Consider the following 55,516-nt stretch of genomic DNA (forward strand, 5'->3'; position numbering starts at 1 on the left):
CCCGGGCCCCGCTCCGCGGCCCGGCCCGGCCCGGGGGCAGCGCGGGGGCGCCGGGGGAGCGGCCGGGGCGCCGCCGCCCCCCGTGCTGCGCGCGGCCCGCGTGCCGGCGGCTCTCCCGGCCCGGCCCCGCCTCGCCGCGCTCGCCAGGAGGGGCGGGGGCTGTGGAGCGACGGCGGCAGCAGCGAGCAGGCAGGCGCGGAGCTGCCCTTCCATAGGAGCCGCCATTAGCGCTGGGACCCGCTGACAGGGTCTCGGCGGCGGCGGCCGGCGCGGCGCGGGGAGCGGATCAGCCGGGGTGGGTCCCCGTTTGATGGATCCCCGGATAGCCTGGTTCCAGCCAGAGCAGCTCGGCCCCTCGAACCGCCTGTGGATGCAGATCTGGGAGACCACGCAGGGGGTCCGCAACCTCTACTTCCAGCAGCAGCAGCAGCAGCAGGAGCAGCAGCAGCAACAGCAGCAGCAGCAGCAGCAGAGCGCCCCCGCCGCGGCCGGCCCGGCCTCCCCGCCCGGCATGTACCGCGCCCCCCGCGCCGACCCCCCGCCCGACTTCCTGCCGCTCGAGAGCGCCAACAACCCGCACAGCCGCGGCCACCGCCAGGCCTCGCCGCCCCCGGGGGCCGCCGCCTGGGCCCGGCCCGCGCGGGGGGCGCCGCCCGCCGCCGCCGCCGCCGCCAGCAACAAGAGGAAGCGCGACAACAAGGCCAGCACCTTCGGGCTCAACTACAGCCTGCTGCTGGGCCGCGCCCCCGCCCCGGCCGACGAGCCGGCCGCCCGCGCCCAGCCCGGCCTGGCCGAGCCGCTCTACACCGGCACCCCCTGGAAGAAGAGGAACTACAGCCAGGGAGTCGTGGGGTGAGCGTCCGCGGGGCGGGCCAGGGGGGCGCCGGACCCGACCGCGCTCGGCCTCCGGAGAAGAAGGAGGAGGAGGCGGGGGCCGAGGTCCTTCCCCGCCCCGGGGCCGCACGCCGGGGCCGGACAGCGGCAGCCGAGGGGCCGCTGGGCCGCGGCACCTGGGGCGCGGCGCGGGCCCGGCGGGTGGCGCAGGGAGCCGGGCCGGGTCCGCGGGGTTGGGCAGGGGCGGCGGGCGGTGGGTGCCGGGCCGGCGTCGCCCGGCCGTGGTGACAGCTACGCCCCGCCGGTGCTGGAGCGGCCTGTGCGGGGCAGCCCCTGCGCCCAGCGTCCCGCCTGCCGGGGCGGAGGCTCCGCGGGGCCGGGGCCACACGCGTGCGGCGGCGGTGCCCGTGTGCATGCTGATGGGGCGGGCACGCCTATCCGCAGGGACCGGGGCCCCGCCGGCCCTCCGCTGTCACCGCCCGTGCACGTGTTACACGCTGCCGGCCGGTGCCGCCGGGCTCCTCGGACACGGCGTTCCGCTGTCAGCGCCGCTTCGCGCTCTGCTCGGCGTTGTCGCTGCTGTAGCGCCGTGTGCTGCCCTCGCCGCTCACGCACGTGCGGCGGCCACAGGCACAGGGCCGGGGACAGGCACAGGGCCGGGGTACAGAGGACAGGCACAGGGCCGGGGGCAGGCACAGGGCTGGGGACAGGCACAGGGCTGGGGACAGACATAGGGACAGGTACAGGGCTGGGGGACAGGCGCAGGGTTGGGACAGGCACAGGATCAGGGGACAGACACAGGCACAGGACCGGGACACAGGCACAGGGCTGGGGCACAAGCACAGGACATGGGGATAGACACAGGCACAGGGCCGGCCTGCCTGCCCTCTGCAGCGCTGTCAAGCTCACCTCGAACCCTTTGTGCTGCCTGCAGAACAAATGCGTGGTAGGGACTAGAACTTAAAAAAACAATAATCATCTGCTGGTGTCAAAAGAAAGCGCACAGACAGGGTAATTTCCCGGGGAGTGTGTTTTCTGAGACCTGACTGAGAAGGTCTGCATGCAGGCAGGCACCTGCTCTCAGAAATAAACTTCCATGCATGTATAGTGTGCAGTGGTTTTTAATGTGGGGTTATTAGTGGTTGTCGTGGATCTCTGGCTATGGAATACATATGCTGATCTGAATATTTTGTCATTAGTGTTTTTGTGTTAGCTTAGGTCTCATCAGCTGGCATTGCATGAGACGGAGGGCAGGCAATCACCTATCTTCTGTTTACCTGAAAACTGGTTTCAGCCCTCCCCTTTTTTGAACACAGTGATGGCTTTTGATATGGGCGATGCCCTGGATAAAGGCCATTTGGTAACATCTGTGGATTTTTTTTTTGTAAAGTCCACGCTTTTCAAAACATAACCTTTGCCTTGAACCCTTCAGGGTCTGGATGACGGAGGTGTATGGTAAGAGTTGAAGGCCTGGCAGACCTCACTTTAGAAATCAGTGGTGGTTTAGTTGCATGAGTTTTTATGTGCTCAGCTTGTACCTAAGGGTCCTTCAGACCCCTCACACAGGAAAGCAATGGCCTTTTTGCCTTCTGAAATTGCTGTTCTGTAAAATTTGTCAAAATGACTATTCAAATTTGCTGATCATTTAGGAAGACTAGTTATTACCACCTCTGGCTACCTGTTTCCTTGCCAGCTCCTGTGTTACCTTTATGCTGTGCTTACAATAATTCATAAAATGACACGGCAGAAGTGTACTATTTTAAGTGTTTTAGTCACTGTACCTTGGAACATTCTGCAAATTTCTTCACACAACTTAAAAGTAATGTGTGTAGAACATACAAATTTTTTTAAGTTAGTTTTTGGACTCTGGTTGTATTCTGCCTTGTAACTTATTTACTTGGAGGCTGAGGAACATTTTTAGAAGTGCTTTGCTCTCTCTCTGTCTTGTAAATTTTTTTTCTGTATTGAATATATAGGAAAAGGGTAAATTTCAACAAGAGAGTAATAGTAATAATGGGGTGAAAAAGGACTGAGCTTCAGCAAGAAATTAATCACAATAATAACAACAACTTTGCCAAAGTATTCAAAGTGTTGCTAGAGTTAAATTTTGGTGGAATCAGTTTCAAACTCCAAGTGGTAGGACCTTGTGAAGTTTTTTTAACAGTATCAAGACATACTCATATATCTTAGTCTGCCTGTGTATTGACTATGTAGTTTGTGGCATATATTTACATGATGCTGAGCTTCTGTTTCAGCTATTTCCTTTATTCAAAGCAGAGCAAGGTGGAGTGTCTCTCAAAAACACCCCTTCATTGCTTTTCCTAAATTACTCTTTTTTAAAGAGTTATAACAAGTGTTAGAGGCAGTTGGCTAACAATCTTGAATGAAAAATTGTGGAAATAATTTCTAAAAGGATCAGAAGCTTCCTAGGAAAGCCTAGACAATGCCTAGGTCCTGTGAAGGTTGCAGTGTGACTGACTGGCTGCTGGCAGGACTGGGTGAAACCTCCTGGAGCTGAGGTGTGACCGAGGTGCTGCCTTCCATGCCCACTGCAAGCTTCTCTTTAACAGCTGCCTGTTCTCAGTCTGCATCTTGAGACACTGGGCAGCAAGCATGGATAGAGAGGTTTGTAACCTAGAAAATAAGGTTGTTGCTGAAGTAAATATTTTAAATTCGTTGTTTTCAGTGTAAATTTCCAAAATTGTGTTGTAACAGTTAATGGGAAAAAAAAGATACCAGCATTGCTATGGTATCATTGCTTGTGTGTTAACAGGTATCTTTTTGTTCCCTGATTGTTACTATGCAAATCGTGAGAAAGTAGTAATGGCTGTCAGTGCTTTTCCCTATGTATCATCCTGTAATTTTGTTAAATTGATCACTTCAAACTATGACTCTTTGGAATACAACAGAATTGTGGAACAGTCCCACCTTCATGAAGATGAGACCAGATTTGCTGGCAAACACAGTTGAAAGCTGACATGTGGCATTCACATTTCCAGTGCAAGGTTGTCACTTGTGTGCATGGCTGTGAAAAAACAGCTCTGAATATGCAATTTTATTGATCAGCTGTCTGGAAAACCAGTCCAATATTTTTAGCTAGTTGAACAGATTTTGTAAATGCATAACAGTGTGCAACTAGCTGTCTAAAGATTTAGGTAAGGTAAACATGTTGGAATAGAGATTTTGGTTAGAAGCTAAGTAGCTGTTCAGATAAATCTTTTTTTTTTTTTTTCTGCCAGGTTTGAGAAATACACTCTCTTAGCTCAGGCTATATACACATATAAAGAGATAGTCAAATAATTAAAAAATAACCCACAACAGTATTTGGTTTGGTTTCAAGATAGATTTTTTCCAAAGTATGCACAATATTCCTAACATTTTCCTGTGCTGAAATACATTCAATACAAGGGAGTTTTTGCTCTCTTGGAGTTAATGGTGCTGTTGTGTACATTGTATTCTGGCTTATCTTTAGTGTTTTTCCTTAGTCTAAGTTCTCAGACTTGCAGTTCTATTAATAATGCAGGTGTTTGCATGACAGGTACTCTACTGTGTTGTGGCACTCTTAACATGGTGATTTGTGAAATATCTCTGTAAATCAGTTGTGTAGTGCTGCCTGCAGGTTGCTTTGCACCAGCTTCTATGTCTCCCATCCTCTGGGGACTGTCATCAGACAGCAGTTCTGAAAAGAGCAGATAATGCAGAATATGAATGAAAAGTTTCACAGCATGAGAATGATGTTACTGTTAACTTAATACATACCTTTAAAGAGTTAAATTGAGTTTGCCTTGGCAGGGTAGTTAGTAGCAAAACTCAAGGATGAAGGAGGATGTGTGGGTTGGGGGTTTTGGACAGGATTCTGTGTGTGTGTGTGTGTGTGTGTGTGTGTATCCCAAGGGCAGCAGTAAATAATGTTAGTAGTGTCACAATTAGAAAGAAAGAAAAAGTATTTGGGATACTGAAATGTCTATTTTACAGCTTTCACCAAGTTTAGGTTGAGCCTGGCTAAAATGTGAGAAAAGAACTGCTGAAACGAGAAACCTTAAGTGCAACAAAACCCAAAAATAAAGACTTGCACTTAAGTTTGGCCTATTTATTGTAGGTTTTTGCAATTCTTGTGCCAAAGGACAGTTCCCAGGAAGGAGATGTGGATTTGGGACTCTGTAGGGAGCTGTTTTCACAGTAATCTGCAGCTGAAGGCAAGAGCTCAGTTAATGTGTGAGTTTAAGGAGATAAATTTGTGGTGTGTACTGCTGAGGAGAAACATTGATTAGGTAGAAAACTGCATTTTGAAATACTGAATGCACTTTTTGATGGAAACTTTGCCGTGAAAGGGAGAGAATCCTGTGACCCCCACAGGAGGGGGTTGCACACAGACGTGCACACACTCCCACACTGCTGAGGTGGTTGGCACAGACTTGAGCAGACTTCTGCTTGTTTAATAGAAGGATTCTCAGCATGTTATCCAGGATTGCAGAGGGTACCATGAAATAAAACCATAACTACTTTAGGGAAGAAAATAGCTTAAAGCCATAAGTCTTTGCTACAGAAATTCCATTATGAGTTTTTCATGGGAAGTTTGTCAGCTTCTCAGATCTTTTAGTCTCATTTTTGAAAGAAGCAAAGTGCATTAAGGCAGACACAAACCCATTGTCCCAGGTGTGAGCTGACCAGAGGACATGGAACCATGTTAAGGCAGCTGTCTGCCTGTGATAACTTACCCTGCATGTCCCTGGCTCTGTTTGCTCAGGCCCTTGCATGGAATCAGCCATGGGAGCACGATTTCCATGTGGGCTGGAGTACAGGCAGAAAGAGCTGAGGGTGATGTGAGCAGAACAAGTCTGTGAACCTCCAGCAAAATGTAAAACCAGCTGGAATGCCTGACTTGGGGGAAATGTAATAATTTGTGTTGGTTTTCATCATATACTCTTAAGTGCTTAAATCAAATGGAGGGTTGTTGCCTGATTTACTGTTACGTTATTTGACACAAAAGCTTAATGAAGGTGAAACAAACAAACAGACTTCTGGTGAAACAGCAAGGTGTGTGCTGTTAGAATAACAGTAATCCTGTTTGAATAGTTGCACGTATTTTGGATTTGGTGAACTCACGTACATTAAAACAGGCTGCACTGTGAACATCACATGTAAAAAGGAGTTATTTGGAAAAATCCATAGACACAAATCTGCTTGCTTCCTGGGAGAGCCTGCTGGAGCAGCACTCTGTGCTGGCTCCGTGGCTGCGAGGTGCAAGCGCAGGGATGTGACTGGAGTGCAGATCCTTTCCTGTGCCCGCCTGATGAGAGCCACTGTCACTCTCTGTCTCGTCCTGAGTCATGCCACAGCACCCTCCTGGCAGTGCCCTTGTGACAGCTTGTGCAGCTCTTGGAGGCAGTCAGCTGTGCTGTATGGAAGTGAAACCAGATATTTCCCACAGCCTCCTGTAGTAAGAAATGACTTCTTTTGGAAGGGCTGGGAGAGAGAAACAGGTTTGCTAGGGATGGAGCTGTGGACTGAAGGCAGTTTGATGAAACCTTTTGAGAAATGTATGCTGAATATTATATAACAGTATTACTTGAGGTTGCAGGGTTTTGGAATAGAGCCAACATTTTGGCGTTTTGTTTAAAGTTTGAGGAGGACTTCAGAGGCTGCTGATTTCTGCATGTGCAAGGGAACAGCATGTGGATGTATTCTTGTGAAAACAAATTCTTGTTTTCTCCAATTCATATCTTCTGTTTGGGACTTGGATACCTATTTACCTTGGAGTGGCTATATAAGGAACACAAGTTTGGCAGACTTTTTTTTGGTAGATGGAGATGTCTATATTAAGTAATAGGAAGAGTGTGTCATTCCCTCTTGTGTGCTTGCTGATTCCCAAGAGCTGCTGTGTGTTTTATGCAGCAGTATGCATTGAGGAAGGAGGACCTGTTCACCCTGAATCTTTATTAGTGTCATATCAAACCATGTTGGGGTTGTAGCTGTTACTTTTTAATTGTCAAAATGTTAGCATAAGGTCAGTTTTAGGAAGCCAGGTATCATGTTGTCAGTCCCAGAAAGCACAGATAAATGGAGACCTGTATCATGAGAGCACATTATTGCTTTTCTCTCCCCTTCAGTATTTTTTCTGCTATCTCCATATTATACTTTGTTCCTGTCCATTTCTAATAATTTATTTAAAATTAGAATGTTAAGTCTGTTTATCACTTTGGGGATTCACTTTGGAAAATTTAAATGTGGTTTTTAGAAGCTGTGTGCATAACTTGCTATTAAAATGATAGAATAGGCTAAAATAGGAGTACTTAGTATTTCTTTTTATTGATCTCATCATGTGGGGGTTCTGAATACATCTTTCAGTATGGTGTATGTGCTCCCAAAATCATGGATATGCCAAAATTTCAGAGATGACTGTTGCTTCAAAGCTTTTTGTTTATGTTGTATGTGATGTACAACAGTGGTTCCTGCGCTCTCCTTGCTGGATGTTGGAACTGGCAGCAGGAGCAGGATGCAGCCTAGAGCCAGCTTAGGTGTTGTGTTGAGGGAGGGAGTTGTGCTGGTAGTGATAGAGCAACACAACCAGTGCAAATCTTGCATAATACGTAAGGTTTGCATATAAGCAAATAAATGCTCTTGCTGTTCTTAGTTGGAATGCTAATTTATTATTTGAACATGCTGGGAATTCTTAAATTATGAGTGTTTCTCTTTATGAATTATGTTTTTGGACGAACTGCCAAAGAGAGCTCAGAATGTCACGAGTATTTGAGTATTGCTTTCTGTGCCTTTGCCTAGAAATGGGGGCTAAAGGAAATATTTCTATAACCAAGAAAAAGAGAGGAAAACTGCTGAAGTTGATATGAACTGCAGATGTTTTCCTAGGCTGCAAGTAGCTATAGCAGGAGCAGTTTGAACTTTAATCATTTTGTAACTTGAGCAATAGATAACACAGCAGGAATTTTTTTCCAGCAATACTATGAACTTAAGATATCAAAACAGGAGACAGACATAAATTAAGGGAACAGAACTTTTTTTTATAGGTTTGTACAAAACTCTCCTACACATCACTAGAGCCAGTATAAATCTTCCCAGTAACTTTGTATTGGTGATACTGGTGTGTTGTAGCATAGTCATGCAGTCAAGGTGTCAGTATTGCTGCATTCAGTACTGGTCCTCTGATCCTGCCTGTCCCTGATGGTTGTCTTCCTGACCCTTAGAGCTGTGTCACAAAATCTGTGTGACACTGAGCCACACAGATGGTGTCCCTTGGGGCAGCCAAGCTCTCAGGGTGGGTCATGGGTGGGAGGGCAGCTCTGGCACAGCAGTTCAGAGTGAGGGTGAGCTGCTGCCTCACTGAGACTGGGCTTGTCTTGTGCTGGGATGCAACAGCATTTGTTGATTTTCTTCCTCCTGTAGTAACAATTAAGATTATTTGGCAGCCCTCACTCCAGATCAGCTTCTCTGACAGTATCATAACATCCTCCATGGTATGACACCTACCTCTGACTTATTCAAAAGTGATGTTCAGTGGAAGAGGCACAGTGTTGCTACAATGCCTTGAGAAGGCTTTTTATTTTGCATCACCATACTGTATTGCATACGTTGTGCAATTTTTTGTTTTGCATTGCATTTTTGAGGATTTTTACTGGACAGCAATGGTAGCAGAGACATAAAATCAAAGTCAGTGTTTGTGCACCTCCACTCTTCTGTCTTGTCAGTGTGATCTCTTATTGGAGAAATAGCCAACACTATTGAAGATGTATTGAAGATGTTAAGACAGCATGGAGGAAATAGTATTGTGATTCTGCAAGTAATAGAATATAACAAGGGACAAATTCGAATATTAAAATCCTCTAGAGCTTCTAAATCAGGGAAATTAGGGAAATTCTATGATAAGTGAGAGGTGTATAGGTGACTAGCAACATTGGCTCATGACCTTGACTCAGTGTAGATTCACTTTCAGTTACATTTAAGTGCACCCATTGAAAGTGGCATATGATTTCTTAACAATTACTTTGTTTATGGATGCAGCAACACCTGAAAGAACTTGCACTAACCTGTCACAAATATTAAGTATAGATAAGCCTTTCTTTGAATGTCTTCTAAAATGCAGCATGCAGCAATGTTGTGCTGTAGTTTGAGAGATGACTAAGGTGATGATCTTTCTGTTTGAGTCACGGTGTATGGTCTCAAGACAGAGAGTCCTTAATCAAAGCTTGTTGACCCTGCCTGACCTCTTGATGCTGTGTTTAAGCTAGACTGAGGAAGTGTGATAACTTACTTCTTAAGCTTTCTTAATTCTCACTGTTAATTTTAGAGCTGTTCACTTCCTATGTTACTTCAGGAACAGCTATATTTTCCTGTGTGCTACAAAAAGCAAGTGGTTTTTGTTCTGGTTTTGAGGGATTTTTTGTTTGTTTCATTTCAACAGGGTTGTTATAAAAAGTATACTCCTTTCTATGCATTTGCATTCCTCCCCCTTATCCCTCAGTAAGATTTTGGCTTTAATCTAGAGTATGCATATCATTTCTGAAAGTGGTGTGAAGGACTTGTGCCTTGCATCTGGCTTTATCTCTTATGTATTCAGAGGCACTCCTGGTTGGCAAGCTTTGCACAGTTGCCAGTTAAAGTGTTGAGTTCAACATAGTGTGGTGAAGGAACTGTCTTGATCTGAATGAATAATGATCATGATTGCACATCATAGTCTTAGATCACAGTACTGAGTCAGGCTGAAAAAATTAGGTCCTAAGGTTAATTTTATTTAATTTTTGCTTTGTTCTGTCGCACTCTCCAGCTGGGTGATTCAACTCACATGTTTGAGGATCTATATGCTCAGCCTTCTGGTTGTGCTTCAGCCTCAGTATTTTACACTCATTCATCCATGGGGAATGACTACTGTAGTAGTCATACTTGGCAGGTACTCACATGAGAAAATTTTTATGTTGATTTTTGCCCTGAAGAACCAGTTTGTTATTGAGCTAAGCAGCTTCTTTACATGTACCTCTGCTTCCAGCATCAGGTGGAAGAGAAGTTTGCCTCATCAAGCTGTTAGATTGCTTCTTGTGGGATAGTTTTTGAGGTGAGGCAGAAAGGACAGTACAGTCCTGCTTCTTTTGCTCTCTTGTAATTACTTTATACATAGTGTGCATTGTTTTCTGTCTAAATTTGAACTAACCTGTGGTCTTCTGAAGCTGCTGTTGTTACAACCTGGAAAAAGGTGACAGGGCACACACAGTTGGTAAAAGATAAAGTTTCAATGCCAGTAAGTAACAGTGTCAGCTCCTGGCATAGAAGTACCCAGGAGTAAAGAAGAGAAAAACTGTATTAACAAACTTCCTCCCTTGTATTTTGTGCAGTGTGGTATTTGCCTGTAGGCAGCAAGTCACTGAACGTTATATGCTGTAATAGTTCACTTCAGCCTTTGCTGCTCTGAAGCAAACCTGCTGCAGGCATGCTGAAACGTGCTCTTTCAGTTGCTATTGATTCTGCTCTTTGTGGAGCTCACAGCGACCCTCTTATACCTCTCTTACAGCTGCTCACTGCTGCATCTTCTACTCATTTTTTGGGTACACAGGACACTTCTACATAATCTTCTAATTATTTTTAGAGACGGTTTCCAGCAAGTGAGTCAGATGAATCTTGAGTATATTTCTGAGAGCTCTGCACAGTCTTTCACTCTACATTTGCTGCTTCTGTTGTTCTCTGCACAGATGTGTCAATGCACATGTGGATGGTGTGAGCAGGTGTGCCAAGTGAGGGATGCCCCATCCTGGAGGGAGTTCCAGTAGTCACCTTTGTGATACTAGGTCTGAGTCAGACCATTGAAAGTCCCCTTTTTTCCATCTTGTGCTGATTCTTCTGTCTTCATGTTCAAGCAAATCCCAGCACTTGAGGTAGCTGTGTGAAATCTTTACTGAGTCATTTTTCAGTATGGATTTCTCTTTTAACATTTTGGACTCATGGGAAGTATTCCAATGCAGTATTTTCTCGTATTTTCTTCTCTGCTAAACAATTTCTTGGTAGTTTTCTGACAGATGTACTAGGTGAAGCTTCAGGGAAAATAAAGAAGATAAAACCCCATTATTTGATCCTCAGGGTTAGTCAGGGACCAAATTCTCCAGGTACTTGGAAGGATGAGATCTGTCACCTATCTTAGAAGAAGAAGCATTTTTTGCAGTTCATGACATGCAAGCTCTTAAGCACGCGTGCTTATCACTGGGCTGATAGAGGTGACCATGGGAAACATTTTTCTGTAATCTGCTTAGGTAGTGTCCTTTTTTGATTGTTATTGTTTGTAGCTTTCCATCCTGTGACAGTAAGCAGAGCAAATGGAGGCTGTTGACTGCAAAATACTTTGCAGTGTTACTGTTCCCAGCCCATGGTGTTTCTGGTACCTGTGCATCCTGTCTTGCAAATAAGAGTATCTGAGGACAAGAGAACAAATCAGAATATGAGCAGTTTCTAATATATACCTTTAAGGGAGCATAATACTACATCATGAATCTCAAAATGAATACTGCATTGTTTAATCTGAACATAGTTCACTGTGCACACCCTTACTGTAAAGGTAACAATTCATCAAAATAAAAAGTTACCTGAAATGTTCCTTGCACCTTTACCATAGTGGATGTGATTGTTCCTCCTCTCTCAAAGTGCACTCACTGTAGTTGCTTTTAAGCATTTAGAAGTGAGAGGGGGAGCTGCATCTGTGATTTTAATTTTGCCTGACTATGACAGCAGGGTATCTGAGCTTGTATTGGTACTGTAGGAGAGTGTCACCAAAGTAACAAGTAATAAACGGGTGATAAACTTGTTTCAAAACAAGTAACTTGGGGTCATTCTTCATTTTGCTCAGGGAATAGAAATTTAACCTACAAACTCAACCTTATGGTTTTAATTGTAATTGTAATAATAGCTTTAGATACTTTCATAAGAAGTTCTGAGCACTTCTGATATAGGAAATGTAGCAAAGTAACTTGAGGTTCAGTTTTGTATTCCTTGAATGTTCCACAATGCTGTGCAAAAATCCCTTCTCTTAAAAAAAAAAAAAAAAACAAAACCAAACAAACTAAAAAAACCACACATCCAAAAGACTGTGAATATAAGATGCTGGAAAGGCTTAGGAATCTGCATTGACTTTCCAGATGGCATACTGGCACTTCAGATTTAATTTGAAAATGTTCTTATGCTGGAGCTATAAAGTTATTAACGAACTGCAACTGTGGCTAGTTATTTGACTTAATATTTTTATATTAGATTATTTTCAGTTTGATCCCATGTTCCTGAAGGAGAGGTGTTGAGAGTTTTATTCTGTTCTTGGTTCCCCTGCCTCCTGAGCAGTTCCAGAGCAGGTTGGAACTGCTCACAGATGGACGTGCAGAGGGTTTCTGGAGTGAGCGGGGCGCGCGCGGGGTGCGGAACTGATCTGTGCAGCCAAGTGAGGGTGGGAGCCCCGACCCCAAACTGCCTTTTGCCTTGGCTTCCAGGTGAGCAGGGTAAGCCTGGCACCGTGGTAGTGCCCCTTCCTTCCTAGGGACTGCTGTGGACTTGGTTGGAGTAGACATTGAGAGTGTAAATCTACTGTGATGGAAGGAGACAGGAGTTAATTACATTGCTCTCCATTCTTTCATTTAACTAATCTTTCAAGTCAAATAATTTATCAAGTCATAAACAAGAATATTTGCCAGGCAGAACCCACTGTGTGTGTGGAAGTAGAGTTTTCTCCACTCTGTTGTGTGTGAGAAAATCCTGTGCAAGGCTTGCCAGGCTTCCTGTTGGGTGACCTGCTGCTGTGCACATGCTGGCAAAGGTCTGCTGCAGGTTTTTTGCTCCCATCAGAGTTTTCAGGTGGAGGTTTTTTCCCAAGCCTGTTATCCTCCAGCAGTACTCATCAGTCTGCTGGGAGTGTGTTAGTCTCGCCTCTGCCCAGATAGCATGTGGTGCCAGTTATCAGGAGGTCACAGATTGTTTGTTTATGTGGTAATATTTACTACACTAACAAGACAGAAGCAATATACTAGAGCTGTATAAAGATCTATGCTACCTGGCTTTATGGAGACAGACAGAAAGGCAGATTACCTGACCTGCTGTTTCCTTCTGGTTTGGTTTAATGGTAACACCACTGGTGTGATTTGCAAAACTGATGTAATAGACCTTTATTTGTTTTAAAACTCCCTGCTCATACCTGTTGTGCTGATTCAGAGGGGGTCAGAGCTATTGGTGTGTTACAGTAATTTGGTAGTTGTAGCTTTTGTTACAGTTCTAACACAAACCCAAATGTTGCTATTTTACTGGGAAAGGTTAACTAATTAATATTAATTGAACCACTATTGATACTACTTTTACTTGTTAAGCTCTTGTTTTAAAGCAAACTTATAAACTGTTGTTTGGTCTTTCTGAGTGCTTTTTTAAGCAAAGGGAATTGGCAGGCTGAGGAAATCCCAATTCCCCACTGTAGGAAAAAGATACCTTCAAATTCTCTGTTGTTTTAAATATTTGGGAATTTACCTGAAGCTGTAATTCCAGAATATACAAAGTGCATGCTAATAGTTGCACTTTAAGACTTTGAAAAAAAAAATTAATCTGTATTTTAAATGATGAGTTTGCAAACTGCATAGTCTGTATGTGCAACTGTTCCAGCAGACTAACACTGTTTTGCAAGTGAGCCAAAGAAAAACAGGGTGGCTGTATTTTATAGGAGATGTTAGAATTACTGGTGTGTTTCAAGATAATTAGATGTTACTAGAGTTGCACTCTTTGTCATTATGAAATAAATCAGCTTCTTCCCATTGCTGCTCTTCCCACTTTGTTTTTCCTGCACAAAACCTTTTTCTCCTTCTTCATCTTCTTGTTTTGTAAGGACTTTTTCTTTCAGATCAGTTGAGGTAACAGTTCCTCTTTTATTTTTCACTCCTCTGTTAGCAAAATGCATCTTCCATCACCTGAGGGAAGAGAAGCAACAGACTCTCACAGCACTTGCTTACAGAGATGGGAAGGAGGGATGCTATGGAGATAATTTCCAGGGAAGAAATAGAAGGTTATTCCCACACATGCAATGATTCAGCTAGATTGTTTTTATGTACAGTGTGATTGAAAAAAAAAAAAAGGCGGTGGGAAGTAAGGGTATTTCTCAAAACAGTCTTTCCAGTTGGCATTTGATGTTTTTTGCTGGAAATGCTGCAAAAAATAAAGAGCAAGACTGAGGATGCATATGGCATGGATTTAAAAGCCAGCGGATTAGTTGCCGAGTTACACTTCAAATCACTTAGTGGTAGGACTAATTGAAGCATCTGATTTATAATTAAAGTTCAGTAGGATTTTTCCCCCTCTTGAAAGACAAATTTCTGTAGGAAGAATTCTGGTACATCCAAGTGTACTTTAGGAAGGCAAAGCACACAATGAAATTTATGAACAGACAAAAAATGCTCACTTTTACCTTGGTAGGAAAAGGGTCTGTTACATTACTTCTGTCTAAAGAATATGCTTGGGAATTTTAGGTAGAAGTAGCTCAAATCAGTTTAAAAAAGAGAGCTCTCATGCTGATTGAAACAAAGGGTCTCTAAAATAAATAAAAAACTGGAAAGATAGAGATACCAGTTTAAATAATTAAAAAGAATTGTCCACATTTCTTCTTTGTCCAGGATTTTTATGTCTCTACTACATTATGCTGTTTCCATAAAGCAGTGCTATTTTAGTGCCTTTTATGATGCAGTTAAACCCATAAGTTAATGTAAAATACAGAACACAGGTAAAAAATACAACATTAATTTGAGGGATTTGGGGGTAGTGAGTGTTGATTGGAGGAAGAAACAGGCTTTCAAATATTTGCACAGTATAGAAAGTGTAGGTCTTGTAGTGTAAATTTAGTGACTTTTTTTCCCACAGCATTTGAAGAAACGTGCATAATCAATCCACCATAACTGGTGGAAGTGAGCAAACTATCTCCATGTTTTCAAAACTCAGTATCAGTGTGATCACATTAATCCCAAAAGACTTTAGTCCTGGAAATAAGATTGGGGTTCCTCAATCATTTACATATTTGTAGAAATTTTGCTCTCCCTTGTTCCTAAAAGGCAATTCTTTGAATTTCACAACAGATTACAAATGTTAGTTAGAAAGGGCAAGCTGGTTTTGGGTAAACCCTGAAAGCTACCAGAGGTGGTTGCCAGAGGTGTTTTTCTGGGTGTAGCTATGCACTTTGAAGTTCTGCTTGCATCTTTCCACCCTTTGCCATCTTGGGGGGCTTGGGCTCCTCCTTGGGCTCCCCACAGCTCTGAGAAGTGGCTGCTTTGCCTGAACTGATAAAGGTGGTGGAATTGAGCTTGGCTAACCTTGCCCTGGGTGGATTAGGTTGGTTTGTGTAATCCTGTTATAACAGCCCCTGTGTCTGGGAAGCCAGGCACTGGTAACAAACACCTGGGTTACAATGGACAGGGACAGATACAAACCTCATTTGCCTACCTGTCAGCAAAGGGAAATTCTCCATTTTCATCTTAGAAACTTTGCACAGTGGATATCCTGATTTTTAGTGATGTTTTATCCTGATTTTTAGTGATGTTTGGCAATCTTATGGCAGTGGAACACCTGTTTTTTTCTACATGTCTGTTTTTAGGTAAACTGAAAAGATGGTATGTGAAGCTGTATTGAAATGGGAGAACTGGAGAAAAAATGTGTGATATCAAAACCCCAGCTGCTTAAGATTTCCTGGTTTTGTCAAGTTGCTATTAGGGACATGTTTTGGGATGTTTGATTTTAAAGCTCCTGTAGGGCATATGTGTCTCAAAATATGGTTACTGTGTGACCTATAATATATTGATATGGTTCAGTAACTAAGGATATAAAAATTGATAGTTAAAGTCTCTGAGGCTTTTGAAAATTGTTTCCTTTATTATGCATAATTTTATTTTCTTATGAGGACTGATGTGTCAGTCACCATGAAACTTAAGTGCCTTTTAAATTACCTGCAAATGCAGTTAAGTGGTTTTTTTTCAGTAGCTTAAGCCAGGAAATATTAAAAGTATTTGTCTGCTATGGAGGCCCAGGTGGTAGGGAAACGACCTCAGCAGATGCTTCATATTTACAGTTCCCTTCAGGACTCTAATGTTTGGTTTTGCCTGAGTTTGAAGGTGGGAAAATAATTTGTGATCTTTACAGTGTCTGCTGTTGTTCCTACTTCATTATTCAGCATATGTAGATGGTAATAGTAATATAGAAAATATTTTATTAAGCTTGTGGAAGAGCAGTGTTAAAATTGAAGGTTAATTTAGGTAGGTGTTGAATTCCCTAATACAATTGTGAGGGGGAGAGTGAGGATTGGGCTTTCTGTGTCTTTGCCTTAATACAATTGTTGTTCAAAACTATTTCAGAACCAAGTAGGTCATGAATATTAAGGGATAAAGCTTTGTTTAGTTCATGAAACTTAGGAAGTTTTGGCAGGATTTACCAGTACCATCTTTTTCTTAGTAAAATTCCTTAGGAGGCTTCAAACTGAAGTTATTCTCTCTCCTGTGCAATGGTAGCTTTCCTTTTGGGAGTGAAGGGATGGATGCAGTTTGGATTCTTAAGTATTGATACTTTCAGTGGCTAAAATACCTCAGGTTCCTCCTTCACATTCTTCTCCAAAGACAATTACAATCCTGAAATACTACAGTGTTTCTCCTTGTTTCCTTCAATTTTTAAGGCTTTAAATGATAGGGGCAATTAAACACTGTCTTTTAGGAATTAATTATCCAAAGAAAACTCAGATACAAAAGGCTCATTTAGTGCTGCAGGACTATGTTGCAAATATCCTTTAAAGTTTAAAGCATAGAGTTTGGGAAGATGCAAGTCACCTGTGTGTTCATTGCTTGCTTCAGCCCACCATCCACGGAGTTTCTAAATAATTTAGATTTTCATCATTCTGCAAATGAAACTTCCTTCAGAAATCCTGCCAAAACCAAACTGTAGTGCATGAGCACTAGATGATTTCTTTGAGTGTACTTGATATCCACTGTTTTAAATTATCTTCAGTGATGTTGCAAATAGCCTTTTGTGTGCAAAGGAATATATAAGCCCAAGGCAGAGAAGAAGCTCTTTGGGATGGCTGAGCAGAGTTTTGAACAGTTGGAGCAGAAGCCATGGGTAACGCCCTGATGAGAGAAATTAGAGCATGCATGCCTGCGTAATTTCTCCTGTGAAATGAAGAATAAAGAAGAGCCAGAGGAGAGTGGAAGTATAGCACAATTCCAGAATGTCTAAACCAGGAATTTTTTAACATACAACCAATTATTCTGGTTAGTATAATACAGTGTGTTGAGACACAAAGCAACACTTAACTGCTATCCTCTGCTTAAGCAAAATGGGTCAGAATGATCTTCACCTCACTGGCTGCTCTGCTTTAGCAGGGCTGGGCTCTGTTTAGCAGGACTGGACATTGCTTTAGCAGGACTGGACACTGCTTTAGAAGGGCTGGGCTCTGTTTAGCAGGACTGGACATTGCTTTAGCAGGACTGGACACTGCTTTAGAAGGGCTGGGCTCTGTTTAGCAGGACTGGACATTGCTTTAGCAGGACTGGACACTGCTTTAGAAGGGCTGGGCTCTGTTTAGCAGGACTGGGCTCTGCTTTAGAAGGGCTGGGCTCTATTTAGCAGGGTTGGGCTCTGTTTAGCAGGACTGGGCTCTGCTTTAGCTCGACTGGACTCTGCTTTAGCAGGACTGGGCTCTGCTGCTCAGCTGCTTGGGACAGTGGGGGCTGAGGGAATGGTCTCATTCAGCCACTGCTGTGGCTGTCGAGCCGTGGGCACTGTGTCAGTCAGGCTTGCTTCCTCCAAGCTGCCAAAATCTGTGAGGACAGTGGGCTGCTCATTTATTCTGCATCCGGATCTGAGTGCAGAGAAGTGACACTTGTAGTATCTCCAGTTGTGTTTCATAGATGTCCCTCCCAGTGTCACTGTTGGTTCCAGTTCTTGACTTGCAGCAGGAGAGTTGTGCTGGTTGAGGTGTCAGGTAGCTGAAGTGCACACATCAAGTGTAAGTGCTAGGCCACATTATCTGTGTGCTCTGCATATCAAACAGAAATTACATTCTGTTCATACGTGATTATTTTTTAACTGATTGCCAGGCTTGCAGCAAGATTCATACTCCAGAACAATGTCTTATGTAAAGGAGTTTGAGATTCCTGAGTTTTACATTTAGAGCCCACAAGTTGTGCTACAAAATAAAGTAAGTTGTGGTCAAACTAAGGAAGTAATGTAATGCACTATGTTCCATAGTACTTGCTCCTCACAAAAGCTGCAGCTTTTCACCTAAGACACATGAGTCTCACAGTCTTGTGTTCCTGGTGGGGCTATTTAGGGATGCTACCGTGGGAAGTCATTCTTGTGATTTTGCAGCCATAGTTTATTTTTTAATGATACATCACTATCCCTCTCAGTGGGACATGAAATTAAATTGAGTGGCTTCTTTATAATTCTGTTCTCGCTGTGAAATTCTGATGGAATCAGCTTACCAGACTAGAAAACAGATGTGATGCAGGTAGAACTTTGTTTTAAAACATGTTTAGAGAAAGTGTAAGAGAGGTTTTGATTTTACTTTTCCCCATGTGTTAAGATTTTCTGAAGTACAGGACAAAGATCCACTTCTTTACTCCTATTTGCTGTAACAAAAATGGCAAACTAAAATGGCAAACTTCTCTTGTGCATGGCAGAGAATTCTCTCCATGCATCCTAAGTATGTGTTGGGTGTGCTTCAGTATGACTATAAAGCCAAATGAAATATCTCTCAATAGTGAAATCAGGTTTATTACAGTGTAATTTCTTTCTATAAACAAGTCTCCCTTTAAGGACTTTTATCTGAAATTACTGATGAATGTAATGGTATTAAATAATAAAATACTGTTATGATGCCAAAAAGAACATCTCAGTCTCTTTGATCTTCATTTTGGCTAAATATAGAAAATTTCACTAGAGACTTTTGTAAACAGACTCCATTAATCCTAACAAATTGTTTTGAAAAACAGCAACTGTAATAGATGTTGATTAAGACAGTGAATAACCTTGAGTTTTAATTTTCAATACAGCATGAGTTAACTCCACATTAATTGGAGTCACGCCTCTAAGTCATGTTGTACTGCTCTGAAATCCACGTGTGCCTACTTCTGTTTGTCTTGGCTTTAATTAATCATTCCCTTATTTCTTGGCAGCAGCCTGTTATTGGGCAGGGAAATATGGATCCAGGTGTAGTCTTGAGCCCCTGTAGCTTCTGCCTGCCTTCTGCACACATGGCTCTGTGCAGCACAGGAGGTCCTGGCAGCAGGAGTCTTGCAGCAGATGAAACACAGATATGTCTGTACTATTTCCAACTGGAGTGCTGATGAGATTTCTCTAGTAGTCTTTAAGCCTTTCTTCTGTCATTGAAAAAGTTCAGATTTCATTTTTTTCTACAGTTGCAGTGCTTACTAACATTCTGTGCATGTGTAATGTAGGTTTGTGTGTTTGCACCTAGCTTAATTTTTTGTTTTGCCACAAAGCTTTTCATGACTACCTAAGAATAAGAGGGATCCCGTTCAAAGAAATGCAGACATCTGTTATTTATGTTTAGAAAAAGAAATGCATCTGGTTCTGACAACACATCATTATTTTATGTGCTTCTAAAGAATGCAGCAATTGATATAATTATCTGGATTCAGAGTGTCAGTGGAGTTAATAAAGAGCAGTGCCCTGAGAACTGCAGTGTGTGTATGGCTTGGCTCTCTGTGCACTTTGGGGACCTCTTTTCTGATTGCTTTGTTCTTTCAAAGTTCCCTGATGGGACAGGGCAACAATTAACTCCCATAAAGCATGAGCCCAGGAGCAGCTGGGCCCACTAATGATGGGCAGTATGGATTTGTGCTGTGCCATGCATGAATTTCTCCCCAGGGATACTCCCTTGGTATCATCCCAGCCTGTCTCATGCCATTGAGTGCCCTCAGGCAGCGTGGTGTTGCTCCTCGTGGCTCACCGTGCATGTGGGCATTGAGTCCTTGCTGAAAACACTGCCCCAGAGCAGTTTCAGGTGCCTTGTGGATGTCACCAGTCTGCTCCAGCTGGTCCAGAGGAGCAGAGGCAGAAATGGGGCTGTGTTTCTTGATCAGTTCCCCACTGTGCAGCCCCTAAAGACAGACCTGACTCCCAGGTCTTCCTGAAGCTGGTGTACCAATTACAGTTGAAACATAATTTCTATTTTCGGAGTTTAATTATTGGGAATTTGCCCGTTTTCCTTGTTACTTCTGGTCTTGAAAGCTAGATTAATGGTCAAGCATGTGGAAACAAATTAGCAATTCGGTACACGTAGCCTGCAGTGGGGACAGAATTAACTTGGTCATTGAATTGCTCAACTTGTCCTTTATCACCTACTTCTCACCTGGATCCAGTACATGCACTGGGAAGATAACTGTGAGAAAGTTTAAATGCCAACACATGGAATAGCAGTGAAGAGTAGAAGCTGGCTGAGAAGCTGAAGGCAGAGTAGTCAGTCTGGTGTAAGGTGTAAGTGTGGTTTGGAATGTGCACATTAACTGCAGGGTGTAAGCTTCCAAGGAAAGCAAGAGAGCAGCTGTAGGAGGAGGTAAGAGATGTCCTCTGTCAGAGGAGTTTTTCTCTTAGCCTTATCTGTATAGAGAGTTATGGCAATGGCCACCCCAAGCTGCCAGGCTATTGTGACTGTTCTCCTAACTTGGAGGGGAGGAAGAGAAGCTTGTGTTGTTCATAATACTGCAATATTGGAAGAACTAAACACAGGTAGTGTGAGTTCTTTGCCTGCTCTGACTCTGTTAAACACAACTGTTGGATATTTTAATCAGTTTTATTGACACCTGTATACAGCTTCCAGTTATTAACATTTGATTTATTTAAGTGTGTGTGCAGTAGGAAAGTATTAGATTCCCCATCTCAGCTAAGGGCTTGGTCTTAATAAATTGCTGTCTTCTGGTGGTCCCTCAGAGCTTTAATGAAAGATGCAGTTGTACTTGGTAGCTAGAAACAATACATTCTTAAAAGATAACTAGCTATTACTGTAATGGTCATTGCAGAAAACAAATGAAATTAATTTAGTTACTCTGTGGCTGGAATTACATTATTAGTCAAGTTGATGATGTGTTTCTGGTACTACAGAAGCACAGAAATTCGTAGCACTGTATGAAGACATTTTTATTTCAGCTCTCATTACAGGCAAGCTAAACATAACTCACTGACAATGAAAAACACATGTAATATGGTAAATTATATATGGGTTAACTGTCAGTCAGTCACTTATTCTCTGAGCAATTGCTGCTGCATATGTACTACTTATTTTCTGGGGTTATGGGGGGAGAGTACATTTTTAGTTTATGTGACTTCTATAAGCAGTAAAAGAAGCAGTTTTTCTAGCTCTAGTACTGGCACAATTACTGTCAACTTTTGCAAGCGTGGTACTGAATACAGACTGCTGCCTGAAGCTCCCTGCCTGGTGCCAAGGGGCTGACTAGGAAGTGTTTTTGTGAAGTGTGTACTCAGAGCTACAGCTGCGCTCATGGTTGAAGACTGAACCATTTCTGTGTTATGCTGGCATTAAAACAGTGTGACTTTCAATGTGAATTGAAGGCACTTGGATTTAGATTTGCTTCCATGCTTTTAGCAAATCAAGTGCAATATTGACCTGTTGGCATAAGAAGCTAATTGGAACTAAATGCTACAAAGTGTTGTGAAGTAGATTTTTTTAATTGCATGCTGCTCTAAAATTGCCTTTAATGAAATTGAGAACTAGGAGCTTGAAATATTTTTTGTTAGAATAGTTGATATTTCATTTGCATGTGGGTTTTTGCTGATTATTTGTTCTTTCTCTTTTTATTTCTTTCTTAGTCTTCATGAAGAAATCATTGACTTTTATAAGTATATGTCTCCCAGACCTGAAGAAGAGACAATGCGGATGGAAGTGGTGTCCAGAATAGAAAATGTTATCAAAGAGCTCTGGCCTAATGCAGATGTGAGTAGGACACTGTTTTATTTGTTAATATGTAAAAGCAACATTTTGTGCCTCTTCACTTTATGGAATATTGAATATTGCAAATACTGTTTATTTTTCCATGCTAAACATAAAAAAAAGACTTCTGGTGAAATGAGAGGGGTCATCTTTCTTACTCAAATAATACAGGATAACATTTTCTATCACACATAGGATCAAAGACAAGTTAGTCCTGCTGCAGTGAAAGAAAAGGCAAAAGGTGTGGCAATGTTCAGTCTCGTGAATATTTATTTGATAAGGTGAATGGAAACATATCAGACATGCGTGTATTGTGTTTAAAGAAAGCTTCTGAAACTCCTATCTTTAGTAGCAGGGCTTTTAGTTCAAAGACTTGTGATCTTGAATAAATCTGTTAAGGTGGTGTACCAACAATATCAGATTATGTAGACCATGGTATTTTTAATGGGCAGTTATACTAAATTGATATATTTTACAAATTAAAAAAAACTCAGAAGTCTGTGTTTAGGAAGAAACAAATCTGTAGATCTGTGTGCTGAGCTGTGTAATGCCTCTTTCCACTGAAGTTTTTGCTAGTATGTACTCATTCAAAACAAGAGCTTCTCCTATGCAGAGCTATGGGATTTTTTGATAAAGGTTAGATTAAAAAGAAGACAGAGAAGTTGCATTTATAAGTCAGTATGGTTTTATGGGGACACAGTTGGGTTTCTGGCATAATTGAATCTAGTTTAATTATATTCTTCTACTAATATTGTGTTCATTTCCAGAACGTAAATTTCAAGCTGTAGTCATCTATTTGTAGAGAACAGTAGCTGAAAATAAGGGGTTGTTAACCAGAAGAGCAAACCAGATTCAGACAGCAGAATCCCTAGTATAAGGAATGCTCTTTGATCCTGCCACAGTAAAAGACAGTGTTTTGACATGAGTGACTTAAATCCACTGTTCATTTCAAATCTTCTTAACCTGTTTTTTGGAATGCCTTTTTAGAAATTGGCAGAATATGACAGAATGTGAATTCTGTATAAGTTCTATGTATGGGATGTGTGGGTTTGTGTGTAAAATATACTCACATTTTCCAAGAGGTTATTGTTATGGACAATGTTTCAGAGAGCATCGTATGGAGGGAGCACTCCGCTCGGTGATTGCTGCCTTTGCACAGCTGGAGGGAGGTGTTTGAGTCATTACTCCACAGGTCTGGCAATTTTCTCTTTGAGCAAACGCAGTAACCTTTCCATGGGAGCTGTGTAAGAGAGCAGCATGTGCCACAGATGTTGCACAGCTCTCCTCTAACCCAGTGAGACATTCAGGTGGACCCTAATCAAGAGCAGGAGTAGTGGTCTGGCAGGCAGTAGTGCAGGAAACAGTGTGGGTGCCACACCCTGTGAGTGCCTTGGAGGAGAGGATTTCACCAAAACCACTGAGGCTTCAGCCTAGAGATGTTGCAATTTCCTAGGCAAGTTTGTGTGCTGCAAACTTAACTAGGCTAATGGGGTGAATGGATTTATTACCAGGGGATCTCTCTTTGTTGCCACTAGCACTTTGAATGGGGCACAAGAACATACTGCGTCCAGAGATACTCTGTGGGACAGAGGCTTGATCTGTAAAAGTCTTTTGTATTAAAAGTAACTTTTTATGTACATATATAACATACATGTTTGTGTGTGTGTGTGTGTAACTTTACATCCTTGAGCAAATAGTCTTCCTTTAAACTGCTGAAAGTTTTCTGTAGCCACCAGGTATTTAAGGAGGGGAAGCAAATTACGAGTCCTACCACAAGTGACAGCTGACCACTGGGCTTAGCTGTGACGTGACTGAGGGGAAGCACACACTGTGTAGTTGAAAAACCAAAGTTCACTTTTCAATTAGTGCCAGTTAAATCTGCCAGGACTGTCTTTCTCCACTGTGCTTGAAAATGTTAGAGAGCGAGAGTGTGCCAGTTCTTTTTCTCAAGTCAGTAACTGTTCTTCAAAGCCCAACTGCATTTTGTCTGCAGTTGTTACGTTGAGGAAGAATTCTCCTTTTGTATGTCCTTCCGTTTTCTGGAGGCTGAAAGGGAACTGAATGGTGACAGCAGCATTACTGTGGTGTTATTTTTCCAAAACTTATTTTGCCAGATCAGCTTGGGAGCTGAACCGCTGAACTCAACTGTGTTCGACTTGGACAGTCTCTTGTAATTTTTCAGTCCTTTGAGTTAATCACTAACCTTTTGACAATCTGTGTTGGTTTAGCTGCTTCTAAGATTCAAGTTTTGGGTACATGCTCTGGGAAGGTGGAGTGTTACCTGGTCCAATGTCCTCAGCTCTAGCTGTAGTGTAAAGTGATGAGTTAATATTTAAGCTGTTCCTTTTGAGTCGTTGATACAGCCAAACCAGCTTAAATAAACTTGGAAGTTAAACATACACATTTAGCTTCTAGTTTCTCACTAAACACATAGGTAAGACATAAAAAAATATATAAATACATAAAAATCCAATACTGAGAAAAGAAAAATATGGCTTCATGAATTTAAATGTACAGAGAATGTACATGTGGAATGTGCCTGAGCACATTCCTTTTTTTCCCCCTCCCCTGTTCCATTTAGGAAAAGGCTGAAAAAGCATATGGGGGGGGGGGGTAAAACTAGGTATCCTAAACTGTTACTTTATTTATAGAAGTTAGCAATTGTGTCATTTGCTCTCTTACTCAAGGGAATGTGCTTAGAAGGAAACATTCCTAGTAAGTGAGAACTGTTCTTGGCGTCAGCAGGGCTCTGACCATAAGAAACACTTTAATTACGCTGAAACCAAACAACCCAAAACATTTAAATGAAAACTTTTTAAGACAAATATTTTTGACAAGTTCAGTAGGAAAATTTGGCTACTGAACAAATAAGTACTTACACAGTTGAATTTAGGATACATTTGTAATGATATCCTCAGCTTCATGTCCATGTGACCACATAGATCCGAAAAGAGGGAATGTTACATATTTCACACACTTAAATTATGAAAGTACTAGGATTTGGAATGAAGGTAAAATGATGAACTCTAGTTCAACAAACTTCAGAAAATTCTACGGAAAGATGTAGAAGAAAGGGAAATTAAATTGGCTGTGGATGTTTTTTGTTGTTTTGACAGAGGGATTTTGGTACCAGAAATTTACCATGCTTTTGTGGGTTTCCATTCTTTTGTGCTTAGTGAGCATGTATTTGGACACATACTGTAATTAAAGCTCCCTCAGGAACTGTGGAATTTATTATGAACAAGTTCACAGAAGTGTGGGATAAACAGTAGCAATAACCTAGAGGAGTCGGAGTTATTAGAGTACTGTGAAGACTGAATTTATCTTATGAGTGCAAATACAGATCTCTGTCCACAAGCTATAAGAACATGATCAGCAGCATTGGCACACCACAAAAACTAATGCTCACATCTCAAGTCATAATAGTGTTCTGGTTTGGGATGCTTTCAATACATGCATAGCTACAGAGCTTCAACAATTTAAATTCCAAACTGATAATAAATCAGAATCCTTTAAAATCTGTGTTCTGATTTCTCCACTGTTCCTCTTTTGTCTTTCCGGTTTTTGTGAGAGAGTGGTTGAAGTGTGGGTGTGGGTTTCTTTTTTAATAGTTCAGTGTTTCTCATACTCCAGATTATTGTAGAAGAGCAGATGTTGTCTCATTCCTTTTGGTAAAGGTCATATATGTTGTATCAGTAAGTTTATGAATACTTTCAGGGTTGTTTATTCAGTAAAGGCTCTCTTTGCTGTTCAGCTGAACACACTATTTTGTTTGATATTGTGAAAGCACATTTCGTTTTTTCCAAACCCATCAGTGGTTGTTTTATTGTGCAAAAGCTCTTTTCTTGTGTTTTTGGTGCCTGAATGAATCCTGGTTTGACTGAACCCAGTTTCATAGAGGATACTTTTATTACTACCCTGGATAAACACAGTGATTATTATTATTACATTCTTAGCTTTGTGATGCCTTTATGCTTTTATACAATATTGATGTTCATGCTGTGGCACTTCTCACAGTCTTTGCCAGTTTGAGAAGCTATGAACTGTCAATATTAACTTTTTATTGGGCTTGGGGTGAGGGGCTGAGAGGACTGAAGTGATAAAAAATAATCAGGAAGAAGCACTCAAACTGCTTCTTAGTCTACTAAAGTATTAAGGCACTTGCAAAACATCATCTTTTCTTCCCTTTTTCTTATCCTGAAGGGGAAAAACATAAAAAGTGGGTCATTGACATACAAATAGGTGGCAATCAAGCTGGTGTATGAGACTCATTAAAGCAGAATACTCAAGTCTGTATAAGGTGGCTCCAGGAAACATCAGAAGAATGGCTGAAAATTAGCTCAAATGTGTAGATATTTTTTACTTTGAAGTCTCCCCAACCTCCCTTTGAGACTCAGCACATGAGTCTGACCTCCCTGCAAGGCTTGGCTAGGTAATGAGAGCGTGGTTTTGGACAGCTTACAGGGGAAACCTGATGGTTTACACCTCCAGTGCTAGATATTACAGCATAATAAAGTAATTCCGTGGGATGTGAAGTTCTCCGAAACTTCCAATTGTTGTTTAAGCAGAAATAGACAGAGTTGTGCTACTTGCTTTGTAATGCAGAAAAAAATGGGGCATGATGGAATTGGTTTTTTTTAAGTATGCAAAGCAATGGAAATATGTTAGACTTCGAAATGCTCAGATACTGAGAGGTATACTTTGAGATGTGAAAACAAAAATCAAAATTAACTGATACTGTTTTTCTTAAATATTCTGTCATCGTTAAACATTTCAAAATCTTGGATTCTGGGTTTTTGACAAATTTGGTCATGGGAACAATTTTTACATTGCAATGCAGTTGTTTATTAGAAAAGGCAAAGTTATTAATGTTTTATGAGTAAAAACAATGAGGATCAGCTGTTTGCAGTACATTGAAGGTATGTATGCTTTAACAGATGTGTTCAGTCCCTGTTAGCAATACCAAAATCTACCAATGGAGGGTAGCAATAGCCAGCCTTTACAAGCAGCCTAATAAACTTTGTCTTCTGAAGCCTGAAAAATTTCTTAATTCATCCTATATGTTTTCTCATATATCCTTTTCTTGTATTTCAGGTGCAGATATTTGGAAGTTTTAAAACTGGTTTATATTTACCTACAAGGTTAGTAATTTTTCAGTGTAAATTCCACACAAAAGAAAAGTAACTTGTTGGACCTGTAACCCTGGGGTGATTTATCTGCTCTCTCAGGATCTGTGCTACTTGTGTCAATACTTGTTATGCTAAGCAAGTATTAAGCTATTAGTTCTCTGCAAAGTGTACAGAAATGCAATAAATAAGACTATTGACTGTAACATGTGTCTATATAGATCTTGCATGTATCAGTAGAAGGTTCTGAAATACCATGTGGTCAGAAAAGGCTTGTGTTGGAATTTGGCTTCATTAATGCAAAAAGATGATGTTGGCCCTAAAAGAAAAGCTAAATTTTATTTCCACAGATGACTAAATCGAAACCTTTAATGTAACATTGTTAATATTAGCGCTGAAGAAAAAATATTACAACAGAACTGGTTTTTTTCTTTCAGTCTTCTTTTGTGAAATCTGTACAATAGTCAACATCTACCTTTTCCAAATTTATTGCTAGTTTTCATAAAGAGTCGTTAATCAGTGACACTGGTATCTTCTGTGTAGAAATTGTGAGTATTTATGACAACTAAATAGAAATTGAGTGAAATGCTTAAATGGTTGTAGGGGATAAACACATTTAAATAGCATAAATCTGAGGATAGCTTTTGAACTGAGTTCCATACTTTGGGAACAGGAGGACATCTAGTACTGACTGCAGGTGAGGAATATCCTCATTATTGTTCCATCTCTATTTGTAAAAGAAAGAACCTGACAGATGCTTTAGTTCCTGCTTTAGTTTCAGGAGTTGTAAGGAAGTCGAATTTCTCACTTTTTGTTTGTAAAGCCGGAAGTGAGGTGTGCAAATATTCATTGTTTTCACATTTGGCCTCATTTCTGGCCTTATTAAAATTTATTTTAAATAGGCTTAATTAAATATGATTTGATGCTGGTAATGCTAGAGAGATATTCCTGGTGACTTGATGGATATTTTACGATATTTCCGTGATTGTTTTGAAATAGATGTAACAAAAATGTTTTTCTGTTGTCATATACTGCCTTTCTTGAGTATTTGTTTCAGGTGAGGTTTTGGGGGAGAACAAATGCAGATACTTCAAATGCAGTACATAAACCCACAAAAAACCTTCCTGTGGCAGTGCTTGCCAAACTTTCAAAACAGTCATTATGGTCATTAATTCACTGTTGCCTTCTATCAAAGTTTCCTTCTGCCCTAGGTTTTCCCTTCCTTTTCAGTAACAGTTTGTTTAGATCTCAGGCTCTGGGGTTCAGAAAAGTCTGAAGTGTGTTTGTAATGCTGTGTCTCTCTGTTGGGATTTGCTCTGTATCCATTAGCTGAAGCTGCTGCTGAAGGTTTGGGCACTTTGCTGCTGTATCTCTGTGTCCCTTTGCAGGCAGTGTCTGTGCTCAAGGTGGCAACAGAGCTGCTTTTTCTCTCTTGGTGTGCATCAGGAAAATGTCTCCTGTTTTTAACTGTCAGCAGTGGGTTTAACAGGAATTCAGTTTAGAAGAGACATGTCCAGCAGCATTTCCTGCTGCCCAGGCCAGTTTTGAACACCTTTCAGAAAAAGAGGCAGGTGCTGCCTGTCCTTGTCAGCCCAGCAGTCTGTGGCTGAACTGCTGCTTCAGGACACAGCTCATCTAGTGCAGATGCAGTTTCTTTGGGGTTGTTAAAGCAGTGGTGTTTGTCAATCAGCAGATCTATAGGATCTCTTGCAGGGGGAAGTATTTCTTAACTTTTTTGAGTTTTGTGTTGCTCAGTTTCCCATCTCACTGAAGCACCCTGCTAGCATAACTATAGGGTTGCACACTCACCTCCTCTGTGTTCCTGGCCAAGCAGGGGAATCAAAGGACTTAGGGTGCAAGGAGGGAGAAGCTCAGGATCTCACAGTAGCCCTCAGTGGCTCAGATGTGACACCAGCCACCTTTTGAGTTTGAGTTCAGGGATTGGATTAGGGTGTCAGCTTCCTGTGTAATGAAATGGTTTTGTGTGTGCGTAGGGAGGAAGTGTAGTAGGATGGAGACACCCCTTCAAAGAGCTGAGTTAATGAGTGAAGTTAATTAGTGGCTTGATCTTGTTTAATAGCTTGTTGCTTCCTGAAGTCCAAGTTGCCATGTTTTCTTCTCCCTTGCCTCGTCCCTGTTCTTGGTACTACAGGCCAGCAGCTTCCCCTGTGCCCTCTGGTGCTCTGATCATCCAGAAAACCAACTCAGAGATGCAGAGAGGCAGGAAGTTACCCCAGAATGTTCTGTGGGTCCTTTAAAGGGGGAGTGAAGAAGGTTTCTGCCAGACCCATTGATAGGTTGAACTGATTTGCTGTGGATTAGACAAACACCAGACCTGGAGCAAAGGAGGAGACAGGGTCATGCATGTGGGGGTAGAGGATGGGAAACTGGACTTTTCCTTTTGGTGTCAGGCTGCTAAATCAACATTCCTGATGAATACAGCCCAAAGGTGGTGATTCACAACAAGTTCATTTCTTGCTCTGAATCACTCCAGAGAAGCTGATCCCTCTCTGCTCACAGTGTGGCCTGAGGAGACCAATTTTAGGCTTTGCAGCCTAATTGATTTATGTTTATCTGTCCCCTCCTCCAAGTAACCTGAAATGGTCTGTATTTCCCCAAGTGTAAGAGTTCATCTCCAGCCATTTCCTGGGAAAAATCAGAATTAATTATTTGGTTCAGCTATGTTCTCTCAGCTTTATTCGAGTTATGTATAGATGTCAATTGTTTGTATTTTAAGTTTTTCATTCTTTTAATTTGAATAAATATATTTTTTCCTTTTCAGTGATATTGATTTAGTTGTGTTTGGAAAATGGGAGACATTACCTCTTTGGACCCTGGAGGAAGCTCTTAGAAAGCACAATGTAGCAGATGAAAACTCAGTAAAGGTTTTAGATAAAGCAACTGTAAGTTTGGGGGGAAGAGGGTATTCCCTTGTTTTAAGCTGAATTTTTAATCAAAGAAAGATGTTGGTTAAAAGAATGAATTTTTATAAGCAGTAACTTATTTTGTATATTAAATTTGAAATAGAAGATAAAGAACTTTTTTATTTAGTATGATTTTTACTACCAACAAAATAATTGATACTGCAATAACAAAAGCATTTTTTCTGTTGTGGAAATTGTCTGATATTTGATATGCACAACATGTTGCTTTTAAGAGAGATTGGACTAGTCAGTGTTGTGCATTGATGTTTTTAAACTAGGGCATTTCTGGACTGAGTTTTTACATAAGTAATTTTTCTTGCAAGTAGGCAGGTATAATCAGTTTTCATGTAGAAGTACTAAGTACAGCATTGTCTAAATGGGTAGTGGTATGTCTTGCAAAAAATAGATAAATTCTATTATAATTTCCTATCTTTTGCTAATTGTAAGAGTATTGGGATATCTAAGTCATAGCTGTTATTAGTAGAGAGAGGAAATTTGATGGTCACTCAGGTGGAGACACATCAGAGTACTCTCCATATCTTGTACTTCTTAATTGAAGTTCATTTTGGTGAGGAAGTGATGACCCCGGTGACATGAGTTGTGTCATTTCTGATGTCTCCAGGACCATTTCTCTGTTTCTCCAGTGTTTGTCTCCCTCTGGTGTCTGTGGTCTCCACCAGAGCTGAGCTGCTGCAACAGCAACTCACCCAAACCAGTCCAAAATAAATCACCTGGAAGGTGAAGCATTAAGTTCTGTTCAGCAGGACAGTAAATTGAAAATAGTGTTTATGAAAAGCCAATATGAAAATAGTGTTAGAAAAGCCAAGTTTATGTAAACAGATTGGCAAGGCAAGTGAGTTCATAAATAGGAGTCCTGATTTCACTGCCTACCTCCTCTATAAATTCATAAAAAACTTCAGGTTTGCTGGTGCATATAAGTCATAAATGAAACCAAGTGTGTCTTGGAAATCTGTATTGACTTATTGTATCTTTCTTTTGCAGGTACCTATTATTAAACTGACAGATTCCTTCACTGAAGTAAAAGTTGATATAAGCTTTAATGTACAGAATGGGGTTAAAGCAGCCCAGCTCATCAAAGATTTTATCAAGGTTAGGCAACACTCTCATGGAACTACACAATGAGTATTTGATAACTTAATTTTATTTTCTGTTTTACTTTGACTGCATCCTTACTAGAGATACACTTTTACTCTGTTGTTTTTTGTTGTTTGATAATGCTGAGGGATAGTCTTAAATTGTAGATATATTGCCTTAAAAAGCATGAAGATAGTAAATTAGAAGAATAAAATATGGAGTAGTTTTAATGGTACAATGATTAAGAAAAATGCACTATTGCCTGTTTTAAGTGTTCTGCTCCTTTAACTGCAGTTCATTGAGCTCTGCACTTCAGAATTTCAAGATGTGAGATAGTCTTCTCACGAAAGCCTGAAGGTGTTTTTGTGTGTGAAAGCATAGAAAATCAAGTTGCCTGGGTTACGTGTGACCCTCTGGCCTTGGGTCAGGGGGTGAGAGGGGTCTGTGCCCCTGGGGATGGAGCAGGAGCTGTGTGTGGCAGCAGGGACAAGAATGCAGCCCTGTGGTACCCCAGCCCAAAGAGCAGAGCAGGTCTGGTGCCAGCAGCTGGGGCAGAGAAGTGGCCAGGGAGGATGTGCAGGCTGTGGCTAGGGCCAGGGTCAGCAGCAGTGTGGGGCAGCATGGACCAGGCTGGCAGTGCAGGGCAGCAGCTCTGGAGCAGAGTGGAGGCACTCCCAGCAAGGCTCCCCACGTGGTGCTTTCCCACAGGGCTGTTCTCCCTGCAGGCTGAGCCAAGGCTGTGCAGCTGTGCCACACCACAGCTGGCCTTGAGCACGGGCAGCTGAGGAGGAGGTGGCACAGGCTGCTCTGGAGGGTCCTTTGTTTGACTTGGAGAAAACTTGGTGTGTTCTTGCCAAGTGACTTTGTTGGTGTTCTTGAGGCACTCTCTATGTAACACTTGCAGGGCATTCTCTTGGGTCTTATTTTATCACATATAACTTCAGTACCTTTCTGAGATGTCATATTTGGAATTAGGCTTGGAAATGCCTCTTTCTCTTCATCCAGGTTGTTTAGGAAATCTGAGGCAGTTGGAGCCTTTATTAAGGGTGTGCAGTTTTCCAAGAAAAATCCCATCTCTAAATTTTGGTATATACTGATATTCAACACTTCAGCTTGTGACTGGAAGTTTTTAATAGTTCAAAATCTTTGGTTAGATAGTTAGGGATCTTCAGTTAGATGGGACTCCCAGTACTCACCATAAGGCTCCTGCAGAGAGGTTCTTGGCAAAATTCTTCTTTCCCTTGAATCTTTTTGCAGTCGCAGACATAGTGATCCACATTTCATCTGTGACACTAAGGAACTTTTTGGCTCTGTGTTGATAAAAGCAGTGATCTTATTAGTCCTCTTTTGCCCCTCCCCTGTGAGGGGTGTACAGAGTGCAGGCCTAGCCCAGCCTCCACTGCTGTCCCAAAGCCGCCTCTTAGGGGAATCCATGCACATAAACCCTTTAAAGGACCAGTTACCCAAAGGTATTTTGCTTTATTGAAGATGTTACCTGGGTGTAATAATTTTGAAGGGCTTTCTTTAACTCTGGGCATCTGAAGTACTTGCAGGACAGAAGTCTCAGGGCACTTTGAGCTACCTCTCAATTGTAGCAAGAAGGTTTTGTTACAGATGTCAGTGTCTCCACAGTTGTTCCTTTGCCATATTTTTCACTTGTATGAGAAAAGTAAGTGTGTGTGTGTATATATATATATATATTCAACACAAATACTTCTGATTTTACAATGTGATAACTTTTTTCTCTTGTTAATATCTGCCACCAGAGTCAAACAGGTAAAATACCTGTGTTGATTGTAGGCAGGGCATTGGCTCTTCTCCACAGTTACTAAAAATGATAGGTTAGATTAATGATTAGATTAATGATAGTTACCTTAAAGGCAAAACACAGTAAAACATGGTTTCAATATGCTCTCCATTGCATGCATGCATCACAGTATTGTAACAGCTTTGTTTTTCTCTTTCAGAAATATCCTGTGTTACCGTTTCTAGTTTTAGTATTGAAACAGTTCCTGTTACAGAGGGACCTTAATGAAGTATTTACAGGTGGAATTGGTTCTTATAGTCTCTTTTTAATGGCTGTCAGTTTCCTTCAGGTAAGTTCAATGGAATCTGTCAATGCCATTGTGCCTAAGGACATCACCTTAAGAAGGAATTTGATCAACCCTCCAGTTTAATAATTTAAGCTATCACTTTTTGGGGTTGCACCCCCTTTTCATTTAAAATTAGATATGTCCCATCTGTCTTCTGTTCCTTCTCTGATGCTGATACTTTTGGTACAAAAGGTGTTTAGAACATCTGTTGGTGTACCAATGCCAGGCACTGATATATATGATTTTGATACCCATGATGCGACGTGTGTCATTCATGGTAAAACAACTTGAATATTGTATAACTTGCTTGGAACAAGTTCCATAAGGTTGGTGTTAGCTGCAGCTGTCCTTTGTGACAGTCCTGATTGGTCTCCAGGTCACACACCCTGTATGTGCTTTCACAAATGCAGTGTAATCTTGGTTCTCTGGATTACTAAGCTGATATCAAACAAAACATCTTTTGCAACTTTCTCTTAAATCTAATAGAACAAAATGCATGAGCTAAATCTATATTGTTGTGCCTGGGAGAAGGAAATACTGAACAAATATGAAGTAGCTGATTTTTGGCTGTATCAGCCCTGTTCTTTTTCCTGAACTAATGTTATGTATAGCTGTGTTTGCAAGTGTATGTCCACACTTTTCCAGACTGTAAATACTCTAAAACCCGAGCCTGGAACTGGAGCTTGGTGTTTGCTGAGTGCCTTTGCAGTTCCCTGCTGAGCACAAAACAAATAAGGGCAACATGCATATAGTTTAAAACCATAATCTCTCCTAATCCATTTTCTTATGTTGAGTAACAGCACTTCCATTTGCTCATTAAAAAATATTTTTAAAAAAGTTAAATTTCATATCTGTTACAACTCTGAGCTGGTTTTGTCCACTCAGACTGCCTCTCAGGCTGTTTCCTTAACAGTAGAGCTAAACTGTGTTTAGCTGTGCACATGAGAAGTCTGTATTTGTATTGCAGACCCAGGTTTGTGAGGTACAAATATCTGCTTTTGCACAAGAACCCTGCCATTAGTGCTGGAAGTTCACTGATTGGACTAAAAGTTCAAATGCACAAAGATTAGTGTTTGACAGCCTTTTTTTGAAGAGGTAATTATGTTATAAAAGTTGTCATAGCATCTTATTTTAGAGATGCAAAACTGCTTAATCAAGGGAAAATACTTTATTTAGACATATCTGTTTTATTTTTTATTTCTGTATTTAGACGTGTTTGCTGTGAAAAAGTGAAGAACTTGAAGTCATAAAAGAATGATCTTTTTTTTCTCTCTTCTTAATAGCTGCATCCCAGGGAAGATGCCTGTATGCCCAATGCCAACTATGGTGTTCTTTTAATAGAGTTTTTTGAATTGTATGGACGTCACTTCAATTATCTGAAGACTGGAATCCGAATAAAGGACGGTGGCTCTTATGTTGCCAAGGATGAAGTGCAGAAAAGCATGTTGGATGGCTACAGACCATCAATGCTGTACATTGAGGATCCATTACAGCCAGGTATCCTCAGAAACCAAAATGGAATAGCACTACTATTAAATGTTTAACAGATGCACTGCAGGATTTTTTTCTCTTCATATATTTTACTTGTACCCTGAGAATTGCTAGTCTGGACTTCTTTACATTTAAATCCCTGTAGATATTTTAAGTTGTTTATGCTAAATAAATAAATAAATTATATATATATATATATATATATATATATATATATATATATATATATATATATATATAATATTTCTGCTTTATGCTAATCCTCTTCTACAAGAGGTGGCTACAGTTAGTTGAGACTTAAGAGCAATTTTAAAAACAGATTACTGTCTCGTGCCTGAAAGGTCATGACCATAGTTTCAATCTTACTCATTTATTTATATTCTTATTTTAAGGTAATGATGTTGGGAGGAGTTCCTATGGTGCCATGCAAGTGAAGCAGGCTTTTGATTATGCCTATGTTGTTCTGAGCCATGCTGTTTCCCCAATAGCTAAATATTATCCTAACAACGAAACAGAAAGGTAAAGTCTCCAAGTCTAAATCTCAAACATTCATTGCTTACATTTTTCTGTCTCTAAAAATTAATTGTGGTGATGGTTTTATTTTGTTTTTTTTTCCTGGTTTGCAGTATATTAGGGAGAATAATTAGAGTTACACAAGAAGTGGCCACATACAGAGATTGGATATCCAAGCAGTGGGGAATGCAAAGCAGAACAGAATCTTCATGTAATGGTGAGTTCTGACTCAGCAGGGATGAGGGAGAAACTTCCTGCACATTTTGCTTGTATAGATTTTATTGTTACTTTTGCCTCACATAAGTCTATGTGTGCATCTTACTAGTAGTTTCTTCTTTATTTTTCAGTATTCATGTCTTTTCATCCAGAAAAGTCAGATTTGTACAAGAGTAAAATGTCCCCATCTTTGTTGTACTGACAATGGATTTGGTTAGTAGAGAGATCTGTAAAGAGTGCTGCTTTCCAAAAAGAGACTTTGGAAAAACTTCCAATTGAAATTACCACATTGTCAGTGTCACACTTCCTTTGTCCTTTAAATATGGACAAGGTTTTAACAAAAATTGCTGGGCATGCTAGTTTAAATCTGAATCCTTAAATACTGCATTTTTAATAGTAATTTTAAAGTCTAACACCAAATGTTTGAGGAAGAAATACTTAAGCCAGGATTCACTATGTAAGTGGAATAAGTCTTTTAAACAGACAAGTCTTGAAATGTCAATCATGATCTTGTTTTTAACAAATCGAAACACAAAATTGAGCCAGAGAACTTGGTGACAATGCCCTTTGGAATCTCCTTAAATCCATTGCCCATCTTCTGACTTCAGCAGCCAGTTGCCACCCTCTCTTGGTGCAGGTGTATCTGCTGTCTGGAACTTTTTTAACTAGAATTAATTTTCATGCTCTCCAGTTAATTTTAGAATGTTTCCTGTCAGAAGTGTTCTCTTGTTAGCGATTAATCAGAGAAGATGTTTCAAGGACCCGTTCTTTTGGCTAGGCTGGGATTTTTTTTACTTGTTTTTAGAAGCTGTGTGAGTGATTTGTCGGCTGGATGTGCTCTGTGCCATTGGAGCTGTGACCCTGCAGGCCCTGAGCTCCCATCACCTCCCTTTTAGCTGCATTTGTGCACAGACATCATGTAAATCTCTACCTCCTAAGTGTCTCATTTCTGATAAAGCAGCAATCAAAAAAGAAAAATAACCCTGTATTAATAACCCTGTGACAGTAAAAGTGGTTGTCTTGTTGATTTAGTTCAGATCTAAGTTCCAACTTTTGTTTTTTTAAGGCAGAGCTTAGTGATATATGAGAGTTCTGTATCTTGAATTTTCAGTGTAGGAAATCCTACAAAGTAATGGGGCTTATTTGGAGTTCATCTGATCCTAGAAGCTCCAGCAGAAGAAAAATTGGAGTTGCTGAGTACTGGGCATACAGAATTTAAATCTCTGTATTTGAGTGCTGTTGAAGTGTGGCATGGAACAATCTACAGCAGCACATCTGAACTTTTTTGCTGCCTTCTTCCACATCTTCTGTCCCTAATTTCCATCTCAAACCATGGGCAGTGCTCAGTGCATTAATGTCCATGTGTTACTGTGGATGTAACATGTATTTTGTATCTTAGGAGCTATATTAAATAACCTCAAGGCAACATGTTTTTGCATTTAAATGTGTGGTGATGCTTCTGTTTTGTTTTTACTAGGTAATGGAGTAACCTTGATAGTAGACACTCAGCAGCTGGACAAATGCAACAATAATCTTGCTGAAGAGAATGAAGCACTGGGAAAGCCTAGAAATAAAACTTCAGAAACACTTAGTAAACATTCTTCAAATTCTTCATCAGGTCCTTTATCATCATCATCATCTACATTGTCCAGCTCTAGTGATGTAGTAAGTACTGGAAGTTTTCTGACTCTGCTTTTTAAAATTTCTTTGGGTTTTTTCCCCTCTGATTTATATTGTCACAAAATACATTTTGGGAGCTCACAATCCTAGTCAATTAATTCATCCAGAATCCTAACTTGCATAAGATGTTAATTCTTATGCAATTTCTACACATACAAGTTGCAGTGTGTTTTTGACACAATACATGTAGAAAGTGAATATATAGACACAAAGTTTCACAGCCCTCTTTTCTCTGGGAAAACTGTATTTCAAAAATAGAACAGACTGGTAATCCTAAGACACATGCTTTAAAAAACAAACAGGCCAAAAGCTTTCAAAAATATCTGTTTGGGAATTTTACTTTAAAAATAAAAGGCAAATCTCAAAACCAGAATCACATATCAATACATCTTTAAATCTGTTTTACTTGATAAGAATTCTGGATTGAAAGAATTTTAATATCTAGTAAAGTAAACAAGTTTTCAGTTTTGTCCACTGTTAACTTTATTTTTAAAAGAAAATTCACTTTTAGAAATACTCACTCTTAAGAAAAGCTCACTAATCCTTTACATTTTCCTGAAGGATTCTGATGGAACACCTTGCAAAACCTCTAAACAGTTGAGTTGTCGTCAGTCTACCACAAACAGAGTGGGGTCACAAGAAGTGTCACTGGAATCCTCCCAGTCAAGTGGGAAAACACAAAATAGCCAAACAGCCAATACATCCAGCAACACGAACAAATCTCAGGTTTGTGAAATGTTTGAAAACAACAACTGTGTAGATTATTTGAATATTACACATATCCTCCATGGAAGGGTAATTTGTTCTGGAAAGGGAACACTGCATTTTTCACCTCCCTTTTGCCCCATTAAAAATCTCCCAGCACTGATTGTATCTAAAGCCACCTGGTTCTCTGTTAAGCTTGCACAGATGAATTTGCAACCGTGGCTTTCCCAGCTTTAAAAGAGATGAAGTTGGTCTGACTTGTACACCAAATTTGCCAGAGGTGTTCAGCTGTGTTGCACCCATTTCCTCCTTTGCAAAAAGCACACCAGCCAAGTTTTGATTGCAAAATATGAGAGATGAGGTGTGCCTACACTCAGTGAAAGCAGTTCGCAAAAATGTGTGTTTAAAACTCTGACTGACTGCTCTTTTAGCTGTTGATACTTGTTGCTCTGTCTTCCACTAAGGGAGGTGAAGATTCTTTGTGATAGATGACATTCACCCTCATTTTCCCCTATGGCCAAACATCCTTATGATGACAACTGTCAGAACTTATACATTTAGGAGATTTTCCAACTGAGGAATGCTTCAGTATTCTGAAAATATTTTATGCCTCTATATACAGTATACCCTGGATATATGCAGTTTAAATTCTTACACTTTTTCAGAAATTGGGTCTTTATGTTTGAAACATAGTCCACAACCTTCTGGAATTCTTTCCTTGAAAATAATTCTGAAGACATGCCTCTTATCTGCTGATGATTTGTCTTCTAACAGGACAATTCACACACCTGGTCTTGGCTGTGCTATGGGTGTGTGTTTGTATTATTGGGCAGAGCTAATTCCAGGCTGGAACGTGCATGCCCATGATCTCGTCTCTGAAAAGATGGGGTATGTCAGATCATGGGCATGCACAGATTTGAGCAATCTTCCTGTGCTGTCTTAGATTATGGACATTTCTGTAAAATACCTTTATACTTTCCAAAATTCCAAGTGCTCTGCCCCTCTTGTTAGGGGCTAGAGATGAACATTTGTTTGCAACCACCCGGGTGGGAGATTGGCCCTGCAGTGCTGCTGTCCCAGGTTCCCTCTGCCACGGCAGGTTTTCCAGGCTGTTCTCAGGGGTCAGCGTGCTGGTTGTGCAGGAGCAGGGCTGTGTGACTGCCATGCCTTTTCCCACTGCAGGGATTGCTGATCACGTTCTCTTTCCTCCACAGCACGGATCCGCACGGTTATTCCGCTCCTCTAACAAAGGCTTCCAAGGTCCAACAAACTCAAGCCATGGTACCTCAGTCACGAACAAACAGCACCAAGGCAGCAAATCACACCATCAGTTTTTCCACGGCAAAAAGAGGAAACACAAGAGGGATGCAGCTCTGTCAGACCTTTGTAGATAGTTGACTACTTTAAGACTGTTCTTCTGTGTGCAATGATCTCATGCTACAGGATAGTTTGATAGTGACTCCTTGGATCTCTTCTGGAGCTTCAGACTGTTCAGACATAGATTAGCAACTGCATTTTTTTTTCCCAGCTCGCCACGGAACGGAACATGAAGATTGATCACTGCAAAAAAACAAAAAAAAGAAAAAAAAAAAAAAAAGAAAAAAATGGAAAAAAAAGGAAAAAATTAATTTTTTAAAATGAGGAAAAAGGCTGCTCATTTGATAAGTCATATGCTACAACAGGGTCATTTAGGATATAAAAGCTTGAATGTAAAATAAATGTATTTCCCATCAGCTCATGCTGACCTGTAGAGATAGTACTCAGTGTGTCTAGGGGGTGGTAACAAACAAATAAAACACAAAAAATAGGAAAAAAAAGGCAAAAAATTGTATTTTGAGGGAAACCCAGCCTTTAAAGGTGAAAGTAATTTGTGCATGATTTTTTAATTATTTTTGCATATACTTACCATTTTATTGTGTATATATAGATGACCATATAGGAAAACTGACATTTGTAATAGTGGATTTGTTAATACTTTTTACATAACATTACTGTTTAAATTGTAAACATAAATTTTTCTCAGGATTAGTTTGGAAAATAATCTGAATTGTCATCTTAACATCCATATAAAGAGACATTACTAGTTGTATTGCTCAGATTTTCTTTTCTTGGCATTTGGAAGATCTCATAGAACTTTTGATCTGCAAAAGCTGTTCCTCTGAAAGAAAGGTTTATGGTGACAAATGAAGATTTTCATTTGTATAAAGTGTACATGTACTTTGTGTAGACACTGAGCTTGTCATCTCTGAGAAGTAACCTTCACCTTGTTTTCTAGAGTGCCATCATTTCAGGCAATGGGGTTTTATAGTTGCATCCTTCTCTTCCTCCCCTTAGTGGTCTCTCCTCGACCCTTCCTTCCTTTTTTTAAGGAAAAATAAAGGGCCACTTGGGGTTTGGGGGGGTTTTTTGGTTTTTTGTTTTGTTTTTTGTTTGTTTTGGTTTTTGTTTGATTGATGGTGATGATTTTTTTTTTTTTTTTGTTTTTTGTTTTTTTTTTTTGGTTAAAAAAAAACTAAACAACAAAAGTCAATTTGTTACAGACATTTGCATTCCTGGGCTGCTTTAATCCCATGCCTCCTTGTTTGTGCCTTTCCTCCCCCTTCCAGGTCTGGGTTTTTTTGTCTTTTATATTTTTGCTAACTCCTGTAGGAGATGATAACTGTTGAAGCTTTAAGTAAATTTTACAATTAAAGTATTTTTTTCTCACTCCCCTCTTAGGCATTTTTATATATACACTTAATTATTAAAAACAAAACAATTTCAAATAATGAAATATACTTTATATTGCCTTAAAGACCCAAACCTTTCATATCTCCTAATATTTCTTCATTGACCTAGTTCTCATTTCATTGAAACTCCACACGTGTGAGGTTCAGTCACATCACAAGTCTAGGTTGCAGTACCTTTGATGCCATGAATGTGAATGAAATGGAAAATTGCACTCACAGGCATAGTTTGGAACAGGAGTGGGGACACTTCAGTGCTAGAGAGTTAAGTGGCATTTACTTTCACATATTTCTGTAAAGAGGAGAGTCTGTACTTGGCATACCTGGCTGTATTAAATGCAGCAGTTCTGAGATGATGCTTTTATAAAAAGTACTGTTAGCTTTGAGAAACTTTTTATATACATTTACAGAATACTACAGACCAACCTGACCTTTATGGGCACTAATGAGTGCAATGATTTTTAAAGTAAAATGAGACCAGAACCAATGTTATCACTTAAATTAATAAACATTTTCAATGTGTTAAAGTGTTTTACTTCAAAAAGGAAAATATATATATATATATATTCCAAAAATACAGCAAGTCATAACATTTACTCCAACACTAAGCTTACGTGATGTTAATTTGACAATTTTTTTTTAATTTTTAGAGTCATATTTTAATTTGATCAGATAATTTTATCAAGATGTTCAGCTTTTCTTCATAGAAACTAGTGAAAGTTGTACCACATTATGCATAGTCACTATTTATTTTGTTTTAGATTATTGTGAATGTGTAGACTTATGTTCACCGCTTAGGGAACAATTATTTATAAATTATATTAATCCAGTATTGTTAGCTGCTATTAGCAAAACTGTTCCAAAACTTAATACTTGCAAAGATCTGTATCGCATTTACCACACTGAAGTGTTTTTAAAAGAATCACCCTCATTGTTGAAAGCAAATGTACTCCTAGGGTGCAGATATTAGTGTTCCAATAAGCATGTGATAATTTTAAGGTGGTGGTAGCGGGAAGATAATCTTGATTCCATTGGGAATCTTAGGTTTGCCTCAATTTATGGTTTTCATAAATTTAATGGAAAAAAGCTTTTCCTGGACTGCTCAAGTTTCTTTTTGGTAAACAGTATCTTTCTAAAAGAAAAAGAAAAAAAAAAGAAAAAAAAAAGAAAAAAAAAAAAAGCATGAAGGAAAAATTGAGGTATTTTACATTGCCTCAAATGACCAGCATTGTATTCATAAAATACTGTATATCTTGCAAAACTTTATTTAAACGGAACAGTTGAACTGTTCGTTTTTCAATCTGAAGTAAAATACTTTCAAGACCTTTTAGTTTGCCTGCTCATTTGTCTTGTACATTTCATCTCTGTATTTGACTCAAGTCTAATTCCTTTTTGAGTTTCAATACTTTTGTGAAGATTTTGTGAATATATGAAAAAAAAATAAATGTTTAATCTAACTACTGCAGTTTATCACCATTCTTGACACCCTGTCTTCCCCTTCAGAGCACTGTGGAAAGAGTTTCTCAAGTAACATTTTTTGTAGGATCAGGGTCCTTCCCCAGCTGACTTCTGGGCCCTCTGCCTGGAGTTTGGAAGCTGATTTTGTTCAGGTGGCCCTGGTCTGCTGGTCTTCCTTTCAGGAAAGCTGGAGCAGAGTCTGTAAGCTTGGGAATAAATGGAAGATAATACATGTGTAATGATTTCTTAATGTATGATCTTTGTCTAATTTTCATCCTCAAATACACAGGAAGCTTATGGAAGGATGCATTTTCCTTGTCTTCTGAAATCAGCTGTGGGATGGTGTTGCAGCTGCAGGGCAGCAGCTGCTCAAAGCTGCCATGCTGAGGGGGTTGTGTAGAACTATTCAAGAGTTAATTGGATTTACTGGCAGCTAAAATCCATGTTCAGCAGTTCCTGAAGCACAGCTGATGTTACTGAAGTGTGTTCTTGTCCTTCCCTGGGAGACGTGCACATACTGCAGGTTCTGGTACTTTTCCTTCTGGTGCTCCACTGCACACCATTGGAAGTACATAAATAATCTGGAATGTTTGTATATTGTCCTGTTTGGCATTAAATTGATTTGCTGAGACTCTTTCGATTAAAAAGAAAATTGATCAGATAGTGTTTGTGGTTAAAAATGTATGTATTTTTTAATTGACAGTCTTCTCTCTTGTGGCAGAAAAGAAGCTGAAATGTAACTAAATCTTCCTGTTTGTGAGACATGATTTCTGTTTTGTCAGAATTTACAGCTCAGGTTTTGAAATACTAAATCCAAACTTGTTTTCCTAGAACTAAATCTTTAGAAAATAATTGTAGTCCAGTGGCTGGTGACAACTTTTTTAATGTCCTTTCAAAATGGACCTTTTCCATTTTATGTTTGGAGTCATCATGAGTATATCTTGAAGTGAGCAGCTGGTTAGAGAATAGTCTTACCTGGAAAATGCATTGTAAATAAATGCAGCCAGCCATTTGACATCTTGATGGATGCTAAAACTCATGATAGATCTTAAAACAGAACGATTGACTACAACTTTACTTCGTAAAGAGTAAAAACCATAGGAGATAAAATGTGCCTTTGTTGGGAATCTTGGCCATGCTCTTGGCAATAGCCAGCTCAGAGGTGGCCTGTTCCATTTGCTCCTTCCTGTAGCAGTGCAGGATATGGATGAAACAAGGCTAGAAAAAGAATTTTAATTTTATTTTGCTGTAAGTTAATTGCTGAAAGCTGATGGGATCCTGAAAATCATTTAAGTACACCTATTAGAAGGGGAAGATGAAAAATCTTGGGTGTCCTGTGCATAAAAGGCATTTGGAGGAATGCCATCTTTCTGCTTCCAAGGTGCATGGAAGTGAGGTGCTGTGGGGTTCTGGTGGGTCCCTTTGCTCAGGCACTGCCTTGGGATACCAAATGACCTCAGCAGTGAATTCTTGCAGGTGTTTCTGCTCTGTAGCAGGTCTAAATAGCTCTTGGCATTTGAAACTTGCTGCATTGAGTTTCTGAATCCTTTTTCAACTCTGAGCCCACCCTTTGGTTTTTGGTGCTAAATGTGACATCTTTCAAATGCTGTCCAACAAGTTATAGGGAAGCACAAAGGGGATGCAGATGATTAGTGCTTTAAGAAGGGTATTTCCTGCTACTATAGCAGCTCTTTAAAGGAAAATAGACCAAAAACCCTTTGATTGAGCAGGCTGAGGTAGGAATACAACCCCTTAGCCCTCACATATCCATATTTAAATTATTCCATGTAAATTATTTGACAATCTAATGTTGGGATGTGAGGCTGATTGTTTTAGTGTTTCTGTATAATGAAGTCCTACTTTCCCAGAGTGCAAACCTCTGCTAGAAAAAAACACTTGACTGTGTGCAAGAGCTGGCTTGTAAAGAATGCATTTGTGTGGTGGTAGAGAAATCTGAGGAACCATGAGTGCAGAATTGGTGAGTGCTTTGCTTGTTTAAAATAAATAAAATGCTCTTGTGCGGGTATATGAAAAGACCTTTGCTTCTGTATGAAGCAATGTTTGACTCTTGAGCTTAAAGATCATTAAGCAATCAAATGCTTCTGAATAGCTGCTAGTGAAACTAATCTGCACTCTGGGCTGCATTTTCCCAGGTCTAAAGTTCATTTGTTGTGCTAGATTTGGTGACAGCGAGATCTGAAAATAATCCTGGTTCAAATTGCTCATTTATGCTGCCTGGCAAAAATATCTGTTCTGAACTTTAAGCTACCATCTTAAAAAAAGCCAAAATCCCCAAACAAATACATCTTCCTGGTCTGTACACAACATATTATTGCACCAGCAATGTGAAGAAATATTTTTTTTAAAAATAACATGATGTGGTTGAGGTGAAATGTGCATTAATGGTTGCTGTTTGCATTTCCCTCCTCCTGTGACCTATTTCCAAACAGGACTGTTGCTCATTCTTAGAATAAATAGGAGACTGATTAAGGCTGGGTTGGGGTTTTGTCCCTCTTCACTAAAGTGGATCTTGAATCAAGCTGCTTTGTGGTTGCCTGGTGATCAGTAACTATGAAAAGACATTCTCGGTCAGAAAAATCAATGGCTTACCCAACAGCAGGTAGAAATCTTTCATATTGTCTTCCTTCAATGCATGTTTGCTTTTCCTTGTCAAAATTTTTCATGGCGCGTGGGAGGAATAACTTATAAAATAATGTAGTATTTCTATAAGATTCTTTTCATCCCAAAGTGTCTTACTAACCTGATGTTATGATATCAATTTTATCCGTCAATATAATGTCACAAAGCATGATTGCTGACAATTTCAAGTGTGTCTGATCTGCAGTGTATGCCACCTCCTGAATCGCTTCTGTGCAGTGTTTAAGCCACCAACTCAATCTACAAAAGGTAGTTTGAAGGCTCTGGCTTTATAATGTTTTTTGAATGCAGGCAGTAGCACCTTCAGATAGTGGTAACTACACACAGAATCCCACTAATCTAAGGGTAGAACTGATAAAAAGGAAATTTGTTGCAAAGAAATATTGGGACAGTGTTAGTAGGGTGGAAAGCCAAGGGGGTAAGGGCAGTGCTGGCTCCAAGGGAGAGGCTGCCCTGTCCTTTCCTGTCGTGCCCAGGGGCAGAGACCACGCTGCCCTGCACCTGCCCTCCTGCACCAAGGGCTTTGTAACTAGTCAGCACTTCTGAGCTCTTCAGGTGAGTCACGCAGTGGTCTGTCAGAAGCAGAACAAACTTCTTGGGGAGTACAGCCAAATACAGACATTGGGAATCCAGAAGCTGAGGCATTAATGTGAAAAATAAACCCAACCTTTGTAGTTACAGAGAACACTGGTCTGGTAATTTTACCTGGCATGGACAGTCTGATTTTTAAAAAAACTAACCAAAGCAACACCTAAATCTTTAAATGAATTACTGCACTTAATTTCTATTGAATAAAGTGATACTTCATGGTAAAATTTTAGAGGAGTATTTTTAAAGTAAAAGCTATAGAAAAGAATAAGTCATGAAATAATGCAGTTCTATAGTTTCTGTATTATGTAACTATTTTGCTAATTATTACATTTAGACAAAAAACCTGTCCACAAAAACCCAGTAGTTGTGAAGTATAATTACTGTCTTTGGACATTTGTGAAAGTCTAATGTTCTGGTGCTGCTTAGTGAGGGAAAACTATAATAGACAATTGTGATGACCTGGTGAAACACTAAAAGGACATAAATTAGGACTGATGTTTATTTCTCAAATGTCATTATTGGAAAGTTGTTCGTTTTCATTTCTTCTTAATGTCTTCATCAGTGTCTCAGTTTTTACAGGCTTTTCCTACCGTGGTGCCTCATCTGGCCTGCACAGCACAGCACATCACACCTGTCCTGCATCCCAAACTGGCTGCTGGCCTCCTGGAGATTAAATTTTATGAGCTTCATGGATTCTTTTTAAAGAATAAAGAGTATCCATTTTGGATACAGTCCTGTTTGAAGCTAGCCAGGTTTCTTTCCCAGTTCAGTAGTTTATCCACATTGAAAAAATTTTTTGTAATGCCAGTACAACCAACTATCATGTGGACATTCTTAAGCACCAGACAATCCTTACCTCATGGAATTAATCACTGCCCAGCTGATTTCAGTTAATAATGTGTTGTACTGAAAACAAATGTAGTGAAGATACAGAATGAACAATTTTAATGTTACTATGTCAAAAATTCTAAGATTTTATTGCAAAGGAGAGAAATCTTTGCTGTTGGAAATTTGAGGTTACACTTCTGCCTTACTCTAAGAATCACCACAGCCTGGTTTTGTTGAATTTAATGGGAGTTCTTCCACTGATTTCACTGATAGCAAGTAGGACTCTGTGATTTCAGGATATTAAGAAAGTATTTTCCACTTTAGCCCCTCTTTGGTTTGGCGCAGTTATTATATTGGTTTGTTTGAAATTACCAACTGCATGGAGGAAAACACACTATGTTTCTCAGCATAGAGGAAAATAAAGGGAGGGCTATGTTTTTCTTTGTATTATCTTTTTCTTTGTATTATCTTTTTCTTTGTATACTCTTTTAAAATCCCCATTGTGATCTAAATAAACTAATCTTCAAAAAGTAAGCTACTTCCGAAAGATCAATGAGATAATATGAAAGGCTACATCCTCAGGTAATAGAAATAAATTTTACCTCATTGTTTTCACTGTAGTAGGGCTACATTGATTTAATCAGATGAAGGTTGTCCACACACTTTTAAAACTGATTTGTTACAGGGATGAGGGGGTTTGAGTTTGTTATGTTGTTTTGGTTATTTTTTTTTTTTGGTAAATCCATGTTTCCTAGTGGATTCTTTTAGAACTTTGTGTTCTACAATTGTATTCCAATTTACGTAAGAGCATTTTCTCCTAATAATATGCATTGTCCATTTGTTCCTTATTTTTTCCAAAGTATTCTTCTTTTCTTTCCAGTATAGAAGTTATACTAATGCAGGTTACTAATGCAGAGATACTGAAAGTGCAAATTGAAAACAGTTAGCTAAATAGTTTTATCATTTACTGTGAACATAAAACGATCTGTTCTTTTCTGTGTTCTTTCAATCAATAGCATCTTCCATTTTGTGACAAGCTCCACCTGCAGTGTTAGGGCCCCTAATAGGGAAATGGCCTTCTTTTCATTTATTTTCCTTTCTTGTGTAACTTACCAATTAACAAAAAGAGTGACTCCTCAATAAAGACCATCTAACAGTTTTCTAGGAAGCCACAGATCGGGTCCTCTGTCGTTGTTGAGAGTAATTAAATTTCTAGAAGAAAATGTTCCATTTTATTACAGGTCAGCTTGAGTATACAGAAAGATTTAAAGTTCAGGCTGATGTATAGCCCTTGGTTCAGTACAAATCACACCTGCAAGTCAGGTAAAAAGGTTAAAGCAATTAACCAGCCACAGATTGTTCAAGGAATAGTGCATTTTCTTGTTCTGAAAATAGATAGAATCTTAAGCATGAACAGGAGAGGAGATGCAGGTGTTTTTTTGTTTGTTTGTCCAAGAATTCAAACACAACTTCCTAGCCCAGGTTCTGGAGCTGCAAGTGATGGGACTTGTATTCCTAAGTCCTTCAGTTCCTCTAGGAAACTCTGCATGGGCTCCTCAGTCACACACTTTTTTGCACTCTTGGTACCTTCCCTAATTATCATTTCCCAGTGCTGTGAACTTGAGCTAAACTGTTCACTTGAGTCTTTCTTTCTTTGTTGTCCCACTAACTTTAATGAAGGCTGGAGTGCTAGAAAGCACAATTATCTTTCCAAGTCAGCCAAGAGCCTTTGACAACTTTAAAGCAAATAACAAGAGAGCTGAATAGCTTTCATGTCCCCAGAGAAACATGTATGACATCTATTGCTCTGCTTAGAAAAAGCAGCAAATTATTCCCCAAAGTTTGGTCAATTAATCCAAAAGCCGAAAGTGCAAACCACAATACAGCAGTGAAACTCTGCCTTCTCTTTGGCCAGGCTGATGCAGTGAGATGCTCATGCATTTAGCAGCATAAACCTAAGAGTCTTCAGCAATTGATTCTAATATTGCCCTGAAAATAAGGGTGACAGCAATGTAGCAGCTCAAAACAGTGTCCTCCTACATCCTTCCTAAGCATGTCGTGTCTAGCAGGTTGGGATTGTTCTATTATTAGATATCTTTACAGGAAATAGCAAATAATTTACTCAAGTTGTTTGTCTCATTCTCTAAATTGATCAGTGGCCAAAGAGAGTGGAGTGTGTGCGGATGCACACTGGTAAATAGATGCTAAATCTCATCCAAAACAAACAATTTTCTAATAAATACTTCCTACTGTAGAGTTCATTTAAAATATTTCATTTCTGTCTTTCTGAATCAGAATCATGAAACTAGTGATGAAAAACAGAAATTATGGTTGTCTTGGTCACTGTTTCTGGGTATTTGAGGAACTACAAAAAGGCAGCATGGTAAAGCATGCTTCCCAACCCATGCTGCAGTGTTGCAGGACCTCAAAGGAGTATTTAAAAGGAGTGAATATATTAAAAGTCTACTGCTAATTTTGCAAGTACAACTTCACATATTGTGGTACTTTATACAATGTCTACCCCACAAAAGAGTCTGCTCTATATTAATTTTCAAATTTTTCCTAAAGGTTTAAAAGAATACTTTCTGAGGTTATAAATATATTTCTGATTTGCTTCTGTCACATATTTATTTGGTCAGCAACCACTTCATGAGTCCTAACTGACTCATTTATGGGAACTACTGAAAATCTGAATGTTGAAACATTTTGCAAATAAAATTATTTAGAACTAAATAAATAATGAACGCACAAACTGAAGGCAGGTTCAACCCACGGTGACTTTCTAAGAAAAATGTAAACCCCTCACATGAGAATTATACTTGAAGTTTACTGTGTTTTTCTATCTCTGCTTCTTTTTAAAATAGTAATCTTTCTCTGTCTCATAATGATTCATGACCCTGGATATTGTAGCAATTTACACTGAAGCACACATCTGAATTGTACAAAACAGGCTCCTGTAATGCTCTTTAACTCACTTTGCAGATACATTTGTTTTAAACATCCTATCTACAAATAACTTACACAGAAAACTAAAAATTTTGTTTTATTAGATTTTTATCAGAAAATATGTTGCATTTTAACAAAATCTCTAAAAGTATTTATGATATTGTTAGCCAGTTAAATCTTGAGAAAGATTGGATTTGTGTGTTTAATACTCTGACTTCATACACTCAATATGTACATATCATTGTAGAGCTGTTGGATATTTTCTAAGCAAGAACTTGAAACTAATAATGGTTGCTTGTCTGTGAAGAAAACTTTCACAGAAGCAAATACAACCCTAGGGATTGCTGTACTCAAATTTGGACATTTCAGAAGGACCTCCAGTGAAGGACTACATATCCACAGTATCTGACATTTACAGCTACCTCACATGCATAGGAAATTCATTTTGGATTAATTTACAAGGGCAAAAAGTTAAGCCACTAAAAGCACAGGTGAGATGGTGACACTGCTCACCAGGACAGAGCCCCGTGCCTGGGTGGTGGCGCTAGCAGGCTCCGGCAGCGCCGGCTGCTCTCCAGGCAGGGGTGGTAGCACCTGCTAGTGAGAGCCACCCTGGCTGCCCTCGGCTGCCGGCGCTGAGAGAAACCTCAGCAGCACTAAAAAGAACGGGGGAAGTCTGTATGGAACACGTGCAGGAGGCAGTGAGCAGGATATTAATTTCCATATATTGGGGTTTTTTTCTTTTACATTTTTTTTTCTTTCTTTTTTTTTTTTTTTTTTTTGCTAAAAAGATGTTACAGTAATTGCTGATAGTTTAAGAGTAATCTACACAACAATGTACATAAAGCACTTGGAATGCTTTGGAGCTGCTGCCATTAAAAAGCCCTACAACGTCAGCAGTCGTGTTGAATCATGCAGGAATTTTAGATCTTACTCTGGGATAGCAAATTCTTTTTGTGGGTATACAGAAATAATGTTAACTAATCTGTGTACTCGGAAGGTCCACAAAATTCTGATGAAGTGATAAATTGAGTCCATCTGTTCTGAAACTACTCCATTTATGATCTCAGCAGAACAATGTATTTTCCATTTCCTGCAGTTTTTGAAATGTTATTATCTAATCCAACGTCCAGTGAAGACAATTCTTTTAAACAATAATTTTACTGGAAGATCCTTCTTCTTTCCCCTAAGAAATGGTCTAAGCAGCCTGTGTGCTACTTCCATCTGAATGCTCCTCTAATTTCTGAGTGCTTTTGGACACTAGGTCCAAAACAGGAATGGGAGGACCAAGGTATGATTAGGTACCTTGCCCAAGACTGCACGTAGGAGTGTTGTAGGGCAGGGTTCAGAGGAGCAGAGTCCAGCTCTCCTGCTGCTCAGTCCTGTGCCTCAGGTACGTAACCACTTCTCCAGCTGTATTCCTTATCTATTGTCTCACATAGCTGAAACTGGATTTAAATTCCTTCCCAAAATTCAGCCTGAAATCATCCTAATAGCTGGGCAGTCTCAGACAACATAGCCTTTCCCATTTTCCCAGCAATGTTGGAACAGGAGCTCAGAGAGTCAGGCTTGTGATGTGTGCCCTGAGCTGCTGCTCCCTCTGAGAGTCACCTGAGCACATCACTCGGGCCTACGGAGAGGGGAAAGCACCAGCTGGCTGGCAGGGCACAAATACAAACTGTATTTGGTTACTAAGGTATTGCTGCGGTCATGCTACGTCCATGGATGACTAACACACGGCTGTGGCTGCAGGTAGCCAGGCACACACCTGCCTGCCATGGGCTGTGTGCGGTTGCTAGTGACTAACAGCTCACCAGATAAGCTTAATCCAAAAATCCATGGAAATCAGCATTTCTTTCTGCTGCCTCCAGTGAGCTTTGCATTGGACTTGAAGTGTGTGGAGCCAGGCTCCGTCTGAGTTAGTGGCCATATGTTGGAGGCTTGATGCTCTGAGGCATCACTGCCAGCCCGTGAGGGTCCCAGGGAACAGTCTGGGGACCCAGTGGGGCACAGGGGGCCTGTGGCTGTGGGGTGGCACAGCCGGGTCCCTCAGTGGAGGACAGGAAGCAGGCCAGTGCTGTGGGATGGCAGTGCCAGATCCCTCAGAGGAGCACAGGGAGCCTGGCGCTGTGGGGTGGCAGTGCCAGGTCCCTCAGTGGGGCACAGGGAGCCCGGTGCTGTTGGGGTGGCACGGCCAGGTCCCTCAGTGGGGCACAGGGAGCCCGGGACTGTGGGATGGCAGGACCAAGTCCCTCAGTGGAGGACAGGGAGCAGGCCAGCACTGTGGGGTCGTGGCCGGGTCCCTCAGTGTGGCACAGGGAGCCCAGGGCTGTGGGGTGGCAGCGCCAGGTCCCTCAGCGGGGCACAGGGAGCCCAGTGTTGTGGGATGGCAGGGCCAGGTCCCTCAGTGGGGCACAGGGAGCAGGCCAGTGCTGTGGGATGGCATGGCCAGGTCCCTCAGTGTGGCACAGGGAGCCCGGGGCTGTGGGGTGGCACAGCCGGGTCCCTCAGTGGGGCACAGGGAGCCCGGGGCTGTTGGGGTGGCATGGCCAGGTCCCTCAGTGGGGCACAGGGAGCCCGGGGCTGTGGGGTGGCATGGCCGCTTCTCTCATGTGCAGCCCGGCCAGGTCCCTGGTTCCCGGGTGCTGCCTGCCTGTGACGAGGTGCCAGAACCACTACGGCAGTAGCCAGATGTAAAAAAGTGGCTGTAAACTTTTGTATTTTTCAGAGTCCCGGGCAGAATTCTGTTTCCACCGCTGCACATCGTGAACGCTGATGGGGGGACACACGGACTCCCAGGCTGTGCGGGACAGGGCACTGCAGACGCAGAGCCGGGGAGCGCTGAGGGGGGAGCGCTGACGATGGGGGAAGCCCCTCACGATGTGGGGAGCCCCTAACGATCGGGGGAGCCCTGACGATGTGGGGGAGCCCCTCAGGATGTGAGGAGCCCCTGACGATGTGAGGAGCCCCGGACGATGTGGGGGAGTCCCTGGGCCGTCCCCCGGCGGGGCCGGCGGCGCTCCCGGAGCGGGAGGAGAGGCAGAGCAGGAGGGGCGATGCCGCCGCGGTCCCGCCCTCGCCGCGCCGGGGAGGCTCCGCGGGCCCCAGAGACACGTCGGGCGGCGGCGGCAGGAGGAGGAAGAGGAGGAAGAGCAGAGCCCGGTCCAGCCCCGAGCCGCTGCCTGCTGCTCTTCGCCGGCCGCAGGTGAGAGCGCCCCGGGAGTGAGGGCTCGGGGGTCGCGGAGCGCGGCAGGAGGAGCCGAAGGCTCGATAGGTTTCCCGTCTAATGGTTATTTACCACCTCGTATGGCACCACTTGATACACTTGGGAACGGCGAACAAATGTTGAGGCCCGTAAACCTTTTCTCCAAGTTTATTTCGCTCAGAAAAGGCGGATTTAGTAAATCTGCGAGGCCTGAGTATTGGCACATGAATGGAGAAGTTGGGGGTGGTCTTCTACGCTCTAAAGCCAAAAGCTGGCTTGGTTTTAGTAGAGGGAATTTTAGATCTTTTTTGGATTGCACTTTTTAAACACAATAGGGCTTTAAACTGTTGAAGGAGGTACTTAAATACCAGTGAGAACTTGAAATATCAGGAGTTTGGGTTGTTCCTTTTTGCAGAAGTTTGGTTTGTGTCTTGTTTTACTGCTGAATAGGTGAGTTATTTCTAATCTCCATGGGATGTGTTATGGTATTTTTATAACAAATATTAATAAAGGGATTAAAACACTTTAAAACATGTAGTTCAGCATTGGGTCTGTTGCTGGGCTCTGATGTTTGCCATTGGCGGGTGAAGGATATCTGGGACAGGGACATGTCATCACCAGTGACCCAGGACTAGACTCAAGTCTGTAAAGCCTGAGACTTCTGTCATAAGCACTAAGGATGTGGTCAGCACAAGTGCTGAGAACTGGGCAGAGACACTTTGAAACCCTTTTTGGACACACAAAGTAAATATGCAGCGTAGTGTTTGAATTTGGTTCAGCACAGAAGTCTGATTTTCTCCTGTCATATGTCTTATATTTTATTTATATTACTGAGAGCCTGACACACTTGGTTGTGGCCCAAGACCATGCTGTGATAAGTGCTGTGCAAATACAAGGTGGGGAAAATCCGCACAAATGTACCTAAAAACTTTGGATTTGATTCTGAAGTGGTTGAGATTTATTATAGGAAATCAAGCATCTAGGCACTGCAATATGAAAATTCTTCATAGTGGGAAATAGGCTGTAAATGTACCTGCTTTTGGTAGAAATTCATGGTGGAGAAGTTCAAAGGGTGGTGATTTTTTTTGTTTGTTTGGTGGGGAGGTGGGGGGTGTTGTTTTTTTTTTTAATAGGAAAGAGTGCCCTAGGAGCACTCTTTAATAGGGAAGAGTGCCCTTCTAAAAGGAACTCATCTCAAGGGAAAAAAAAAAAAAGAAGAAAGAAAAAAGAAAAAACAGGAAAACTTGTTTACTTGATGTCTTTATGTCTAAAAAGGAAAATTACTATAAAGAAATTCTGTAGCTATTATATATTTTGAAAACTAATAACAACACTTTCCAATACTACTTTTAAGCAGGATTCCAGGAGAGCAAGAGAAAAACTCCAGGAGGGCTTAATGCTTGTGTCTAGGTCAAAAATAAATATTTTTTTTGTTTGTTTGTTTAGGTATCCTGATCTTTCAAGGATCTATCCTGATCCTGATCTGGAAGGATTTTTATGATCCCCTGTAGGTAGAAAAAGAATGTGTTGAGGTGTATTTGCCAAAGTGACCACACCTGGACAGTCTCCCCTCTCCAGAAGTGTGGAACAGACACGGAGGGGTGTGTGGAATACCTCTCTCAAAACAGTAAGCCAGTACGGATTTCTGATGGCCATTATGGCATGTTAGTTCTGCTTCCAGAAGCCATTAGTAACAGCAATTAGGGTCATTGGGGGTTCTTGTAAAGCAGCCATTAAACTTCTTAAATTTTTCTTAATGAAGCTAATGTCAACGCCGTTAGGGGAAAACAAGGGAGAGACTTCATTCCCTAATGTATGTGGGTATTCCCTAATGTGTGTCGGTATTTGTGTCCTCACGGCCCGTGCTAAGTGAAAGAGCAGGTGCTGCTGCACAGCTAATTAGTTTAAGGAGTAAGCCTAGGGGTGATGATCGCTGTTTCATGTCAAGGTGGGTGTTTGTGTAATTGCCAGTTGCTCTTAGATTAAAATAATAGAAAGAGACAGTATTCCCCATGGAATTAAAATAAAATCTCTACATTGAAATCTTAGATTTATTCTTGTGTTCCACCTTCGACTTGGGTGTAACATTACAGAACTTAGCAAAATTGCTTGTTCTAACTTATTATGGAGTTTGTAAAATATAGGGTGAAATATTTCACCCAGTTATTGTTCCCTCAGTCTTACAGTCTGTGCTGAAGCTACGTTTTATCTTTCTAAGGATAAAAAGGAAAAAGGATCCAGACTACTTGGATTTGTTCCAGATTAATACAATGCACTCAGCATCTGCAAAGCTTCTGTATTGCAAGTGTCATTTGGGATTTTTCTTTATAGAAATACCCACTCTTTTTGTGTAAATTGAGGAAAGTTTTACTGCCCTGGGAGGTCGGGCTGGGGGCTGAGGTGTGCAGGGCCAGCAGAGGGATGGCAGGGATGGTGTCAGGGAGGCTCGGGGGGGCTCTGGGGAGCCGCTGTCCCTCACTGCCCTCCCCTGTTCTTCGCTCTCCGCCACCAGCTGAGCCCGCGGGCAGCTCCGGACACCTGGGCACCGCCACAGCCTTACAGACCTTCCTTAACCCCGCGAGGCTCTCCAGGTGAAACCTGGCACCTGCCTGAGCCAAAGAGCTTCTCCTTCCCTAGTAAAACCTGTCAATATTCAAATTGTGCAGCGCAGGGTGTAAAAAGCCATTTGAGGAGTTAACCGGTTCTGTCAAAGGCTGAATACCTCATATAAAGAGGGGGATAATCTGTTAAACCAGCATCTGCACAGTTTCAAGATGATTGTTTGCTGAGCTGACAGGATGTTACAGTGTGAAATAGTTTGTAAGCACCGTGCACAGATCATCTTGTATTACAATAAGGAAGTGCAACTTCTTCCTCAGGCCGTTACAGCAGACTTCACCAAGAGTCTGTCTTGTGTTTGCAAAAACCTTAGTTTTATATTTTGCATTTTGAGAATAGTAAAGATACAGATCTTGGATTTCCTCCTACTCTTACAAAACCAGAACATTTTCATCCGGAAGAAAACACTGCCTTAAAAAATTAGGAGTTTTACAACCCTCTTATCTCATAATAAAAATCATTATCATTGTTATCTCCAGAGACTTGGAAATCACTTTAAATAACTGTTGTTGTTTGTCTTTCACTCTGACACCATCCTATCTTCCTGAGGCTCCTCAGCTAGGATCCAGGCTCTGTCTCGTGGTGCTGAGCAGCAGGGTGCTCCATATATGCAGGCAGAGGGACAAGATCCATACATTGGATTTTTCCTTTGGAAGTGTTTTTCTTTGCTTAATAATAACATATGACAGCATAAATGTGCTGTAATGATATGATATTTCCTGCACACCATGTGTAGGTTGCTACTGCTGAACGTTACCTCTTCAGTTAATAAAATGAGGGTGTAAAAGGTGGAATGATTCTGTCTAGATTACCCAAAGATAAACAGCAGAATTTAAGCAGAACTTGTGG

The 55,516-nt window shown here is 40.9% G+C and overlaps 1 protein-coding gene across 1 annotated transcript; it reads left to right on the forward strand.

Annotated features, from left to right (window-relative positions):
• Positions 1-310: 310 nt before the first annotated feature.
• On the forward strand, positions 311-41,819 carry TENT4B (terminal nucleotidyltransferase 4B). Its single transcript, XM_059481332.1, is given in 14 exon segments — positions 311-414; positions 416-477; positions 480-852; positions 21,673-21,796; positions 26,888-26,934; positions 29,702-29,822; positions 30,846-30,953; positions 32,906-33,034; positions 34,315-34,528; positions 34,915-35,041; positions 35,149-35,252; positions 36,729-36,916; positions 37,493-37,657; positions 38,851-41,819. Coding segments are annotated over 14 exon segments (2,046 nt in total). The 3' UTR covers positions 39,031-41,819.
• Positions 41,820-55,516: the final 13,697 nt, after the last annotated feature.

Source organism: Ammospiza nelsoni, chromosome 13 (genome assembly GCF_027579445.1).
Source record: "Ammospiza nelsoni isolate bAmmNel1 chromosome 13, bAmmNel1.pri, whole genome shotgun sequence".
In the NCBI taxonomy this organism is placed as follows: Eukaryota; Metazoa; Chordata; class Aves; order Passeriformes; family Passerellidae; genus Ammospiza; species Ammospiza nelsoni.